The following is a 72,089-nucleotide window of genomic DNA, read 5'->3' on the forward strand; positions in this document are numbered from 1 at the left end:
GTATGCACATTGTACTAGCCTTACACGTCTTTTAGTATCTAGTGAGCGGTGATCAACGCTGTTGCCGTCAGACGCGACCTCTTGTTGCCCTGCCCCATTTGTTGCTGGAGGCTGGTGTTGATGTGTGCAAGCCTGCACACCCAAAAAAAACACAGCCCAGAACCACCGGTGGCGGCGGGACTTCTGGGTTCCGGTGTTCCCGCGAGGACACGCCGTTCCCAAGTATCTCGCAGTGCTGCCCAGTCACTCTACTCTGCTCACTGGAGAGGAGACTTTGGGGTGTTTAGCAGAGTGCGGCTGGTGCTGGCGTATATAATTTGTTCTGTAATGCTTGGTTCAAGCGTGTTTCAGCCGTTGCTGGTATTCTTCTAGGAATAGTGTACACTATTGTGCAGATACAGTTCATATATATAATCTGACTGGCACCGTGAATTACTACTGCACTTTGGATACTCTAGATTGCCGGAGATGGTTTTATAGCATTAAACGCCAGAGACTATCCAGTCCTCAAGGAATTTTCTGGTTATGCCGATCCAGTTGGAATACAATCAGCTTTCACATATAGACCAACAAGTTTAACACTCTGGTTAACAGTATTTATAACTGATATTTTCATTGATTTATGTTTATGTTGATCCCCTGCTCAGGAGCATTGTGTCTCCAATTTAAATAAATTGTTTCATATTTATACAGTATCATTTCTATCATTGCTATATTGCTAGATTGTTATAGTGGATACACGGACACTTCCTCTCACTGAGCCAAAGAAACACATTATCACACAATACTCAGGAGCAGACAAATTGCTACTTCACCCTACATATCAGTAGCTGAGCGCAGTGCACATCTGTATTTATTGTAAGCTTACAAGTAGGGAAGGTCACCAGCACGGCAGCTCATTTACCCCATTCTTCCTATTTGTAATACAACCCCATATTCATGTTAATTAAACTGTTTAACATTCATTTCATCATTTTGACTTCACCATAAGAGGTCCTTCCTATAGTGGGAACTTACAACAAGTGATTTAATGGGGAGCATCTTTTACACCCAAACTGTAATTTGATGGGACCTGCTACCTACTGATCCTTAGGGAGTAACATAACAAGGGGAAGCTCTAAATTCTAATACAGTGATTGATTTACTGTGTGCTTATTTAAAAAAATTTTGGTGGATACTAATTTGCATGAATGTTTATTTTTTGTTTGTTTTATGTGTTAAATTAGCCTCGTCTCCAGTTCCTGTATAAAATAAATAGGTATCTCAGAAATACAGTAGTTCTACACAAGATGGCTTTGATGAGACTGATGAGGGTTGGGGCAGAAGTAAAACTTATTTTTAATTATTGGAGTATAGGTTAGGATGCCAGTCCTTTTGGCGGCTACAGTGCCTAGTATACTGTATGAAGTGGCTAGTTATAAAGTGGCAGCTTAAAATCAATAATAGCATTATACCTGAATGTCATTAGTTACATCATCAACTGATATTAATTGTGAATTGACTCCTCCTCTCTCCTTGTCACCAACAGGTAAACCTATCAAGATCACAATTGAAGCCAATGTGTACTATATATTTCTATTATTATGGGGGCATTAATACATAATTCTATTGTAATGTGGGACACTACTATATATGTCTATTATAATGGGGCATTACTATATATTTCTATTGTAATGTTGACACTACTACAGTATATATTTCAATTATACCGGGGGCAATACTTCAGTATATATTCCTGTTATAATGGGTGCATTACTATGTATTTTTATTAAATTGGGGGCATTACAATATATTTCTTTTATACTGAGGTTAGTAATATATATTTCCAGCCTTGCCTCCAGAGTGCAAAGAAAAGGGACTGTGCTGTGTAGCCACTCCCCCTAGTGTCATGTGGTCACGCCCACTCATGACACATGACCATGACCATTTTTCAGCACACGCAGTACCACTAAGAAAGTATTTTTACTTACACCACTGTAAAGGCCCATACATAATTGCCGATAAAATGAGTGACATCACTCATTTTCCCCCTTTCTGAGCAACATCACTCTTTTTCCTACTCCCTGAGCGACGTTGCTCATTTTATCGGCAAGTGTGTATGCCGCCAGCGATGACTGATGCGCGGCCCCTAGGGTCTGCAACGATCATCGCTGTCGCCAGTGCATGCATGCAGGATTTGGACTGTCGTCCACGACCTGCATGCAGGGCTGACGGAGGCGTGACGTCACTGAGCGATATGAGCGGTCATATCGCTCAGTGTGTACAGTCGCCCGCCGACCGGCCGGCCCGGGAGGGGGAAACATTAGACGACGTCGCTCACAGAGTGACATCGTCTAATGGGGGTAATTCCAAGTTGATCGCAGCAGGAAATTTTTTAGCAGTTGAGCAAAACCATGTGCACTGCAGGGGAGGCAGATTTAACATGTGCAGAGAGAGTTAGATTTGGGTGTGGTGTGTTCAATCTGCAATCTAAATTGCAGTGTAAAAATAAAGCAGCCAGTATTTAACCTGCACAGAAACAAAATAACCCACCCAAATCTAACTCTCTCTGCAAATGTTATGTCTGCCTCCCCTGCAGTGCACATGCGGGGTAATTCCAAGTTGATCGCAGCAGGACATTTTTTAGCAGTTGGGCAAAACCATGTGCACTGCAGGGGGGCAGATATAACATTTGCAGAGAGAGTTAGATTTGGGTGGGTTATTTTATTTCTGTGCAGGGTAAATACTGGCTGCTTTATTTTTACACTGCAATTTAGATTGCAGATTGAACACACCACACCCAAATCTAACTCTCTCTGCACATGTTATATCTGCCTCCCCTGCAGTGCACATGGTTTTGCCCAATTGCTAACAGAATTCCTGCTACGATCAACTTGGAATTACCCCCATGGTTTTGCCCAACTGCTAAAAAATTTCCTGCTGCGATCAACTTGGAGTCACCCCCTATGTGTACGGACCTTTAGATCAACTATGATTGCTGCTATTGTTAACTGCATGCCACTCACCAAATATCTTCTACTGGTAAAACATCAGTTAGATTGGGATAATAAATCATAACTACTTACTTTTGGGAACTCTCATCCATGTCATACCAGAGTGTAGGTTCAAGAGGAAAGAGCAGAGGGAATGGTAATGCAATTTGCATAATATTGGCCTATCCCCTAATGTGCAATGCAAGGGGTATTGCACAGCAGTGTCTTATGGCAATGGGGGTTATTCCGACCTGATCGCATGCTGCCGTTTTTTGCAGCGGTGTGATTAGGTCTGAAGTGTGCCTGCCCACAGGTTGCAATGCACAGGCATGTTGGCCGCTAGCGACGGCCGTCGCCAGGAAGCGACGAATCTAAAGAAAAAAGTGTTCACACCCGCGAACGCAAGAAGATTGACCGGAAGAGGCCGTCCGGAGGCGTCAACTGACCATTTTCAGGGAGTGTTCGTCTGAACGCAGGCGTGCCTGGATGTTTCCAGGGAGGGATCCTGACATCAGCTCCATCCTGGATCACTGCAGCAGGTGAGTAAGTCCTGAGCTGTGCAGAGACTGCACAAACTTTTGTTTGTGCAGCTCTCTGCACAAGCGTTTGCAGCCCTGCACATCGAATCCCCCTCCCCTGTAGGCGGCAACTACCTGATCGTAGAAGTGCTAAAAATAGTCTGCGTGCGATCAGGTCGGAATGACCCCCAATATTCTTAGATCTTCCATGATATTTGAAGCTGGAAGACAAGCCATTCCACCTTTGTTGTCACATGCAATGTTGATAGTGTCATCAAACTAAGAAGACCTACCTAACACAAAGTATAGTTCATCCATAACACCTCCTTGACCAGTTTTGTAAGAGCCATATACTATGCACCTGCCAAACCAAAAAATGATCTGTTGTAGTAAAGTCTGTTGTCTTCATCCGATCCTCAATTGGCATTACAGAATGCTTATACAGTAACTCCAAATTTTCAGTTTTCATGAACTTTGGGGTAAATGTATTAAAAGATCTTGAGGGTGAAGTGGTCACGATATGTGCGCCAGTTTCCGTTTCACCCGCATGTATGATTAACACTTTGCCAATAAATGATTAGGGCGCATTGCACCCAGTGTCTTTATCGGCAAGCAAGTGTAAAAGATAGGCTGGCAATAGTTGTGCCTGATGTATAAATGCTCCACAGGAAAGTGAGCATTCGGTAGCTGTCCTTCCTGTCTTCAGCTCCTCAGTCTTGCACTGTGCTCCCTCTCAGCCTACTTTGTTAATTTTTCTTACTATTTATTTGTGTCAATAAAGTTATTAACACATCTTCACTTTCAATGTGTCAGATTCCAAGCAGAGTCTCCGGCGTCCCAGAAATCACATCACGCATGCGCTAGATCCAGCTGCACAGAGGCCCATAGGAATAGTTTCTAGCACATGCGCAGTACGGTTAGAAGATGCCAATACGGAATGTCAATAGTGAGACAGCGCACTTCACCAGGAGATCACTTAATGCTATCCCACATCGACAAACACAGATGTAGTACATTGCACCGATGTGTGAGTCCACTTCCGCACGATCCAGAGGAGAAGTGGGGCCAGGTACATAAGGCATGTTATGGGGAGGATAATACATTTACCCTTTTAGATTTAAGAACTTGTACCTCTCAATCTTTCTCAGGATGTGTTTAACAACTGCCAAAGTTCTCTTCATGGTTGTTTGCCAGAGGCGTAACTAAGGCAGGGCAAGTGGGGCACATGCCCTGGGCGCCTTGGCAGGCCCAGCAGAGGGGGACGCCACCGGCGGCCAGGGCATCATGCCCACTCGCCCCTGTCACGCTGCAATGTGAGGGGAGGAGAGAGCAGCGTCTCTCCTCCCCCTCAATGTGCTAACAGCTGCTGCCGCGCAGCGCTGCGTGTGTGTCCGGTCTCCGGCGGCGCTAGCCAATCAGAGCTTGCGGACCGGCTCCTGATTGGCTGCCGGTCCGCGAGCTCTGATTGGCTAACGAACCGGCGCCACATTTAAGATAGTCACCGCCAGAGACCTGGAGCATTGAGGGGCAGAAGAAGCGCTGCGCTCTCCTCCCCTCACATAGCAGAGGGAAGCACCGCAGCGGTGAGTGACTGACGGCCCGACTGAAGTAAGCAACAGCGGCGGCGGGCTGGCGGGCGGCGGCGGCTGGGGGGGAGAGTCTTGTAACTGCACTGTGGGGCATGTATCTGGCACTGTGGGGCATGTATCTAGCACTGTGGGACACGGTAAGTTACGGTAACTGGCACTGTGTGGCATGTATCTGGCACTGTGGGGCATCATGTATCTGGCACTGTGGGCATCATGTATCTGGCACTGTGGGGCATGTATCTGGCACTAGAGATGTGCACTTGAAATTTTTCGGGTTTTGTGTTTTGGTTTTGGGTTCGGTTCCGCGGCCGTGTTTTGGGTTCGACCGCGTTTTGGCAAAACCTCACCGAATTTTTTTTGTCGGATTCGGGTGTGTTTTGGATTCGGGTGTTTTTTTCAAAAAACCCTAAAAAACAGCTTAAATCATAGAATTTGGGGGTCATTTTGATCCCAAAGTATTATTAACCTCAAAAACCATAATTTCCACTCATTTTCAGTCTATTCTGAACACCTCACACCTCACAATATTATTTTTAGTCCTAAAATTTGCACCGAGGTCGCTGGATGACTAAGCTAAGCGACCCAAGTGGCCGACACAAACACCTGGCCCATCTAGGAGTGGCACTGCAGTGTCACGCAGGATGGCCCTTCCAAAAAACACTCCCCAAACAGCACATGACGCAAAGAAAAAAAGAGGCGCAATGAGGTAGCTGTGTGAGTAAGCTAAGCGACCCTAGTGGCCGACACAAACACCTGGCCCATCTAGGAGTGGCACTGCAGTGTCACGCAGGATGGCCCTTCCAAAAAACACTCCCCAAACAGCACATGACGCAAAGAAAAAAAGAGGCGCAATGAGGTAGCTGTGTGAGTAAGCTAAGCGACCCTAGTGGCCGACACAAACACCTGGCCCATCTAGGAGTGGCACTGCAGTGTCACGCAGGATGGCCCTTCCAAAAAACACTCCCCAAACAGCACATGACGCAAAGAAAAAAAGAGGCGCAATGAGGTAGCTGTGTGAGTAAGCTAAGCGACCCTAGTGGCCGACACAAACACCTGGCCCATCTAGGAGTGGCACTGCAGTGTCACGCAGGATGGCCCTTCCAAAAAACACTCCCCAAACAGCACATGACGCAAAGAAAAAAAGAGGCGCAATGAGGTAGCTGTGTGAGTAAGCTAAGCGACCCTAGTGGCCGACACAAACACCTGGCCCATCTAGGAGTGGCACTGCAGTGTCACGCAGGATGGCCCTTCCAAAAAACACTCCCCAAACAGCACATGACGCAAAGAAAAAAAGAGGCGCAATGAGGTAGCTGTGTGAGTAAGCTAAGCGACCCTAGTGGCCGACACAAACACCTGGCCCATCTAGGAGTGGCACTGCAGTGTCACGCAGGATGGCCCTTCCAAAAAACACTCCCCAAACAGCACATGACGCAAAGAAAAAAAGAGGCGCAATGAGGTAGCTGTGTGAGTAAGCTAAGCGACCCTAGTGGCCGACACAAACACCTGGCCCATCTAGGAGTGGCACTGCAGTGTCACGCAGGATGGCCCTTCCAAAAAACACTCCCCAAACAGCACATGACGCAAAGAAAAAAAGAGGCGCAATGAGGTAGCTGTGTGAGTAAGCTAAGCGAACCTAGTGGCCGACACAAACACCTGGCCCATCTAGGAGTGGCACTGCAGTGTCACGCAGGATGGCCCTTCCAAAAAACACTCCCCAAACAGCACATGATGCAAAGAAAAAAAGAGGCGCAATGAGGTAGCTGTGTGAGTAAGCTAAGCGACCCTAGTGGCCGACACAAACACCTGGCCCATCTAGGAGTGGCACTGCAGTGTCACGCAGGATGGCCCTTCAAAAAAATACTCCCCAAACAGCACATGACGCAAAGAAAAATTAAAGAAAAAAGAGGTGCAAGATGGAATTGTCCTTGGGCCCTCCCACCCACCCTTATGTTGTATAAACAGGACATGCACACTTTAACCAACCAATCATTTCAGTGACAGGGTCTGCCACACGACTGTGACTGAAATGACGGGTTGGTTTGGACCCCCACCAAAAAAGAAGCAATTAATCTCTCCTTGCACAAACTGGCTCTACAGAGGCAAGATGTCCACCTCATCATCATCCTCCGATATATCACCGTGTACATCCCCCTCCTCACAGATTATCAATTCGTCCCCACTGGAATCCACCATCTCAGCTCCCTGTGTACTTTGTGGAGGCAATTGCTGCTGGTCAATGTCTCCACGGAGGAATTGATTATAATTCATTTTAATAAACATCATCTTCTCCACATTTTCTGGAAGTAACCTCGTACGCCGATTGCTGACAAGGTGAGCGGCGGCACTAAACACTCTTTCGGAGTACACACTTGTGGGAGGGCAACTTAGGTAGAATAAAGCCAGTTTGTACAAGGGCCTCCAAATTGCCTCTTTTTCCTTCCAGTATAAGTACGGACTGTCTGACGTGCCTACTTGGATGCGGTCACTCATATAATCCTCCACCATTCTTTCAATGGGGAGAGAATCATATGCAGTGCCAGTAGACGACATGTCCGTAATCGTTGGCAGGTCCTTCAGTCCGGACCAGATGTCAGCATCAGCAGTCGCTCCAGACTGCCCTGCATCACCGCCAGCGGGTGGGCTCTGAATTCTGAGCCTTTTCCTCGCACCCCCAGTTGCGGGAGAATGTGAAGGAGGAGATGTTGACAGGTCGCGTTCCGCTTGACTTGACAATTTTCTCACCAGCAGGTCTTTGAACCCCAGCAGACTTGTGTCTGCCGGAAAGAGAGATCCAAGGTAGGTTTTAAATCTAGGATCGAGCACGGTGGCCAAAATGTAGTGCTCTGATTTCAACAGATTGACCACCCGTGAATCCTTGTTAAGCGAATTAAGGGCTCCATCCACAAGTCCCACATGCCTAGCGGAATCGCTCTGTGTTAGCTCCTCCTTCAATGTCTCCAGCTTCTTCTGCAAAAGCCTGATGAGGGGAATGACCTGACTCAGGCTGGCAGTGTCTGAACTGACTTCACGTGTGGCAAGTTCAAAGGGCAGCAGAACCTTGCACAACGTTGAAATCATTCTCCACTGCGCTTGAGACAGGTGCATTCCACCTCCTATATCGTGCTCAATTGTATAGGCTTGAATGGCCTTTTGCTGCTCCTCCAACCTCTGAAGCATATATAGGGTTGAATTCCACCTCGTTACCACTTCTTGCTTCAGATGATGGCAGGGCAGGTTCAGGCGTTTTTGGTGGTGCTCCAGTCTTCTGTACGTGGTGCCTGTACGCCGAAAGTGTCCCGCAATTCTTCTGGCCACCGACAGCATCTCTTGCACGCCCCTCTCGTTTTTTAAATAATTCTGCACCACCAAATTCAAGGTATGTGCAAAACATGGGACGTGCTGGAATTTGCCCATATTTAATGCACACACAATATTGCTGGCGTTGTCCGATGCCACAAATACACAGGAGAGTCCAATTGGGGTAAGCCATTCCGCGATGATCTTCCTCAGTTGCCGTAAGAGGTTTTCAGCTGTGTGCGTATTCTGGAAACCGGTGATACAAAGCGTAGCCTGCCTAGGAAAGAGTTGGCGTTTGCGAGATGCTGCTACTGGTGCCGCCGCTGCTGTTCTTGCGGCGGGAGTCCATACATCTACCCAGTGGGCTGTCACAGTCATATAGTCCTGACCCTGCCCTGCTCCACTTGTCCACATGTCCGTGGTTAAGTGGACATTGGGTACAGCTGCATTTTTTAGGACACTGGTGACTCTTTTTCTGAGGTCTGTGTACATTTTCGGTATCGCCTGCCTAGAGAAATGGAACCTAGATGGTATTTGGTACCGGGGACACAGTACCTCCAACAAGTCTCTAGTTGCCTCTGCAGTAATGATGGATACCGGAACCACGTTTCTCACCACCCAGGATGCCAAGGCCTCAGTTATCCGCTTTGCAGCAGGATGACTGCTGTGATATTTCATCTTCCTCGCAAAGGACTGTTGGACAGTCAATTGCTTGGTGGAAGTAGTAAAAGTGGTCTTACGACTTCCCCTCTGGGATGACCATCGACTCCCAGCAGCAACAACAGCAGCGCCAGCAGCATTAGGCGTTACACGCAAGGATGCATCGGAGGAATCCCAGGCAGGAGAGGACTCGTCAGAATTGCCAGTGACATGGCCTGCAGGACTATTGGCATTCCTGGGGAAGGAGGAAATTGACACTGAGGGAGTTGGTGGGGTGGTTTGCGTGAGCTTGGTTACAAGAGGAAGGGATTTACTGGTCAGTGGACTGCTTCCGCTGTCGCCCAAAGTTTTTGAACTTGTCACTGACTTATTATGAATGCGCTGCAGGTGACGTATAAGGGAGGATGTTCCGAGGTGGTTAACGTCCTTACCCCTACTTATTACAGCTTGACAAAGGCAACACACGGCTTGACAAATGTTGTCCGCATTTCTGTTGAAATACTTCCACACCGAAGAGCTGATTTTTTTGGTATTTTCACCAGGCATGTCAATGGCCCTATTCCTCCCACGGACAACAGGTGTCTCCCCGGGTGCCTGACTTAAACAAACCACCTCACCATCAGAATCCTCCTTGTCAATTTCCTCCCCAGCGCCAGCAACACCCATATCCTCCTCATCCTGGTGTACTTCAACACTGACATCTTCAATCTGACTATCAGGAACTGGACTGCGGGTGCTCCTTCCAGCACTTGCAGGGGGCGTGCAAATGGTGGAAGGCGCATGCTCTTCACGTCCAGTGTTGGGAAGGTCAGGCATCGCAACCGACACAATTGGACTCTCCTTGTGGATTTGGGATTTCGAAGAACGCACAGTTCTTTGCTGTGCTTTTGCCAGCTTGAGTCTTTTCTTTTTTCTAGCGAGAGGCTGAGTGCTTCCATCCTCATGTGAAGCTGAACCACTAGCCATGAACATAGGCCTGGGCCTCAGCCGTTCCTTGCCACTCCGTGTGGTAAATGGCATATTGGCAAGTTTACGCTTCTCCTCCGACAATTTTATTTTAGATTTTTGAGTCCTTTTTTTACTGATATTTGGTGTTTTGGATTGTACATGCTCTGTACTATGACATTGGGCATCGGCCTCGGCAGACGACGTTGCTGGCATTTCATCGTCTCGGCCATGACTAGTGGCAGCAGCTTCAGCACGAGGTGGAAGTCGATCTTGATCTTTCCCTATTTTTGGAACCTCAACATTTTTGTTCTCCATATTTTAATAGGCACAACTAAAAGGCACCTCAGGTAAACAATGGAGATGGATGGATACTAGTATACTTATGGATGGACGAGCGACTGCTGACACAGAGGTAGCTACAGCCATGGACTACCGTACTGTGTCTGCTGCTAATATAGACTGGATGATAATGAGATAAAATTTAAATATATATATATATATCACACTAGTACTGCAGCCGGACAGGTATATATATATTATGTAATGGCGGACCTGCTGGACACTGTCTGTCAGCACTGCAGACTCCTAAAGTAAGCTACTAGTATCAAGAAGATATAAAAAAAAACACGGGTAGGTGGTATACAATTATGGATGGACCAGCGACTGCCGACACAGAGGTAGCTACAGCCGTGGACTACCGTACTGTGTCTGCTGCTAATATAGACTGGATGATAATGAGATAAAAATAAAATATATATATATATATCACACTAGTACTGCAGCCGGACAGGTATATATATATTATGTAATGACGGACCTGCTGGACACTGTCTGTCAGCACTGCAGACTCCTAAAGTAAGCTACTAGTATCAAGAAGATAGAAAAAAAAAACACGGGTAGGTGGTATACAATTATGGATGGGCCAGCGACTGCCGACACAGAGGTAGCTACAGCCGTGGACTACCGTACTGTGTCTGCTGCTAATATAGACTGGATGATAATGAGATAAAATAAAAAAAAAAAATATATATATATATATATATATATATATCACACTAGTACTGCAGCCGGACAGGTATATATATATTATGTAATGACGGACCTGCTGGACACTGTCTGTCAGCACTGCAGACTCCTAAAGTAAGCTACTAGTATCAAGAAGATAGAAAAAAAAAACACGGGTAGGTGGTATACAATTATGGATGGACCAGCGACTGCCGACACAGAGGTAGCTACAGCCGTGGACTACCGTACTGTGTCTGCTGCTAATATAGACTAGATGATAATGAGATAAAATTAAAATATATATATATCACACTAGTACTGCAGCCGGACAGGTATATATATATTATGTAATGACGGACCTGCTGGACACTGTCTGTCAGCACTGCAGACTCCTAAAGTAAGCTACTAGTATCAAGAAGATAGAAAAAAAAAACACGGGTAGGTGGTATACAATTATGGATGGGCCAGCGACTGCCGACACAGAGGTAGCTACAGCCGTGGACTACCGTACTGTGTCTGCTGCTAATATAGACTGGATGATAATGAGATAAAATTAAAAAATATATATATATATATATATATATCACACTAGTACTGCAGCCGGACAGGTATATATATATTATGTAATGACGGACCTGCTGGACACTGTCTGTCAGCACTGCAGACTCCTAAAGTAAGCTACTAGTATCAAGAAGATAGAAAAAAAAAACACGGGTAGGTGGTATACAATTATGGATGGACCAGCGACTGCCGACACAGAGGTAGCTACAGCCGTGGACTACCGTACTGTGTCTGCTGCTAATATAGACTAGATGATAATGAGATAAAATTAAAATATATATATATCACACTAGTACTGCAGCCGGACAGGTATATATATATTATGTAATGACGGACCTGCTGGACACTGTCTGTCAGCACTGCAGACTCCTAAAGTAAGCTACTAGTATCAAGAAGATAGAAAAAAAAAACACGGGTAGGTGGTGACAATGCTAAATTCCTTGTCGTATAAACAACCCTTTATGAAGCTAAGAACACTGTACGCTGTTTGCTCAAGAAGTACCGTAATGGTACGCTATTGGCGTAGCGATCGCTCAGCCGTAGGCGAGACGCTCAAGCGTCACGTTCGCTCACGGCCCAGTGATCACAGGACACGTTATTGGCTATGTCTAGGGGAATGATTCGCTATGGCGTAGCATACGCTCGAGACCACGAGGAGGTCACCAGCGGCGCAGACGCTCACAACGCTATACCTTTATGTTAAAACCTTATACCAATGAAATACACTGAATACCTTAATGTGAGTACAGGGTGTAAATGCAACCTTGTGTAACCTGACTAACTACAAAGCTGCTTGAGCGTCACCGACGCTCAAGTGAACACATTACACTATAGGAAATACACAGATACTGGTTTAGGGTCCAAAGCCTATTAACTGTATTATATCTAATATACTTGTAAAAGAGAATCACAGTACAAATGATACACTACAATATAACAGAGACTACCTAACCAGATAACTACACAAGAAATACAATACAATACAATTACTATTTATGGGAAAATGGAAGGGGAAGAGAAGAAGAGAGAGATAGAGAGAAATGGCTCATGATAACATTAAATAAGAGACAACATGGTTGCAGATAAAACTACACATGTGAGAGACAATCGCTGCGCAGTTAGTCAATGCTGAATACAGCATGGGATGGAAGCTAGACTCCATTTTGAGAAAACTCCCATAATTCTAAAGACTGCACCACATGCCTGAAAGGGGGAGGGGAAGACATCCAGCAGCAGCCATTTTAGATTTGCAGGTCCAAACACATGGCACTCTATACTAAACCACAATCACATAGCAGAAAACACAAGACTCCATTTTCTTCCAAAATGTCCAAGCCTCAAAACAATGCATATGTTCTGATTTTACAATTCCAAACCATCTAAAACACCTTTCACAATGTAATCCAACTTCCTAGAACCATCTCATAATTTCACATCCCAAACAACTTCAGTATCTCAATAACCAGAGCATATTCATCACAAGACCAGATCACAATGTAATTAACACAAACGTAACTGCATGGTGGTATTTATGATTAACAGGATATATATATTATAACTAACCAGCACAATCTATTTTAAATCTCCATAGGCAAGCAAATACCACAAATACTATGCTACAGATTGTATACTGTTCCAATTTATCACAGACTTCACAGAGTATCCACAAACACCCAACAATCACACAACCAAGTTACAATATCCTATTTAAACCAGAAAGCAATCTGTCTGTTTCCTTATCTAGCCATGTGAAGTTCAATACTTAGCCTTTAGTTTGGAAGATGTCCTGGGGATTCAGCCGCCATGCTGCTTGGTGCCAGGTAGCTGTGTGTGTGTCTGTGAGTGTAGCTACATTACATCTGTTCTCTGAAGCCACACCTGACCACTACCTTCCTGTTTGACCAGTACCTGGGGGAGGGGTCTTTCTTTCTCCTTTGTATTGAGTCACCATTCTCTTTGTATATGCTAATCAGGTTCAGCCCTGAAAACTTAGTAAAAGGTTGTCTTGAGCATCCATTGTTCTAACAATATGATCTTAGCTTTTATACATATAATCATATCTATCCGCTGCAATGTCCCACAACAACACAACAGGCCTCAAACTAACCCACACCTCATTCTGCTTGCTTCAATACCAAACATGATGTGTTTATCTGGTTCGGTTCGAATGATACACATCCATGACATTAATTCATTAGCCAATTCTAAATCTCCATGATGTCTGGTGCTGTTCATTATTATAACCATGTACTGTATGAAACAAGTGCCGAATCCATCTCTGTGCCATGTCCGAGCAAATGCGTGTGTTTCCATATATTGCTGTGCTCGCTGCGCATATTTGCAAGTATAGCGACTTATATGTGTGCAGTTTATATGGTCTCTCTATGTAATATTTTTGACTTTGACAGTCCACCCTTTGGCAGTCACCAATAACTGCCACTTCCTAAAACATTTCAAAAAGAGAAAAATATATGTCAGGGGTTAATACATTTCAATGGTTGGGTAAGGGAGGAGAGAGGAGAAGGTGTGAAGAGGGTATGACCTAGTGAGATAGCAGAAGCATGTGTGTATGAATCCATGTTTGGGGGGTCATGTATCATCGTGCCGTACGTGTTGTACATCAAGCTTCGAGGTATTGCGAAGTATACATTTGAATTCCTTCTTATCCCGTACTAAGGGTCTGTGGATGGGCTGTCAAACTCTACCGAGCTCATTTCGGCTGTGGTTGTAACAAAATGGGGATGCACATTTTAATTGGTGATACATGAATGGGGGAGGTATGTGGTTGCTGATATCTGTGCCTGTATTCCCTATCGTCTATGTGTGTTATTACCTGAGGGTTGTAGAGATGAAGATAAAGAACACTTATGGAAAATGCAATGATATTCTATGTCAGGGAAATGTACATCTGTCGTCGAAGTTGTGTTCGGTATCTGTTGAGAGTCGTCTTCTTTGCGCTGTATTGCTCCTTGGGCATGAGCAAATAGCTTTGTCTGAGCCATCAGATTTACAAAAAAAAATGTTGGGCTAGCGTGAGTTTAAAAGTACTAGGGAAACTGGGGATCCATGGCAAAGTTCATCAAGTGTCCATATCATAGGTTGTCAAAACTTCATCTTTGGTTCTTGTCTGTTGTCTGTATAGCGTCTCGTTAACTTCCTCGTCCAAGGGGTCTTTGTATCTTGGAGAAAAGCAGAAAAACAGGTGAAAGAAACGGACCGTATAATCGCATTTTCATCACATCATGGTTTCTATCATTGGGTCATATACCAAATCCAGGTTAATTACAGTTTCCTCACTCCTTAGACTCATTACCTCAGGTAGTACTTTTCCAATACAACACAATCCTTCAGGGTTTGGGGCAAGCCGCTCATACGCCTTTCTCCCGCATATGAAATATGCGTCATCGGGGAGAACATAAGGGACGGAGAAGGACATGACCATGTTACAAACCTTCCAGGTGAAATCTCCTGACCCTAATTCTTCCATCTGCTTAATACACGTATCAGTTTGTACGATATGTGCACAGTATCCTGGTGATACCTCTCCAACTCTAGTAATCCTATTTCCTAAGGTATATCGATACCGGAAAGATTTTCCTCTACTGGCTATGTGGCGTACGAGCTCTGTATCTGTAGGCATTCTATCTGCTCTGTGTGAAAAGGTCATGGTAAGGTTGCTCCATGACACTTCCCAATTTCCCGGTTTTCTGGGATTGGAGATGTTAAAACATATGAGGGACCTATCCACATGGTATTGGTGGAGCTTCAAACTAGGAGGGCTGGAGATGTTAAACCTCCGGTCCACCGGTCTCCCACCATTTAGCTCAAGTACCTCCCCTAACGTTAAAGGAAATGGTACTAGCCCTGATTTACTATGACCCTGAGGTACTTGAGAGCATACCCAACAATCTGTTTTATTTAACACACTACCCACTAAGGAGTGATAGTCACTCAATGGATGCCGGTCCATATGGATATTAAAACTGGATTGGCATTTCTTTATGCATCCATCCTCAACCATTGTCACAGAGCCTACAGATACAGTTTTCTTTTTGAACTAACAATCCTTCACAATTGTTTACAAATAACATGGTTGTTAGATCGTGCCCGGTACTCGCCTTTGCTTGGTGATTGGGTTGCTATTGGAAATTTACACCTCCGTCTCAGTCATCAGGACCTTTCTGGATCCTCTCTCGACCTCACTGGTACTCTCACCGAAACAGACTGCTCTGGTCAACATCATGGTTAACAGGAAAATCCATATCACAGTCTCTTGGGGCAAGTCCATCTTACAGGAGGAGAAAAGAAGAAATTTGTAAAGGGGGTATAAGAAAACAGTTTGAGGGGGAGAGAACTTGTTACGATAATAAGTTCTCTCATCTTGTTGTTCTTCTTGTTCTGCTGTCCTCTCAAAGGTGCTGTCTCTCAGTCTTCCAAACGAACATTCTGGTGATGCAATATTCCTTCCTAACCGGCGATCTTTCTGTAAGGAGAAAAAATCTGGCATTACCATTGGTCCAACTGAGGGGTGACATACCATCTTTAAACCATGAAAACATGAGTGAGAAGAGAGAGAAAAAAAAAAAAACAAAAGAGATAGAGAACAATTCATGTGCATATATACATTACCTAACTCGACAATAACCATCAATAAGAAAAGAGAAACAAAGCATTTTTAAACATTGTCAACATTAAGAAAACATTGTCAGACTATTTGGCTGTCATATCTATGTGTCTACTGGTCTCCTTGAGCAGTCCCTCCCCACCAGCACCTGCATTACTCCACTGTCTGTATCTGGCCAGAAATACATTGTGGCGGAGGTCATGCTGGGGTTTGGTAGACTTCTGCAAGGACCAAGTGGATATGCAATGTGTGAATCCTTACCACTACTAGTCAGAGATGGGGATAGAGAGAGGGAGAGAAAAACATTTTTCACAAATACATTTACAACTTTTCACCTGGTCATTCCTGTGTCTTTAGTGAATGACCTCCCACTTCATTAACCGTTACTTCAGGCTTGCCTCCATTCCTAATAATCACCTTTCCTGCCTATGTGATCCTTGATTATAATGGTGTGTATTGTAATTTTGCTCATTTCTTGGTCTAGGGGGTCTAACTTTATGTGGGTTATTGCAGTTCTCTTTTGCACAGATCACAACTCCTTAAGTTCCTCCATGTGCCAATGGCCTGGGGTTTTGGTTGATTTGATGCCTCCTCAAACGTTTGGATGCTCATCACCCTCAACCGCTTTCCCTGTACCTACCTGATTCCTTGGATACCATGATTATGTCGTTGTCTAGGGAGTTGATATGCCTTCTGTGAATCTTTGATCATACAGTTAGATCTTTCCTAGGATCTGGGTAATCAGACATGATTGATCTCAATTCTGTCCGGGACCAGGGATGGCGCATTGCACTGTCCTTGACGGGAATGATTCCCTGATCGTCAGTCTTCCCATTGGGGACTGTGATCACCCTGACAGGACTAAACTCAATTACATCACCTTGTTTTGGTCTTATAATATGGGGTACATTTGTTTGTGCGTGATATAAAACATTGTACGTACCTGTGGACACGACCTCACCTGACCCTCCGTTAGGGGGTTTGATTATTGCCTTTACCAATTTGGTCGTGTCCACCTGGATGTCTTGTAGGATGGCTTCTGGAAGAGGTGCCGACATCGTTCTGGGCTCACTTTCTTGTTTGTATTCCTGAGGGAGGTTTGACATGGGGTGCAGCTTGCACAGGTTAATAGTTGTACATTCAACAGTATTACAATAATCATTGTTACATTTATTACACTTATTCTTATACTCTGTACTACTGTTGCTAAGAGCATTTTTATTGTTCACCCTTGTGCTTTTCTCTCCGCAATCAACTCCTCTCCTGCAATGTATGGTGGAGGAGGAGCTGTGGCAATCAACTTCCTGACTGCCCCAGATCCTGCCGCCAGAGCCAAACCTCTCTGTATCTCACCTTCCTGGTGCCATAACTGTAAATATTCATAATGTTTATTTTGTCTCTTCGTTGGTTCAACGAGACTTATCCTCCTCCTTAAATTTTTGTAACACTACTGGACTGAAGCTACCTATTCTTGGGAATTTGTCCCTGTCTTGTACAGTCATTCTCTCCCATTCATCACATAAAACTTCAGCGTGATTTCCATATTTCTTACACATCACATATCGTGCCGACCCGATGGATCGGTTCTCTGAATCAACCCGAACCGAGATTGATCGCCCCCTACCTGAACAAATGGCCCCCATAATCTGCAGGCGTTGCCTATTCCTCCTTGAATATCAAGGCTTTCAGCGAACCCTTACAAACAAACCAAGATGTCCTTGGGCAGGCCGGCGGTGGTGGTTTATCAAGTACCCCACTTACTTCTCGCCCACGTTGGCCTGTGCTGCAATCACTGTAGCCAGAGCTGCTGGACCCAACCTAGGGCCCCTGTGAACCTTTAGTTTACTGGAACATATGAGGGTTACCCGCAGGACACTTACTCTTTCCAGTAAAGTTGGGGTTGTTAGATAGTTCCTGAGTGACCAGCGAACTTCCCTTCCAAAAATAAAAAATTACACAAATCACGTCAGAATGTACAGATAGCGTTTGTGACCACTTTACTCTAATGGTATTAGGTCAGATTACTAACTACTGCACACAATAACGTGCGGTCCAATCGTTCAGTATACGAGCACTACTTGTCATGTACTGAAAGATCAATGGAATCTATGTTTCCGGCTGCGATTCCTTCAGCCAGAGCTTGTATGGCCTATATGGGTTCTGCACCAACACCCCAGGCGTTGTGCCACTGGACTTTTATAGCGGACCTTTTACCTTACGACCTCCTGGTCTTGTTACCTTATGACCTCCTGGTCTTGTTACCTTATGACCTCCTGGTCTTGTTACCTTATGGTCCGCTATACTCTAATGCTCAAATATTATTTAACCAGGGATGCCTCCCTGGCCACCGTATATGTCACTTACACGTATGTCCCTTGACGAGTACCCGGCTTTCCTTTTGGTTCCACCTTAAAGTTATATAAACTTTTGTATACAAAACACACTCACTCAACACATGTACACTTTTGTTTCTATATCTATTTCTGCGCAGAAATTTGTCTTTAGCCCAACAGTGTTACCAATTAGGAGCAGGATCTGTTAAACTAAATTTCAGATTCTCCAAAAATAGACTTGCGTTATTTTCCGCGTCGCGTTATCTACCGCTGTGCGTTACTTATCGCCTTTGCGTTACTTCACTTTATCACAACTTGAGCTACGTGGGCGTAACCGGACGCTACGTTGCGTAATGAACGCTGCGTGCGTCTGCCTTTGGATTGCGTACGCTAGTCTTTGTTAGCGACACGTGTACGCAATGCAAAGGATCCACCGTAACACAATATATTTATTTATCAATGTAGGTGATCCCTGATCATCTACCGCAATCCACACTGACTGCCTTGTATCTCAGACAAACCGTGTGTTTGTTCTATACTTTAACTATCACCTCTACTATGAAATAACAGCAAATCTCTTTTTAGCACTTTCTATCAACTATAAAATTGGCAAACAGGAATGTGAGATGTGAAACTTACACAGATGAAAATGCAATTCTAAATTTAATCTAATAACATACATTGATGTAAGCACACGCATATGAAATTACATATAAGTACCAATCACTATTACTTATGATTGACTATGATATAGATTAAATAAATGCATAAAAAAAAAAAACCTCATTAAATGATGATTTCTTTTTGACAGTGGATGGCTGATTGTTTCCTGAGTCAACTGAAAACCAGCCGCTCAGAAAAAAAAAAAATTTTTTTTTGACCTTCCCAAAATGGCCGCTGCTCCTCCCCCTTCCACCTCCATGAGGGTCACACAAAATGGTGGACAGACCATGCGGCCTCTTGTCACAAAGAAAGTCATCATTCAAAACTCCTAAAGTTATTCTAGGCCTGAGTGTGTAGTTGGCACCAAATTGAAATAAAAACCAGATTTTCAAAGACAATAGCGTACTGTTCTTACCTCCGGTCCCGGATTCCCTCAGCACCCTTTACTAAGCGAAACAGACGCTTATCCAATCAGCACTGCAAGGAATATGATCCCGCCCTTTGCTGATGGATAATGTCTGCTGATATTACCTAGCAGAGATATGTGAAGGATAGGACGAGTCCGCAATTGACAATGCTAAATTCCTTGTCGTATAAACAACCCTTTATGAAGCTAAGAACACTGTACGCTGTTTGCTCAAGAAGTACCGTAATGGTACGCTATTGGCGTAGCGATCGCTCAGCCGTAGGCGAGACGCTCAAGCGTCACGTTCGCTCACGGCCCAGTGATCACAGGACACGTTATTGGCTATGTCTAGGGGAATGATTCGCTATGGCGTAGCATACGCTCGAGACCACGAGGAGGTCACCAGCGGCGCAGACGCTCACAACGCTATACCTTTATGTTAAAACCTTATACCAATGAAATACACTGAATACCTTAATGTGAGTACAGGGTGTAAATGCAACCTTGTGTAACCTGACTAACTACAAAGCTGCTTGAGCGTCACCGACGCTCAAGTGAACACATTACACTATAGGAAATACACAGATACTGGTTTAGGGTCCAAAGCCTATTAACTGTATTATATCTAATATACTTGTAAAAGAGAATCACAGTACAAATGATACACTACAATATAACAGAGACTACCTAACCAGATAACTACACAAGAAATACAATACAATACAATTACTATTTATGGGAAAATGGAAGGGGAAGAGAAGAAGAGAGAGATAGAGAGAAATGGCTCATGATAACATTAAATAAGAGACAACATGGTTGCAGATAAAACTACACATGTGAGAGACAATCGCTGCGCAGTTAGTCAATGCTGAATACAGCATGGGATGGAAGCTAGACTCCATTTTGAGAAAACTCCCATAATTCTAAAGACTGCACCACATGCCTGAAAGGGGGAGGGGAAGACATCCAGCAGCAGCCATTTTAGATTTGCAGGTCCAAACACATGGCACTCTATACTAAACCACAATCACATAGCAGAAAACACAAGACTCCATTTTCTTCCAAAATGTCCAAGCCTCAAAACAATGCATATGTTCTGATTTTACAATTCCAAACCATCTAAAACACCTTTCACAATGTAATCCAACTTCCTAGAACCATCTCATAATTTCACATCCCAAACAACTTCAGTATCTCAATAACCAGAGCATATTCATCACAAGACCAGATCACAATGTAATTAACACAAACGTAACTGCATGGTGGTATTTATGATTAACAGGATATATATATATTATAACTAACCAGCACAATCTATTTTAAATCTCCATAGGCAAGCAAATACCACAAATACTATGCTACAGATTGTATACTGTTCCAATTTATCACAGACTTCACAGAGTATCCACAAACACCCAACAATCACACAACCAAGTTACAATATCCTATTTAAACCAGAAAGCAATCTGTCTGTTTCCTTATCTAGCCATGTGAAGTTCAATACTTAGCCTTTAGTTTGGAAGATGTCCTGGGGATTCAGCCGCCATGCTGCTTGGTGCCAGGTAGCTGTGTGTGTGTCTGTGAGTGTAGCTACATTACATCTGTTCTCTGAAGCCACACCTGACCACTACCTTCCTGTTTGACCAGTACCTGGGGGAGGGGTCTTTCTTTCTCCTTTGTATTGAGTCACCATTCTCTTTGTATATGCTAATCAGGTTCAGCCCTGAAAACTTAGTAAAAGGTTGTCTTGAGCATCCATTGTTCTAACAATATGATCTTAGCTTTTATACATATAATCATATCTATCCGCTGCAATGTCCCACAACAACACAACAGGCCTCAAACTAACCCACACCTCATTCTGCTTGCTTCAATACCAAACATGATGTGTTTATCTGGTTCGGTTCGAATGATACACATCCATGACATTAATTCATTAGCCAATTCTAAATCTCCATGATGTCTGGTGCTGTTCATTATTATAACCATGTACTGTATGAAACAAGTGCCGAATCCATCTCTGTGCCATGTCCGAGCAAATGCGTGTGTTTCCATATATTGCTGTGCTCGCTGCGCATATTTGCAAGTATAGCGACTTATATGTGTGCAGTTTATATGGTCTCTCTATGTAATATTTTTGACTTTGACAGTGGTATACAATTATGGATGGACCAGCGACTGCCGACACAGAGGTAGCTACAGCCGTGGACTACCGTACTGTGTCTGCTGCTAATATAGACTGGATGATAATGAGATAAAAATAAAATATATATATATATATATCACACTAGTACTGCAGCCGGACAGGTATATATATTATGTAATGACGGACCTGCTGGACACTGTCTGTCAGCACTGCAGACTCCTAAAGTAAGCTACTAGTATCAAGAAGATAGAAAAAAAAAACACGGGTAGGTGGTATACAATTATGGATGGACCAGCGACTGCCGACACAGAGGTAGCTACAGCCGTGGACTACCGTACTGTGTCTGCTGCTAATATAGACTGGATGATAATGAGATAAAATTAAAATATATATATATATATATCACACTAGTACTGCAGCCGGACAGGTATATATATATTATGTAATGACGGACCTGCTGGACACTGTCTGTCAGCACTGCAGACTCCTAAAGTAAGCTACTAGTATCAAGAAGATAGAAAAAAAAAACCACGGGTAGGTGGTATACAATTATGGATGGACCAGCGACTGCCGACACAGAGGTAGCTACAGCCGTGGACTACCGTACTGTGTCTGCTGCTAATATAGACTGGATGATAATGAGATAAAATTAAAATATATATATATATCACACTAGTACTGCAGCCAGACAGGTATATATATTATGTAATGACGGACCTGCTGGACACTGTCTGCAGAATGCGTTTATAAAAACACCACACGACGAGTGTTTAACTTTTTCAGGCAGACAATCACAATATACTGGTGGTCAGCAGACAATCACAATATACTGGTGGTCAGTGGTCACACTGGCAGTGGCACTCTGGCAGCAAAAGTGTGCACTGTACTTAAAATATGTACTCCTGCTATAACTGCTCCCCAGTCTCCCCCACAATTAAGCTGTGTGAGAAGTGAGCACTCAGCACAGTCAGATAATGATATACAGTATTACATATGATGCAGCACACTGGGCTGAGCACAGATATGGTATGTGACTGTGTCACACTGTGTATCGTTTTTTTTTCAGGCAGAGAACGGATTAATTAAACTGGTGGTGGTCACTGGTCACTGGTCACACTATCAGCAAGTAGTACTCCGTCCTAAGCAGACAATCACAATATACTGGTGGTCAGTGTGGTCACTGGTCAGTCACACTGGCAGTGTGGCACTCTGGCAGCAAAAGTGTGCACTGTACTTAAAATATATTATTTATGTACTCCTGCTCTAACTGCTCCCCAGTCTCCCCCACAATTAAGCTGTGTGAGCAGTGAGCACTCAGCACAGTCAGATATACAGTATTACATATGATGATGCAGCACACTGAGGCTGAGCACAGATATGGTATGTGACTGTGTCACACTGTGTATCGTTTTTTTTTCAGGCAGAGAACGGATTAATTAAACTGGTGGTCAATGGTCACACTATCAGCAAGTAGTAGTACTCCAGTCCTAATATGCTCCCCAAAATTAGTAAATACCAAATAGTGTCTCTAACTCTCTACTCTCTTCTCTATAAACGGAGAGGACGCCAGCCACGTCCTCTCCCTATCAATCTCAATGCACGTGTGAAAATGGCGGCGACGCGCGGCTTCTTATATAGAATCCGAGTCTCGCGATAGAATCCGAGCCTCGCGAGAATCCGACAGCGGGATGATGACGTTCGGGCGCGCTCGGGTTAGCCGAGCAAGGCGGGAAGGTTTGCACCTGCCTCGGACCCGTGTAAAAAGGCTGAAGTTCGGGGGGGTTCGGTTTCCGAGAAACCGAACCCGCTCATCACTATCTGGCACTGTGGGGCATTGTTACTGGCACTGTGGGGCATGTATCTGGCACTGTGGGGCAGTGTAACTGGCACTGTGGGGCATGTAACTGGCACTGTGGGGCATGTAACTGGCACTGTGGGGCATGTATCTGGCACTGTGGGGCATAGTAACTGGCACTGTGGGGCATGTATCTGGCACTGTGGGGCATGGTAACTGGCACTGTGTGGCACAGTAACTGACACTGTGGGGCATGTATATGGCACTGTGGGGCATGTATCTGGCACTGGGGCATTGTAACTGGCACTGGGGCATTGTAAATGTCACTGTGGGGCATGTAACTGGCACTGGGGCATTGTAACTGGCACTGTGAGGCAATATGTATCTGGCACTGTGGGGCGCTGTATCTGTCATTGTGGATCTGACACTGTGGGGCACTGTGTATTTGGCACTGTGGGGCACTGTGTATCCGGCACTGTGGGGCAATTGTGTACCTGGCACTGTGTAAAAAAGGGGACTCTGCATGACGACACAAGGGGTAGGTGATAGTGTGCTGAGAGGCGACACAGGGGGTAGGTGATAGTCATGTTGGCACGCCCAATTTTCAGTGGCCACACCCCTTCTGGTGCATGACCACGCCCATTTTTTGGAGCGCACATACTTCTTTTATGTGTGATTTCTTTTCTTTTTTTTGGGGGGGGGGGGGGGGGGCGCCGCCACTCTTCATCTTGCCCTGGGCTCCAAAAACCCTAGTTACGCCTCTGTTGATTGCAATTTAAATTAAACAGCTGGTAGAATGGGTGACGTCTGGTCATGCTAATGCTTGCATTGGCGTTTTACTTTTGACTGCCACTGTAGGTTCTCGATTCTTGAGACAGACTGCAGTTTGGAATGCTTCTGCCCAGAATGTCTTTTCCAGACCTGCATCACTAAACATAGTCTGTGCTCTTTCAGTGATTGTTCGATTTGCCCTTTCACTCATGCCATTCTGTTCTGGTATGTAGACACAGTCACCTACCATATGCCATAGATCCATGGACAAGTTGGAGTCAGAAGCTTACATCTAACAACACACTTCAGTGTCTAGGATATACAGTTGTTGACACCAGGTTGGTGTTGCAATTACAGTCCCTGTTTTTTTGTACACAACACACTGTTACTTTGCTCGATTGGACATTGTATCCCTACTGTACTTCTCCAGTTCAATGATAACAATCAGATTTGTTGGTAAATCTGGCACAAACAACACGTCTTCCAAGTCTGCCAAGACTTACCGCATTTACAACAACAAGCTCTGGTTCAACGCACAGTTCAGGCAACTTTGTCGGGCCAAAGAGGAGGCCTATAGCAGCGGTGACAACCGAACTAGGAACTCTCTGACTAAAGAAATCAGTCTAGCAAAAAAGCGGTTCTTGGACAAGCTGACAAACGATCTCTCCACCAATGACCCTGTATCTGTACGGAAAGGAATGCAATCCATACTACAAGAACACATCGAAGTCCACCACCATGCACCAAGCCCTAGCAGACAAGCTGAACCACTTTTATTGCAGGTTCGCAAAAGAAGTCTCCTGAGACCAAAACAATCACCTCTACAATGCCCCGAACACCGATGGTCAACTCCAGGCACTGCAAGTCGCCCAAGAAGAGGTGGAGGCACTGTTCAAAAGGACCAAACCAAGGAAATCTCTAGGTCCTGACTGAGTGCCACTATCTACCCTGTGAGCATGTGCAGGTTAGCTTGTATTCACCAAGATCTTTAACAAGTCGCTTGAGCTACAGAAAGTCCCTTCCTGCCTCAAAAAGTCCACTATCATCCCGGTCCCCAAGAAACCCTCTATCACGAACCTGAACGACTACAGACTGATGCAAACGAGAAAAACTTTTGAAATCTCCACAGCGCTGTCACTCCAAATAGAGTCTCACTTCTTATTCCTTTTATATATGTTAATTAATTAAAACTTGCACCAGACGGTAGGGAGGTCCGCAGAGCCGGCCCTAACCAATATGATGCCCTAGGCAAGATTTTGGCTGGTGCCCCCTAGCACCACCGCTGGTTCTGCCTCTGACCTTGCACATCTTTCCCAGCACCATCACCCCTCACTCATAGCAGTCCTTGTACCACCTATATTTTAAATAGGAACAGTTCGCACATTTGACGCACAGCCCAAAAAGGGGCATCTTATTGCTGGCAAGGGGCATGGCCACACAATAGTAACTCCAATTCCAATTACGCCACACAGTGCTGCAACTTTATTCACATTTTATCTTGCGATAGTGTCCATAATTCATATTACATCCCACAGTAGTATCACTTTACCTTATAAACGTTACTCCTCACAGTAGAGCCCCTTATTCACATTACATCACACTGAATTGCTCCTTATTCACATTACACCACACCTTATTGCTCTTTATTCACATTAGACGACACCGTAGTGCCCTTTCTATTTGCAACGCCACATAGTAGAGCACCTTATACACATAATGCCACACATTAGTAATGCATTTATACACAATTCTACACAGTAATGCCCCTTACACATATGAGACACATTAATGTCCTTATAAACATAATGCACCTTACACATTATGACAACCTTTATTAATGCCCTTTTACACATAATGTCCCTTACACACATGCCGCACATTATTAATGCCCTTATACACATAATGACACACATAGTACCCCCTACACATTTGCTGCACATTATTAGTGCCCCTATACACATAATGACACACATACATTAGTACCCTGTTACACATATGCCGCACATTATTAATGCCCTTATACACATAATGACACACATAGCGGCCCTTTACACATATGTTGCACATTATTAATGCATTTTTACATGACACACATAATGCTCCTTACACATATTCTGAACACTACTGCACAACCAACCCACTCACATGCACACAGCACTCACACTTCCACTAACACTGTGACCTCTGCCTCTGCTTGGATACAGATGTGTCCTCACAATTCTTGCATCAATGCTAACGGCTGGCACCTTTTTTTTATGAAAATGCATCTTATATGCATTGCTATGTGGCTAGGATGCACAAGCAGCTTCTGTTGATTAAACTGATATGCAGCATGCCAATATACTGTGTGAGACTGTGGCTGTATCTGCATATGAAATGCTACATACAGAATATAGGCATGTTGCATATCATTTTAATCAGCAGAAGCTGATGATGCCCCTAGGCATATCAAATGCCCTAGGCAATTGCCTAGTTTGCCTATGCCTATGGCCGGCTCTGGAGGTCCGGTGAGCAGAACATCTCTCCGTATAGCTGCACTGCACTACCTATCAAATGTCTCTGGATTTTGCTCCGTGTTCAGACAATAGTGTGTGTTTTAAATAAAAGTTTGTGATTTTTATCAAGTTTCCTTGGGACTTTTATGGATCTGACTGAAGAATTTTGGTGCAAGTTTTAATTAATTAACATATATAAAAGGAATAAGAAGTGAGACTATTTGGAGTGACAGCGCTGTGGAGATTTCAAAAGTTTTTCTCGTTTGCATATGTTCTACAGCTGATGGGCTGATCAGCATTTTGAAATTACAGCTGCAGTACACTGGGAGCGCTTGAGAAGGGATCTTTGCTTTGTTTGTGTTGACTACAGACTGATAGCACTGACGTCTGTGGTCATGAAAACGTTTGAGCGTCTGGTTTTCAGTCACCTGAAAACTGTGACTGGACCCCCAACTGGACCCCCTACAGTTCGCCTATCGATCGAATTGGTGTGTCGAGGATGTAGTCAACCTGGGCCTGCACTACATTCTACAGTACCTAGACATTCTCGGTACCTATGTGAGGGTCCTGTTTGTCAAATTCAGCTCTGCCTTCAATACAATCGTCCCCAGCATCAACCACCCCAAATTACTTCGCCAAGGAGTCCCAGAAGCTACCTGTTCCTGGATAGTAGACTTCCTGACAGATAGGACAAAGGCGGTGAAAGCGGGGGAATTCACCTCTCAAGTACGGGCCATTAGTACACGGTCCCCTCAAGGCTGTGTCCTCTCACCCCTGCTCTTCTCCCTGTACACAAATGACTGCACCTCAGAGGCGCAATCAGTAAAGATCATCAAATTCGCCAACACCACCGTCATCGGCCTAATCAAGGACGGGGACGAATCGGCCTATAGACGGGAAGTAGTCCGGATAGCCCAGTGGTGCAGCCACAACAACCTTGAGCTCAATTCCCTGAAAACTGATAAGATGATAGTGGACTTCAGGAAGAAGTCATATAGTGCACCTCCGCTAACAATTACTGACAGTGTGGTATCGCTAGTGGACTCCTTCAAGTTTCTAGGGACCACAATCTCCCGGGACCTTAAAAGGGGGTCCAACGCTGACGTCACTGTCGGGAAAGTGCAGCAGAGGTTGTTCTTCCTCAGGCAACTAAGGAAGTTCAACATCCCACAGAAGCTTCTGCTCCTCTTCTACTCCACAATTGTGGAGTCAGTACTGTGCTCCTCGATACTGGTATAGTACAGCTCTGCCAGTGCGAGGGACAGATGCAGGCTCCAAAAGGTTGTCAGGTCAGAACTGCAGTGAAGATCATCGGGGCCGACCTTCCCTCAGTCCAGGACCTGTACCTGTCCAGAGATAAAAAGCGGGCAACGAAGATAGTAAAGGACCTGCTACACCCCGGCCACAGCATGTTTAACCTGCTTCTTTCAGCAGGCGTTACATGGCCATCCCCGTCGGGTCCACCAGAAGCCTCAAAAGTTTCTTTCCCCAAGCGGTCCACCTGCTGAACTACTGAACATTGACTGACTAGACGTACATGTAACTCACTTGTGTCCCTATGGTATACCTATCTGTATGACTTTACTTGCCCCCCACCTGCTTATCTGTTACCTACTTGGCTGTTGTATAGCAAACCGAAGACAAATTCCTAGTATACACAAGTATACCTGGCCAATAAAGCTGATTCTGATTCTATCTTTGTGACAACTGTTTCGCCTTTAATTTCAAGCACAGATACTGCCATGACTTTCATAGCATATAGGACTTTATCTCCTATTCCCCTGATATTAACAGGATCACATGGCTTTAGTAACTTGAGCCAACTTTTGTTATAGCTGAAATGCCTCATGGTTCCTGAATTCATGCACCAGCAATCTTTGTGGTAACTGTCTGCTATATAACACTGATTCATTCCTTCAATCATGGGGGGTAATTCTGAGTTGATCGTAGCAGCAAGTTTATTAGCAATTGGGCTAAACCATGTGCACTGCAGGGGGGGGGGCAGATGTAACATGTGCAGAGAGAGTTAGATTTGGGTGGGGTGTGTTCAAACTGGAATCTAGATTACAGTGTAAAAATAAAGCAGCCAGTATTTACCCTGCACAGAAACAAAATAACCCACCTAAATCTAACTTTCTCTGCAAATGTTATATCTGCCCCCCTGCAGTGCACATGGTTTTGCCCAATTGCTAACAAACTTGCTGCTGCGATCAACTCAGAATTACCCCCATGCTTCCATAATGAAGTACCAATTGAATCACTCTATCTGTACTATGAGGCCTTATGTCCCATTTTGTGACAATTAAAGCATTTGCACTTTGGCTTTTTGGGTTTTACACCCTTTGAAGTTCATTTCTGATAGAGCATTTTTTTTACTAAATATTCATTCATATTCATGCATGTACTCCGCTTCCTGCCAAATAAAGCACACCTTATGGTAAATTTTCGCATTAACGTTTTGTTATAAAACATTTGTAAAGGAACCCACATATCTTATGCAGATGTCTTCCCACGGATAATGGAATATGCATAATATTCCACAGAAAAGCCTATTGTCCCTATGGCTTTTTCTACATCACCTGGGTTGGTATTATCACCCGGATCACTGGTAACCTTCCTCAGCTTTACACAATGTAACAGCATTTCCATGGAACATTTCCATATGGCATAGTTATCTGAGGCCATTAGTTTATTGAAGTTCATACTAGTCCATGCACTATACATTTTTGCCATTTATTAAAAAAGGACTTTTACGTACTCACTCTGATACTCTTATTCCAGTTGCTGCAACCTTTATTCTTTGTAACAGTAATCTAACATGCTAGTGTCTAGGCCCAGAAGCTATTGATAGATCCTATGATGTTAATAGCAGTGTGCGATGGAGATTAGTCCACATGGCACTAAATGGTTAAAACAGTTATAGGATGCAATATCTCCAGCTACAGCCAGAAGCATATGAAGTTAATGTTGGATGTTCTAGTGCCCCTATATGCATACACACATACTGTATAGTAGTGGCAGTGAGATGTATACTTCATGGACAAAAGTATTTGGATACCAGACCATTACACCAATTAGGACTGTAATAACATTGTATTGAAATACATATACTTTAATATGGAGTTGGTCCCCCTTTTGCAGCTATAATAGCTTCCACACTTCTTGGAAGGCTTTCCACAAGATTTTGGAGTGTTTCTCTGGGAATTTGTGCTCATTCATTCTGTAAGGCATTTATGAGGTCAAGCACTGATGTTGGATGAGAATTCCTGGCTCGCATTTTTAATTCTAGTTCATCCCAAATGGTTGGATATGCATGACTGCAGATGAGGATCCCGACAGTCAGCATATTGACAGCGGGATCCCGGCGGCGGAATGCCGGCAGTGGGTGGGGGAGCAGCGCAACAAGCCCCTTGCGAGCTCTGTGGTGCCACATATTCTATTCCCACTCTGTGGGTGTCGTGGACACCCATGAGCGGGAATACTCCCTGATAGTCGGCATGCCGACTGTCGAGGTTTAGAGGGGGATGGGATGTAGTCATTGGTAATGTGACCGCTGGTCTCCTATATCCCATCCCAAAGGTGCGCGATGGGGTTGAGGTCAGGGCTTTGTGTGGGCCAGTCAAGTTCTTCCACACCAATCTCCTCAAAGCATGTCTTTATAGTCCTTGCTTTGTGCACTGGGGCACAGTCATGTTAAAATAGAAAAGCGCCTTCCCCGAAGTTGGAATCATAGCATTGACCAAAATTTCTTGGTATGCTGAAGCATTAGGATTGCCCTTAACTGGAGATAAAGGGCATAGCCCAAAGCCTGAAAAGTAGCCCCTTACCATTATCCCTTCTCCACCAAACTTCACAGTTGGCATAATGCAGTCAGGCAGGTAATGTTCCCCCAGCATCCGCCAAACCCAGACTCACCATCTGACTGCCAAACAGAAAAGCATGATGAAACTTCATGAAGCGTCTTATTGCAAAGGTGGCATCATATTACAGTATCATGCTTGATGTCACTGAGCTCTTCAGAACGACCCATTTTGTATCACAAATGGAGACTGCATGAATAGGTGCATGATTTTATACACCTGTGACAAGGGTCCGAATAAATCACCGGAATCAATAATTAACAGGTGTTGCCAATTACTTTTGTCCATATAGTGTATGTATTATATACCAGTGGTGACACAGTGGTATTTAGGGTCTCTAGCCTGTGGAACACAGTCTCCACTGTTGGAGACAATCAGGGCACGTCCTTCATTCTGGGATGCTAAAAGGTCAAAAATTCTGTAAGAGCTAACTACCCAGACAACATGACATGACAGGTGAAGAGAACGGTCGCTGTCTCTTAGTGGACTGACACTGTCACTACTGCTCAGAATATATATATTTCACAAGCAGTAACTGTCATAGAATACACATGGCCCAGGCATCATGGCTATAAGCAACACCGCTGACTAGGTGACTTGGGCCAGTCCTTGAATTTTGTTGAGTTTGTCAAACACTACTGGGATTTCCATACACACTGATTGACCAAGTTGTAGGTAACAGAAGTGGCCCATACATTACCAATCAATTGGGACAATATGACATTTTGCAGATGATTGTGTCAATAATTCTGCAGTGTATGGGGTTCATAGATCACAGATTTTAGCCACAAATTGATTGGAATTGTTAAATGAGGTTTTTTAACCTGTTCAATTTGACAGATCAATTAAATCTGTAGATTGCTAGTGTATTGGTTACATTAGTCGTGTGAAGATGTGTCATGGATGGATTTAACTTTTTAGAGCACTGTCCAATCCTGTTGTAAAGATGCACAGACAGTTTTTCAGAAAGAGAGATCATTTCAGGTTCAATACTCTGCTCCACTTTGAGTATTGCTGTGCACTCTACCCCTCCTTTCCTCTCTAAATTAGGCCATCCAGCTGCATTACACGCTAAGATGCAATTGATGACATTGTATTGAACACCCTACGTGGCTTGCAGGCTGGGCAGACTAACACAGAGAGGAAGGGAACGGGTGCATCTTTACAACAGGATTCTTTACATCTAATAACGACAGTTCACGGATGGCCCAGTAAACACTGAATACAATGTCAATAGCAGTTTAGCGTATTGTTAGCAAACACAGGACCCACACACCTAATAATTGAATCCTTTATTTATACCTGTATTGAAGATAAAAATACTAATAAAAAAAAAAAAATGATTTACACAGTGACCTCATCCCTGGCCAGGCTTCAAACCCGAGACACCGGCTATATGAGGCGCTAACCTTAACTAGCCATAGCAGCTTTCACACCTGTTGGGAATGTGAAGGTAAGCTGCACACCATGTAGGGTGTACAATACAATGTCATCAATAGTGGCTTAGAGTGTACAGCAGCTGGGTGGCCTAACAGAGAGGAGGTGATGCTCCAACATGTGCAATAACACTCAGTATAGTCATGCAATTGAATTCAGCGATGACTTTGTCCTTTATTGCAAGCATTGCATGCCTTGGGGCACAGACAGTAGGAGCAATGGTTTAATTCAGATACATATTATATGTGACAGATAACTTGCTAATAGAAGAGTTATCAAACAAATCAGCAAAGTCTTTAAGTTCTGGAAAATCCAGCTGAACCACATATACGTCACCACTTAATTACTAAGCGAAGCCTAATACTGTCCAACAGGCCTAGTAGTGGTTTGATGTCATCATCAAGAATATGAAAGTTAATTGTAGGTAATGGCACTAATTGCCATTGGTTTTGAGAATATTATCACGTTAGACTATGCGGTTAACTGAACTGCATACATCAATTACAGCCTTTGGGTTGGTGTGATAGTGAAGGTCTTTGGATATTACATTACACTTGGCACCTGTATCGGTGTTGATTTTGAAGGCACTGCCAGTCTCTCTGTCAGTCAGAATGATTCACATTCCTCAGCTCTTAGATCTACCTTCCACAGTAGAAGTCTTGAATGGACAGGGTTGGACTGTCCCATAGGAGCACAGGGGAAATCCCCAGTGGTTCCCATTGCCCGAGGGCTCCACCCCTTCCTCTAATGTCAGGTTCCAGATAGTACAGTCAAATGATACCTTGTTACTCTATTAGCTGCTCAGATTCATGGTCACTAATGGCTGTACAAGCCTCTGTGTGGGCTGGTCTCGCCCTATGGTAACTGGCCACACCCCTTAAACATGGGCCTCTACCACTGCATTACCCCTGTGGGCCCTTCATGCCCCAGTCCGACACTGTGATGGAGGATGTGGCTGGTATGGACTCAATTTTGTTGATACTATGTTCCTTTTGTTCATGGAGCATGGTACTCTCTGCCATTCTGTCTAGATTTTGACTGGGGCCCATGTTTCTGGAGACCTGCGTATGCACAAAAGTCTCTGGCACAATGCCAGAGCCTACAAACAACTGCACTGTAGAGAGAGGAAGGAGCCCACAGGAAGACTACAGGCCCCCTCATCTCTTAAACTGCCCCTGGATGCATATTTAAGAAAGCTGAACAGAAGCCTGTTCAAGCACTTTCAAGACATTGACCATTTTGACTTTGGGTGCAGGCAAGACATTACCTCCAGTATTAAGGTACACCCAATTTCCAACTTTACATGACAAAACCTAAGTGATTTACCAAAAATTAAATGCATGTTTCACTTATATTCACATACTTTAAGCCCTGGGAAAACCTATCATTCCTATGTACACAAACCTGTACCATTCCTGTGCGCTGTATATTTGTGGAGTGTTGTTAAAAACCCATTTCTCAATGTATAAAAATGATTGTGTTTATGTAGCTGAATCAAGAAGAAAATAATGTGTACTGATAAAAGAGCTAAAGAAATAGGCAGGAAACAAAAGGTCTAATTCAGATTAGTAAGGAATTCTTCAGCCGTTCGGGGGGCCCACACCACAAATCCCGCACCCATTTTCCTGGCATTTTGCGCGTGGAGGAAAATCACCCATAGCAACTAATAAATAAATAAAAGCTAGAATTTGGGTGCTATTGGCTACTTCTCCACTTTATCTCTCTGAAAGGTTTGATACATCTGTGTGTTCGCTCCTCTCTACCCCGCTGACAGCATATCACATATATGCCATCCCACATATACAGGCAGCGAGAGAGGCAGAAAGGTAAATATACTTTAAGTTTCTATCAGTGACTGGAAAATTACCAAATTTAAAATTTTAGACTCTACCCATGAAAATTGCCCTAGCAAAGTAATTCAAGTAACTGTTATGTGGCAATAAGGAAATCTGATCAGTGTCTTTATAATAACATTAATTCAATTAGACTATACTTTTGTAAAAATGCCAAGTCCAAGAAAAAAACAATTATATATGACTAATCCATGAACCTGTTTAAAGGTTTATAATATATGATTGGTTGCCTTACACTGTAGTCATAAGTGTGTGTACTTTTACAAAGTTATTAGTTGTATACACAAAAGTTTATCAGGTCAGATAAGCCCATAAGCAAAGGGGGCTTTTTATGTTGTTCTTGAGTTTGACAAATAATCACATTGGATCTTATGTTCAACAAGGTTTTGGTTTAATAGAAATTGACTATTTACCCTTCAAAATCTACCTTCTAACCTGAGGGTCCTTAAACGAAACCCTGGTCTCTCACGAGCTGGCACAACTTGTCTTCACTAAAACAAGGTTATTCTAGAGACACAGAACCAGGCTGACAAGCAAGTGCGTCATCACAGTGTGCATCGTGTGCATTTCACCAGTCAAAAAATACAGTCTCAATGTGATTTGTTTTCAAACCTATAGACATTTAAATATATATATATATATATATTTTTTTTTATTTTTTATTTTTTTGAGATCTACTAGAATATTCACATATATAGAATTTGTAAAAATGTGGGGGGAATTTTATACCTAAATTCAGTCTACATACCACATGTACTGTAGAAGTGAAAATGCATCATATTACTTACTGTATGTAGAGATATATTACTCTAGCCAAGCCAATGACCTATTCATCATACTGAAGAATGTGGTGGTGCATTCTGTGCTCTACTGCTCTGTGCTTACTAATTGGCGGTACCTACTTTCCTTTCCTTGATGTCAAAGATACATTATCTGAGTATATACAGTACTGTGCAAAACTTTTAGACAAGTGTGGAAAAAATGCTGCATATTAAGAATGCTTTCAAAAATAGCAGTGTTAATAGTTTATTGTTATCAATTAACAAAATGGAAATTCAATGAAGAGAAAAGAAATCTAAATCAAATCAATATTTAGTGTGACCACCCTTTGTCTTCAAAAACAGAATCAATTCTTCTAGGTACACTCGCACAGCTTTTGAAGGAACTCTGCGGGGAGGTTGTTCCAAACATCTTGGAGAACAAGCCACACATCTGTGGTTGTAGGCTTGCTCAAATCCTTCTGTCTCTTCATCTAATCCCAGACAGACTAGATGATGAGATCAGGGCTCTGTGGAGGCCATATCATTACTTCCAGGACTCCTTGTTCTTCTTTACACTGAAGATAGGACTTAATGACTTTGACTGTATGCTTGGGGTAATTGTTCTGCTGCAAAATACAGTAAATTTGGAGCCAATCAGATGCCTTCCTGATGGTATGGCATGACAGATAATACCTGCCTGTATTTCTCATAATTCTATTTTAGAAAGCATTCTTACGTTGCAGTATTTTTTCTACACCTGCCTAAAACTTTTGCACAGTACTCTATGGGGTATATTCAAATAAATCCAGAGCTATTCCGACATGCATTTGTTGGAATGGATCCGACAAGCCATATTCAATGAGCGGCCAAATAAGATTGTCCCGGTGTCCCGTCCTGCTGCTGTCAGCGGCGGCTGGGGTGCGCTGTCAGTGGTGGATGGGGTGCACTGTCACTGGCGGCCGGGGTGCGCTGTCAGCAGCAGATGGGGTGTGCTGTCACTGGCAGCTGGGGTGCACTGTCAACGGTGGCCGGGGTGCACTGGTTTTGGCCCCCTTTCCGTTTCTGACAGAAGCATGCGAATCGGCAGCTATTCCGCTGATCCACGTGCTTTCCGACATGTTGAATTTCCCGACTTGTCAGTAAACTGAAGGGGGATTGAATAGGTTGGAACCCCTTTGAACCTTAAAAAGTCGAAAACTGCCGTCTTTCCGACAAGACGGCAGTTTCGACTTTAATTGAACATACCCCTATGTCTCTTGCTTCTTTTTTTTTTTTTTTAGAAATTTTTTTATTGATTTTTAATGTTTAATAATACATTTGCAAAGCAGGAGATACATACATCAAATAAGCGCACATCGCCCTCAGTATCTGAATATCAGTAACAATGGGGTATATTTACTAAGGTCCCGATTTTGACTGAGATGCCGTTTTTTCATCAAAGTGTCATCTCGGTAATTTACTAAACTCAAATCACGGCAGTGATGAGGGCATTCGTAATTTTTGGGTAGTCCATGAAAATAATTACGAATGAATACACCATCGGTCAAAACGCGGCTGTTTAAGTATGAATCTCGGTCATTTACTAAGAAGTGCAAAGCAAAAAAAAATAAAACCATGCCGTGAAAAATTACAACTCGTAAAAAAGTGCTAAAAAAAAACAGACCTGCTTTTTTAATCCGTGATTGTATAGGCATGCAGGGATCCATGAGATCCGTGCATGTATATCAGTGGGAAGGGGTGGGAAAGTGGTTATTTTCTTAAAAAAAAATTGCGTGGGGTCCCCCCTCCTAAGCATAACCAGCCTCGGGCTCTTTGAGCCGATCCTGGTTGCAGAAATATGGGGAAAAAATTGACAGGGGTTCCCCCATATTTAAGCAACCAGCATCGGGCTCTGCGCCTGGTCCTGGTTCCAAAAATACGGGGGACAAAAAGAGTAGGGGTCCCCCGTATTTTTAAAACCAGCACCGGGCTCCACTAGCTGGACAGATAATGCCACAGCCGGGGGTCACTTTTATATAGTGCCCTGCGGCCGTGGCATCAAAAATCCAACTAGTCACCCCTGGCCGGGGTACCCTGGGGGAGTGGGGACCCCTTCAATCAAGGGGTCCCCCCCCAGCCACCCAAGGGCCAGGGGTGAAGCCCGAGGCTGTCCCCCCCATCCAATTGGCTGCGGATGGGGGGCTGATAGCCTTTTGTGAAAATGAAAAGATATTGTTTTTAGTAGCAGTACTACAAGGCCCAGCAAGCCTCCCCCGCATGCTGGTACTTGGAGAACCACAAGTACCAGCATGGGGTGGAAAAACGGGCCCGCTGGTACCTGTAGTACTACTACTAAAAAAATACCCAAAAAAAGACAAGACACACACACCTTGAAAGTAAAGATTTATTACATACATCCACACAAACATACAAACATACTTACCTATGGCCCCACGCAGGTCGGTCCTCTTCTCCAGTAGAATCCAAGGGGTACCTGTTGAATAAATTATACTCACCAGCTCCAGGGTCCCAGGCTCCTCTTAGCATCCATTTGTAATCCACGTACTTGAATAAAATAAAAAAACGGACACCCGAGCCACGCACTGAAAGGGGACCCATGTTTGCACATGGGTCCCCTTTCCCCGACTGCCAGAAACCCACTCTGACTTCTGTCTAAGTGGGTTTCTTCAGCCAATCAGGGAGCGCCACGTTGTAGCACCCTCCTGATCGGCTGTGTGCTCCTGTACTGACTGACAGGCAGCACGCGGCAGTGTTACAATGTAGCGCCTATGCGCTCCATTGTAACCAATGGTGGGAACTTTCTGCCCTGCGGTTGACCGAAAGTGACCTCACCGCTGAGCAGAAAGTTCCCACCATTGGTTACAATGGAGCGCATAGGCGCTACATTGTAACACTGCCGTGTGCCGCCTGTCAGACAGTACAGGAGCACACAGCCGATCAGGAGGGTGCTACAACGTGGCGCTCCCTGATTGGCTGAAGAAACCCACTTAGACAGTAGTCAGAGTGGGTTTCTGGCATTCGTGGAAAGGGGGCCCATGTGCAAACATGGGTCCCCTTTCAGTGCGTGGCTCGGGTGTCCGTTTTTTTATTTTATTCAAGTACGTGGATTACAAATGGATGCTACGAGGAGCCTGGGACCCTGGAGCTGGTGAGTATAATTTATTCAACAGGTACCCCTTGGATTCTACTGGAGAAGAGGACCGACCTGCGTGGGGCCATAGGTAAGTATGTTTGTATGTTTGTGTGGATGTATGTAATAAATCTTTACTTTCAAGGTGTGTGTGTCTTGTCTTTTTTTGGGTATTTTTTTAGTAGTAGTACTACAGGTACCAGCGGGCCCGTTTTTCCGCCGCATGCTGGTACTTGTGGTTCTCCAAGTACCAGCATGCGGGGGAGGCTTGCTGGGCCTTGTAGTACTGCTACTAAAAACAATATCTTTTCATTTTCACAAAAGGCTATCAGCCCCCCCATCCGCAGCCAATTGGATGGGGGGGACAGCCTCGGGCTTCACCCCTGGCCCTTGGGTGGCTGGGGGGGGACCCCTTGATTGAAGGGGTCCCCACTCCCCCAGGGTACCCCGGCCAGGGGTGACTAGTTGGATTTTTGATGCCACGGCCGCAGGGCACTATATAAAAGTGACCCCCGGCTGTGGCATTATCTGTCCAGCTAGTGGAGCCCGGTGCTGGTTTTAAAAATACGGGGGACCCCTACGCTTTTTGTCCCCCGTATTTTTGGAACCAGGACCAGGCGCAGAGCCCGATGCTGGTTGCTTAAATATGGGGGAACCCATGTCATTTTTTTCCCCATATTTCTGCAACCAGGATCGGCTCAAAGAGCCCGAGGCTGGTTATGCTTAGGAGGGGGGACCCCACGCAATTTTTTTTTAAGTTTTACAGTGTTTATTTAAAAAAAAAAAAAAATGAACCCCAGCACGGATCACACAGATCCGGCCGAGATTCATTTTGAAAAAGTCGGCAGTGTTTTGCTAATCCCTGCCGTAAAAAACAGGAAAAAAAAACGAATGACATCGACATCGGAAAACCCGAAAAGGCAGCTTAGTAAATTAGTCGTAATCAATTCAAAAAGTTGCAATTTTACACTGTCGATGTCATTCGTGATTGAACTTTGACCTTTTTCCGAAAATTACGAATGTTAGTAAATATACCCCAATGTATCTGCATGAAAATGGAAAAAATTATAAAACAGATCAAACAAATAGGTATGCCTGAGCGTATAGAACCATAACAACATGGCAATGAGCAAAAGGATAAAAACACCATCCAAGGGCAGAGGAATACCTCTCATTAAAACAATATAAACTACAAGATAAGAACAAAAGTTAGGTTAGCAATAGGAAAAAGAGAGAAAGTGCAGGGGAGATATAGAGGGGGGGGGGAGGAATAGCCGGACGGTCCCAAGCGCCAGAGCTATGCATCGGGTTAATATAAAATGGAGATAAGTAAAGAGCATGAAAACCCTTAAGCATAAGCAGAGAGTGAAAAGTATTATATTATATTATATGGTAGCTAACGGGGGTTCAGCACCAAAATATGTCGTCCAGGGGGACCACATCGCAATAAAGTGGGCTGGGGTGTCATGAAGAACCGCAGTAATACGTTCTAACCTATAGGTTTGCCATATGGCGTTTATGGTAGCCGGAACAGTAGGGGGTGATACAGATTTCCAGTTAGCTGCAATTTGGCATTTGGCCATATTCAGAATATGCTTAACTAATTTCTGTGATTGGCGGGGGATGTGGGGGACTGGACGGGAAAGCAGATTGTAGAAAGGTGACATCGGAATCGATAGGCCAAGAATGTTAAAAATTAGTTAATGGATCTTAGTCCAATATCCCTCAATCCGCGGGCAAGTCCACCAAATGCGCAGCAGGGTTCCGCGTTGACCACATTGTCGCCAACAGCTATCTGGGCAGGAGGGGTAGATTGAGTGGAGACGTGTAGGTACCAGGTACCATCGGTAGTATAATTTGTAAGAGTTTTCTTTAATTCGGACTGATATGGAGCTCGTAGAGATTTCCTGTTTGACAACAGACCATTCCTCGGGCGTCAGAGTCTCACCCACCTCCCGTTCCCAAGCCAACTCATGTGGCTCCTTTTGGGGCAAATTATGAGCTAGCAAAATTTGATATATAGCCGAGAGCAATCCCTTGGTTGATCGACAATTGTAGCACAAAGATTCAACGTAGCTGGTAGAGCCGAGAACAAAGGTCCCAAATGGAAAGAGTGAATCGTATAGTAGGCAACAAAGAGGCAGCAGGGGGGGCGATATTTCGATTGACACCATAGCAAGCTATAAGGAGAATACTTTTGAAGTGAGGCTGCCTCCAGATGTGTCCAGACTCTATGGCCAGAATTAGTGTGCCAAAGGACACACGCAGTTAAGTGTGCAGCTCTATAATATTTAAGGAGGTCGGGAACACCCAGACCTCCCGCCAGGCGGTGCTTCTGGAGAATTCGCATCTTCACCCTGGGTTTTCTCCCTGCCCAGATAAATTTAGTGAGATCAGCCTGAAGATTTTTAAGGACTTTAGTAGGGACATGGATGGGGAGAGTTTGCCACAGGTATAGCAGACGGGGTAGTAAGGTCATCTTAACAGTCGTCATGCGCCCAAACCAGGACAGGATACATTTGTTCCAATTGGTCAAGTCATTTTTAATAGAGGATAGTAACCTGGGAAAATTGGCAGCATAGAGACCAGAATAGGATTTAGTTAAATATATACCCAGGTACTTGAGTTTCTCAGCTTGCCAAGTACACGGGAAGGAAGCCTGGAGAAGTCGGAGGTCCGGGTCCGCAATATGCAGGGCCAAGATTTCGGACTTGTCCGAATTAATGTTATAATTCGAAAGACGGCTGTATGTAGAGATCTCTTCCAACAAGTGTGGGAGGGAGGTATGAGGGTCCGTAAGGGTGAGAATTACATCATCGGTGTACAGCGCAATTTTATGATTCTGGTTTCCCGACACGATACCAGATGTATTACGATTTAGTCTAATTCTAGCCGCTAATGGCTCCATAATGAGAGCAAATAGCAGGGGAGAGAGGGGACAACCTTGACGGGTTCCATTTCGTATGGGAAGGGGGTCGTAGGATAGGCCGTTGATTAAGATGGAGGCTGAGGGATTATGGTAAAGTGAAGTGACACCTTTATAAAAGGCCCCATGCAAACCCATATTGAGAAGTGACTGTTGTAAAAATGGCCAGGCCACCCTATCGAAGGCCTTTTCTGCGTCAAGGGCCACCACCAATGTCGAGAGAGACTTGTCTTGTGCTAGGTGGATAAGGTCAATGAGGCGCCTAGTGTTATCCGCAGCCTGTCTACATGGGATAAAGCCGACCTGGTCGGGATGAATAAAGGAGGGCAGAAATGGGGCAAGTCTGTTAGCCAGGATTTTAGCGAAGAGCTTCAGGTCGACGTTCAGAAGTGAGATAGGTCGATAGTTCTTCATCTCTAAAGGGTCCCTATCAGGCTTAGGAATGAGGATAAGGTTGGCCCTGGTGGTGGCCGCATCAAATGATCCCCCATCTAGGACCGAATTGAATAGAGATTGAATCATGGGCAGCATAGGGGTTGTAATTTTTTTATACTATAGAGCAGTAAAGCCATCAGGGCCAGGGGCAGCAGAACGGCGTAGCTGTTTAATGGCTGTCGAGATTTCTTCTATAGAGATAGGGGTGTTAAGCTTCGACATGTCCGATTCGGAGAGCTTAGGGAGATTGCAAGAGGATAGGTAGTTTTGGATTTCATTGACATGGTGGGGGTCAGAGTCCGAGGTGGGAGGAAGATTGTACAAAGATGAATAATATTCCCGAAATTGAGAGGCCATACGTGTCGGGTCGAACGTAGTGGAACCGTCAGCGCATCGTAAAGAAACAATGCGGTTTTGGGTGCGCTTCGCTCGGAGTTTCTGGGCTAGCAAGGTATCAGCCTTATCCGTCTTCTCATAGAACCTCTGACGCGTCCACAAGAGTGCCTTGACTGCCTTTTTGGTCAGAATTTGAGACAATTGGCCCTTAACCGCTAGCAGTTTGGAATACGTTTTCTTTCTGGGGCGGCATTGATGCAAAAGGGTCAGGGCAGCAAGTTCCGATTCGAGGGCTCTGACACGTTGTGCCTCGGTTTTCCTTTGGGCAGCCGAGAGGCTTATAAGGTAGCCTCGGATGGTGGCTTTGTGTGCTTCCCATAGCAAGGAGGAAGTGATGTCTGGGGTCGCATTATCTGCGTAATAGTTAGTCAGTGCGGTGGTAATATCAGCAACAGTGCCCTTCTTGAGGATGAGGGATTCATTTAGGCGCCAGGATCGAATAGGAGGGATTGGAGAAGGAGTCGAGATCTCAAACAGGACAGCCGAGAGGTCTGACCAGGGGATGGGGAGCGTCTGAGCACCGAGGAGTTTACGGGTCGTGTCTCGGTCAACAAACACATAGTCAATACGAGTATAGAGATCATGAGGTGGGGAGTAATGAGTAAATCCCTTCGCTGAGGGATACAAGGTTCTCCAACCGTCGTATAGGTTATAAAGTGACAAATGTGACTGCAGACGTTTAGCCAATTTGGTGGGAGAAACAGCGGTAGTACCAGAGTGGGACCTATCCAGAAGGGGGTCCATAGTAATATTACAGTCTCCACCAATTATAGTCATGCCCGTTGGGAGCCGGGAGAGGCTGTCAAAAAAGGCCTTAAAAAGAGAACCCTGCTGCGCATTAGGGGCATATACGGAGGCCAGAATAAGAGGAACCTGGTTATAGGTACATGAGAGGATAATGTAGCGGCCCTGGGGATCCGATACAGTGTCGTTAACCACTATGGGGAGGCCACGACGAATCATGATAGCGGAGCCTCTACGTTTGGCAGGCATATTTGAGTAATAGACGTGTGGAAACTGTTTACAGGACATAGAGGGATGAGGGGGTTTAAAATGGGTCTCCTGGATCAAAACAATATCGGATTTCCATCTATTAAACAATTGGATGGCCATGGCTCGTTTAGTGGGAGAATTAAGGCCGTTAGCATTAACCGATATAACGTTCAAAGTCATGGTGGGAAAGGGTGCGAGTGATGCAGAGTGGAGGGCAGGGAGGGACCGATCTGGCTATGGGGAGAAGAAAAGAAAAGAGAGAGAGAAAAGGGAAAAGAATCTGTATAAGAATACAGAAGGGAGAAACCCTTTCCTACAGAAGGGCCGGGTTCAACAGAGTAAGGATAAGCGCCATCCAGGTGCATCCTTCGGTGGGGGGTTTGGGCTCGTAGCAAAAAGGCAAATAGAGTGAGGAGAAACATAGAGAAAAAGGGTACCAGGGAGGCGACCATGTGACGGGGGTAGGAAAGGCTGACAGAATTGCATTATAAAAACAAATGTAGACATTGCGAGCAGTATAAGCATAGGAAGCGGGCGGGATAGAGCATTCAATAATATCAGAGTAATCAGACACAAACATTACTGGAATAATATAACCTGAAACAGAAAAACACAGATCTAATCTGCCAGCATCCATGTAATGGGTTATCTAAACAGTAAGGCGGGGACCGCCCCAAAGTGGGGAACTTCTAGTATTAAAGTAGGGTGCGTACATCACAACAGTATCGGGGGCTGAGTAAAAGAGAGAATTATCTAAACTAACAGACTATTAACAGAGAGCCCCCCAGTTCGCAGTAAGAAAAAGATAACAATAATAAAAAACAAAAACAAAATTCTGGACCCGGTGGGGTGGTCGTCATCTATGAACGGGTGGCGGAATAGTTAATAAGCAATGGAGGCAAGAAAAGAAAATATTACCAATGATCCAAACAGGCGTCCACAAACGTCCGACACAGCGCAGCCAAATAGATAACCACATCGTGTCGCCGAATGAGGAGGTCCGCTCGGCATGTCCCAACCACCAGGCTATATAGGAAACAAAGAAAACAAAAGTGAAAACGAAACTTAAAGATAAAAAGATAGATGACCTCAGCATGTCGCGAGCGGTGAAGTCCGCCCAAGGCCTCACAACCACCAGGCCGTATAGAGAATATGAGAGTCAAATGTTAATGTGAGACAAAGTGAAACAGAAGAGATATCAAAACAATAAAAATCCCATCAACAAAGACTGTATCATGAAATACCAGACAATGTTCAAGTGGAGGACCAGTCCGGAATCGGAGCTCTTGGTCACGAGGTAGATGGCGACAACTGGTTCCAGATCGACTCGGGGAGATCTTCAAAGATGCCAAGAGTCTTGAGCAATTCAACTCCCAGCGACGGAGTCCAGACTGTGAACATAGTCCTGTTTTGTGTAACCAGAGAACGTTCAAATGGTAGATTATTCCGGGACAGGAGCCCAGAAAAGTGTTCAAATAGAAGACCATTCCGAAGCTGGGGCCCTAGGGCCCGAGGCAGGGGGTGATAGTCGGTCCCGAGTCGACTCAGGTAGATCTTCGTAGATGCCAAGAGTTTTAAGTAAATCAGCTCCCTGCGTCGGGGTTTTGATTGCAAACATAGTCCCATTCTGGGTGACTTGTAATTGAAAAGGGAAGCCCCACTTGTATCTAACGGAATGGGCATGGAGTGCCTTGGTTATATCGATGAGGTCTCTGCGTTTTTGAAGGGTAGAGGGAGCAAGATCCTGGAAAAGTTGCAGCTGGGAGCCGGCATAAGAAACTGACGGCGTCCCTCTAGCCGCTAGCATAATTCCCTCTCTGGTAGCGTAGTAGTAAAAACGTATAATAATATCACGTGGTGGTTGATTAGGAGGTGGTTTAGGTCGGAGGGCCCTATGGGCGCGGTCCAAATGAAGAAGGGCCACAGGAACATCTGAAACCAGCTGTAGAAAAAGGTTCTCCAGGTACTCGGGGAGGGACTCAGAGGATACACTCTCGGGGACGTTTCCGAACACGGATATTGTTCCGACGATTGCGATTGTCAATATTCTCTAAGTGGTCTCTGTACGCTTCCATATCAGCCCGGATGTCCAAGAGCTCCAGCTCAACCACCGTTTGAAAGTGGCAAACGTCATCGACCTTGCGTTCCAAGAAGTCCATACGGGTACCCAGGTCCGCTAGCTCAGATCTGAACTCAGTTAAGACCGCCCTCATTTCCGACTGGATCATTTTCGTAACAATAGCCACAATATCTTGAGTAGAAAGTGGAACAGTGGAGGTGGCGGCGTCAGCAGAATCAAGGGATTGGTCGGTTGATGGTGAGCTCCGGGCGGAAGCGCCGTCTTTCTCCCAGGCCTGCAGTATACTAGGTTTAGGCATCTGAGAATTCTTGCGATTTTTTTGAGACATTATGAACACAGAGTCTCGGTTCAATATAATAGGGTAATGCAATATATGCGATAGTGCCCCCCGTCACTAATCGGTCGCTATGATTAGGGAGACATGAACCCCAGATGGGGTACTAGGCGTTTAAAGAAGCCTCGAAACAGCGTGGGGATCGCCAAGGCAAAGGGAAGTAGGAGATTATAGTGGCCGGCAAGATAGTAACGCAACCTACATTTATCACGGTAATTGTCCACCAGTCCTGGGCCAGCCAAGGAGCGACTGTGAATTCCCGAGAAGTGGGTAATATAGCAGATGGAAGGGGCAGCTAAGGGCACGTAAAAGAGGACAGTCTCTCACCTTGCCTCAGGGGCCTGTGGGAATCCGGTTAGGAGATCCAGAGTGTTACAGGATGCTTGGAGACAGCGGACAGGCACCTCAACACCAGGCCAGGCTGGAGCAGGGAGAGGAGAAACGGCCACCACAGCCCAGTAGGAATGGCCTACCTCCGCCTGCACTGCGCAGGGCAATGCTGGGCCTCCTCCCTCTGTTATGTGGGGGGGCAGTGGAGCCTCCGTGGATGCAGGAGGCCAACAGGAGAGGCCAGAGGGAATCCCGCGGCTCCGGGTGTGGAAGCCCGATTCCTCCGAGTCACGGAGCCCCGGGGGCAGGGCCGCACCAAACTCAGGGCCCAGGATCACCAGCCCGGCCAGGCCGCAGCGTGTAGAGAAAGACCGCGGGGGCTCCGGGTCCCGCGGCAGGCAGCAAGCCACTCCGGAGGACTCCCGCAGGGCAGGGAGGAGATCAGGGCCCGGGCCGGCAGACGGAGGGTGGATAGGAAGGAGAGAGCCTGCAGGAGACCCCACCAAGATGGCCGCCACGCGTCTCGCCTGGCGGGCCGGCCGCGCCACAGTTCGCCTCACTCCCAGGAGGTATCAGGCCGGGGAGGCAGAGGGGACCCTCGGGCAGTGTTCAGCGGCGGCGGATGCTCCAGCAGCGGGATCCAGCAGTCGCCGGGCGGGTCCGAGTCCCCGGAGGTCAGTGGCGGTTCAGCGCGGAAATCGAGGCCCCAGGCTGAGGGGCTCAGGTAGGCCACTGTCCGCAGGAGCTCCGATTTTGCTCCCCGACTCCGCAGCTCTCACCTGGCCACTTCAGGGGGGGAATAGGGGAACACCCAGCAGTAGTCAGGGGAAGGGGATAAAAGAATAGGCCGATTTCAAAAGCCCAGGCTGCAGGAGCTTCCCTCAGGCACATCCGTTCTCCTCAGCAGCTAGGCCACGCCCCGTCTCTTGCTTATTTTATAAAGTGACTTTTTCTTTATTTCTTAAATATACTAGTTGAATTATGTTTACTACTTCATTATTGCTTTATTACCACATTGGATTTTAAACTTTTGTTATCTATCTGGTATTTCCAACCCTCTGTATATTATTTATGTGCTTTTCTTCTCTATATAATGTTCTACTCATGCACAGGTGGCCATACCCCTAAGGAGTTTGATAATGAAATGATTGTGTGGCACAAAAGTTGGTTGTGTTTATAACCCCTTCAGTTAATAGGGCAGATGTACTAAGCCTAAAGAGTAATAAAATAATAAAGTGGAGAGAAAACAAACAACCAATCAATCAGCTCCTGTCATTTTTCAAAACACAGCCTGTAACATGATAATTAGGAGCTGCTTGGATGGTACTTTCACTCTCAATTTCATTACTCTCCAAGGCTTAGTACAGGCATTCCCAACCACGGTCCTCAAGGCATACCAACAGTGCAGGTTTTAGTGATATCCAGGCTGCAGCACAGATGGTTAAATCAAAATAACTGAGCTACTAATTAAGTCACCTGTGCTGAAGCCTGGATATCACTAAAACCTGCACTGTTGGTGTTCCTTGAGGTTGGGAATGCCTGGCTTAGTACATGTCCCCCATTGTACCCTCAGACATCATCAGACCACGTGAACAATAGGAAATACCATATGACCAGCGACAGCGGTGGTAGAAGCAAGGTTCAGAATATTGGACCCATAGTGTACCCTCACAGGCTCGCTTCGCTCACCACACTTCGGGCTCGGTTACTAGGGAATAGATCAGGCATTCCCAACCACGGTCCTCAAGGCACACCAACAGTGCAGGTTTTAGTGATATCTAGGCTTCAGCACAGATGGTTAAATCAAAATAACTGAGGTACTAATTAAGTCACCTGTGCTGAAGCATGGATATCACTAAAATCTGCACTGTTGGTGTGCCTTGAGGACCGTGGTTGGGAATGCCTGGAATAGATTTTGACGCGAATAGTAAAACTGCTAGCCCACTGACCTTACGCCTAGCCCTGCCATCGCGGGTCACATGATATTTCTAATTTTCACATGGTCTGATGATGTCAGTGGGTACACTAACTGAAAGGGATCTTGCCACTGCCAAAAGACATACTTGCCTACCTGACCCTCTCCATGAGGGAGAAAATGCTCTGTTCCTGGACTTTCCTGGTAATGTATGATTGCCATCACCTGTGGTGAGCTAGTTAATTGATAAGAAAGGTGTTTCACCACAGGTGATGGCAATCATACATTACCAGGAAAGTCCAGGAACAGAGCATTTTCTCCCTCATGGAGAGGGTCAGGTAGGCAAGTATGCCAAAAGAGTATCCAAAGAGATTGGTAGGAGTGCCATATGAAGTGACAAATCTGTTCCTATGCTTATCCAACTAGTCTGCACTGGATGACAGTGGTTGTTTTTATTTTAATAAAGTTAAGAAAAACATAGTCATTATGACTAGTGAAACTATATCAAGATGATATATTATTTTTCTCCCTTTGTAGGAATAAAAAGGTCCCTGTGTTTTGAACTTTAACATGACTAGACAGAGTAAAGATTTTAGCTGCTAGTAAGAGGTTATGGACTCAGCATAGAACCCAGAGCTAGCATGAAGTTAGCAATAAGGGAAATCAGGAAACTGAACGCAGAACAAGAATGCTAGTAATAGTGCTTCATAAAAGTTCTCATCAGCTCACGTGATCAACCACAACTACCAATTATGAAAGATTACAAAATGGATGTAGTTGCTACGCTAAGAAAGGATAAAGGTCCATTCAAAGAAACAATCTCTCTCAACATAGCAAATTATGAGACTGTGCATGGGTGCATGAGAGGAGAACTAATAAATGTAGAAAGAGTACAGAAAACACACAAGGGACCAAATCTCATCAATATATTTTATTTATTTATACAATACAGTATACCGTACTAATATTTTCAAGACAATATAAAAAGCACAGTAGAAAAGGGGTTCATCTGTGAGGCATAGGATAAAACATAATAATAAACTCTTAAACTGCTATTAAATACTGGTTAGATTAGAATAAGCTAATAAATATGCCAGTATAAAGTCTAATGACTTCATATCTGCAGGGACACAATCATGGCAGATATTTAAATTAACTAGAGATGTGTGGCGGACACTTTTCAGGTTTTGTGTTTTAGTTTTGGATCTAGATCCCCGCTAGTGTTTTGGATCTGGATTGGTTTTGCCAAAACCACCCTTTCGTGTTTTGGTTTTGGATCTGGATGATTTTTGAAAAAAACAACAACATAAAAACAGCTGAAATCAAAGAATATGGGGGTAATTTTGATCCTATGGTATTATTGTCCTACGGTATTATTAACCTCAATAACATTCATTTCCACTCATTTCCAGTCTATTCTGAACACCTCAAACCTCACAATATTGTTTTTAGGCCAAAATGTTGCACAGAGGTAGCTGGATGACTAAGCTAAGCGACATAAGTGGCAACAAACACCTGGCCCATCTAGGAGTGGCACTGCAGTGTCAGACAGGATGGCAGTTTTAAAAACTAGGCCCCAAAGAGCATATAATGCAAAGAAAATAAAGAGGTGCACCGAGGTCGCTGGATGACTAAGCTAAATGACACAAGTGGGCGGCACAAACACCTGGCCTATCTAGGAGTGGCACTGCAGTGTCAGACAGATTGGCAGTTTTAAAAACTAGGCCCCAAAGAGCACATAATGGAAAGAAAAAAAAGAGGTGCAACAAGGTATCTGGATGACTAAGCTAAGCAACACAAGTGGGCGGCACAAACACCTGGCCCATCTAGGAGTGCAATTGCAGTGTCAGACAGGATGGCAGTTTTAAAAACTAGGCCCCAAAGAGCACATAATGCAAAGAAAAAAAAGAGGGGCAAGATGGAATTGTCCTTGGGCTCTCCCACCCACCCTTATGTTGTATAAACAGGACATGCACACTTTAACAAACCAATCATTTCAGCGACATGGTCTGCCACATGACTGTGGCTAAAATGATTGCTTTGTTTGGTCCCCCATCAAAAAAGAAGCAATTAATCTCTTCTTGCACAAAGTGGCTCTACAGTGGCAAGATGTCATCCTCATCCTCAGATCCCCTCCCCTTCAGTATTTACATCCTCATCCTCACAAAGAAATAATATTCAAACAAAACCATATAATTTGGGTGTCAGTGGACTGCTTACGCTATTACCCAAAGTTTCTGAACTTGACAATGACTTATGATGAATGCGCTGCAGGTGACGTATAAGGGAGGATGTTTCTAGGTGGTTAACGTCCTTACCATTACTTATTATGGATTGACAAAGGCAAGAAATGGCTTGACACCTGTTGTCCGGATTTGTGGAGAAATAATTCCACACTGAAGAGGTGGGTTTTTTGGTATTTGCCCAGGCATGACAATGGGCTTTTTCATCCCATGGCCAACAACTGTCTCCACTGGTGCCTTATTCAAACAAACCACATCACCATCAGAATCCTCATCATCATCTTCCTCCACAGCGCCAGCTACACCCATATCCTCCTCATCCTGGTGTACTTCTACAGTGACATCCTCAATCTCAATATCAGCAACTGGACTGTCGGTGCTCCTACCCGTACTTGCAGGGGGCGTGCAAATGGTGGTAGAAGCCTCCTCTTCCCATACAGTATTGTGAAGGTCAGGCCTAGACATCGCAGCTGCAGACAGTGCCAGCACCCTTGTATTTATACAACACCCCTGTAATTTGACAGCATACAGACAGGGCCAGTGTACATTGATTTTAATTTTCCCCCTTGAATAAATACAGCATACAAGACAGGGCCAGTGTACATTGACTTTCACTGCACCCCTGCATTTTTACAACATACAGGGCCAGTGTAATGTTATTTGAACAGCAACACCCCTATATTTTACAGCATACAGGAGCAGTGTGCTTTTAATTTTTAACAACTACACCTCTGAATTTTTACAACATACAGGTCCAGCAGCACCCCTATATTTTACAGCATACAGCAGTGTGCTTTTAATTTTTAACAACTGCACCCCTGAATTTTTACAACATACAGGGTCAGAGTAATGTTATTTGAAAAGCAACATCCCTATATTTTATGGCATACAGCAGTGTGCTTTTATTTTTTAACAACTGCACCCCTGAAATTCTACAACATACAGGACCAGTGTAATGTTATTTGAACAGCAACACCACTAGATTTTACAGCATACAAGTGCTTTTAATTTTTAACAACTGTACCTATGAATTTTTACAACACAGAGGGCCAGTAGCACCCCTTTATTTTACAGCATACAGCAGTGTGCTTTTAATTTTTAACTGCACTCCTGAATTTTTCCAACATACATGGCCAGCAGCACCACAATAGTTTACAGCATACAGGAGCAGTGTACTTTTAATTTTTAACAACTGCACCCCTGAATTTTTACAACATACAGGGCCAGCAGCACCCCCATATTATCCAGCATGCAGGAGGACAGTGCCCCTGCACCCTGTACAACACAGTGACAGCCAGGACAGCAACACCCATGTACAGCTGCAGCACATGAAACACCAGTGATAGCCAGTGACTGCCAGGACAGCGCCCATAACACAGCACAGGTACATTACTGTGACTGCAGCAGAACCCCTACAATGCACACACTAACCCCACCCAACGCCACCACCCACAGAGAGAGACAGAGGTCTGTCTCCCTCTCTCTCCAAGTCCGGAGTGAAAATGGCGGCAACACGTGGCTGTTTATATGGAATCCAAAACTCGCAAGATTCCGACAGTGGGATGATGACGTTTTGCCTCATTCTAGTTTCCGAGTCTGGCGGGAAGTCCTGAGTCAGACTTGGATCTGGGTTCGGAGCATAAAGTTCGGGGGGGGGTCGGTTCCCATGGAACCGAGCCCACTGATCTCTAAAATAAACAGTGATCTTTCATAATGTGCTCACAGTTAAATTGCTATCCCTTTTCAGCACTCTGATTCTGGATAATAATCTAACTTCCTTAATAGTTCCTAAATGGTAAGAACGAGGGGTTAAAGTGGACCAGAACGGGGCAGAACTGCATTCTGTCACCTCTAATTGGAGGCGTGTCTGTCGATCTTGCCCAGCAACATTAGTCGGGAGGCTGGATTATTCCCTTTGGCTGCCCTGCTGTGCGCCGATCCCACTGACACCGCCCATATGAATAACTGTGATGAGCATGCTCCGGGCGGCACTAAAGGCATCAGTGATTACCTCCTCTGGCTGCAGTGGTTTCAATGAAATAGATGTCCCCCGTTGCCCATGCCCGTGCGTGTTGCATGTTCTACAATAAGCTATATTGTAGGCCCGGCCGGTGAAGGGGGGGTCTCCTCAAATGCCATAGTATGCCACACGAACAACAGGTGATTACAACACAGACAGCCAGTAGTGCAGCAGTAGAGGAACTATGCTGACAGCAGCACTCAGCTTGAAGGTAACAGCCCCACTCACTTACCCTTCTCTGGTCTTGTTTGCTGTAGGTGAGTGTAGCAGTGACTCCCCGCAGCAGACTCAGGTATAACTAGTGAGTGGGTACTGTGAGGCTGCTGTGCAGGTAGAGAATGGGGTGACATGTGTGTGCCTGTACCTGTGATCTCAGGGGCTCTCACACTGTAGACAGCACTCTCTGTATAATGGAAACAGCAAGAGCCATGTCCCCGCTGTATAGGCTCTGGTGGGTGAGTGCCTGCATAGAGCATTACAGGCTGGGCATGGGCATGTTTCTGGCTTGCAGTGAGTGCACAGTCTGCAAATGTCTCCTCTGTGTGTGTCCGGGCTCTACAATCACAGCTCTGGGAGGATCATTTCTATAGAAATCACTGTGTCTTATTTTAAGTCCTGTAATGGAATAACTAAACCGGGCGGCTGTGCAAATAACAAGCTTTTTTAATTTTTCACTGGCAAATGAATTCCCCTATAATACCCCTTTCAGACAGCTAAAAGAACCTGGTAATTTCCCAGCTCTGAAAGGGTCGACACAGGATTTTTTTGCTGTCTGAAAGTGTCAACACGGGACTGAATTCCCGGGACTTTAACCCAGGTTTCTACCTGGGTTTTTCCTGGATCGTACATGGGTTGCCGGCTCTCTGAAAGGGTCCGACCCAGAATTTTAGAAATGGGTCACGGTTAACAGCGCTGGTTGACTGAGCTGGCGGCCACTGGCGATTGGCTGAGCAGCAGAGTCTCTCTGATTGGCTGAGCGGGCGTGGCACTGGCGTCTGAGGTCACAATTGTGCTGCAGGGGAGAAGGATGAGAGAGACAGCATGGCGCACTGGAAGGAGGAAGCGTTAAGGGAGCTGTGTTCTCCTCTTGACATAAGACTGTGCCAGGTAGCACAGTGCAAGCAGCTGCATCAGGCTCTCATTTGCTGTGTGAAACAGCAAAAAACAGCAAGAACTCAGGAACTCAGGGCTACACAGCAGTAACTCGTCGGCAATGGTTAATGCAATGCTGTGAGCAGTGACCAGCCACTTTTCATGACCTCATCTCTGTATGCCATAAAAACAGTCCATTTCTTATGACACACAAGTCTATTGCAGGTCTGACACGGGTTCTGTCTGAAAGGGGTCGACCCAGGAATAATCCGGGTTAAATGTGCTGTGTGAAAGGGGGTTAGGAACTGTAACCCAGTTTTTCCCAGCTTCACAAAACCTGAAAAAACCCGGGAATTTGAGATTTTTCTGTCTGAAAGTGGTATAAGAGTGTATTGTGGTGCAGTCAGTAATAATAACATAAGATACAACTATGAAAAATTGCAAAAATATAAAATTTTGTTTGACACTCCCTAAATGTCTCTAATTCCTTCTTGAATCTTTCTCTCTCTTCAGTTTTGTTTCTCTATTTTTGTAGCTTAATGTTGCTAATTAAAATAAGTTTTCCATTCAGAAACAGAGATTCTGAACCTCTTCCCAAATCAAAGCTTCCTACTGATACCCATTTTGTTATTTTTTTCCGTATTTTCTAAATTCTTGCAAGTCTCTGACCCATATACAGTGTTCATATGGGGGAGGTTGTGGTGCAAGATAGCAAACATTTACTATTACTTGTTTCTTTCTTGTAACATTTCAATTTATGCCTTAAATCCCAGAAGGAATGAAACTGTACTGTTATTAGTGAAATGGTCGCAAATATACTTACTGTATATATCCATGTCAGCAATTCAGCTATTTCTGCAACAAGTAGAAGTGAAACAAAACTTGAAATTTCAGTCAAATCTGCAGAGCATGTAAGGACTCACAGGCTTTGGTCTTATGTACTATGCTAAATACACTATTGTGATCAATGTTATATACAATTTCAAACCCAGAAATAGTCCAGTTCTACCCATAGCTCCTTCTTCTGGCATCTACATCCCCTTCTTCTGGCACCATATACTGTAGTTGTAAAGAGCAATACATATTGATATATTTAAAAATCAGATATGCTCAATGGAGAGTATTAATACTAGTATAGCTTCACCATGTCAGTTACAGGAGATACTTTCTCTGCAGTGTGATACTTCATTCATTGATGCCTTAAACAATGGTACATCTATAATTGATGCAGTCTGTCCGATGCGTCAAAAGGGGCCTACATTGTACATACTACACCTATTGCATTTACTTACTTGCCATATTTCTGAAGACATCACTGGATATATTGTGCCAGTCCCCTATTTCATCATATACAGTAATGCCAGAAATGTGGAACATGAGCAGAAGAATCTAGCATCATGCAACTGAAATCTTCACAGACAGTGGTGCTTCAAAGTTTGTGAACCCTTCCAAATTTTCTTTATTTCTGCTGAAATTTGGCAGTCCTAAAAGTACATAAAGAGAACCAAATCAAACAGATGATACAAAAAAATTAGACGTGCTCATTTTTTTATTGAGGATAATGATCCAATATCACATGCCTGTGAGTGGCAAAAGTATGTGAACCTTTAGGCTTAGCAGATATTTTGAAGGTGAAATTTGAGTCAGGTATTTTCAATCTATAGGATGAAAATCTATCAAAGTCTGATGTTCACAACACATATTTGTGGAAGTGTATCATGCCACAAACAAAGGAGATTTCTGAGGACCTTAGAAGAAGAGTTGTTGAGGCTCATCAGGCTGGAAAAGGTTACAAAACCATCTCTAAAGAGTTTGGACTCCACCAATCAACAGTCAGACAGATTGTGTACAAATGGAGGAAATGTCAGACCATTATTACCTCCTCAGGAGTGGTCAACCAACACAGATCAAGCCAAGATCAATGCGTCTAATAGGCAACAAAGGAATCCAAGGTAGCCTCTAAGGTCTCACATTAGCTAATAATAATGTTCATGAGTCCACCATCAGGAAAACACTAAACAACAATGGTGTGCACGGTAGGATTGCTAGGAGAAAGACACAGCTCTCCAAAAAGAACATTGCTGCCTGTCTGTAGTGTGCTAAAGATCACCTGGACAAGCCAGAAAGCTATTGGAACAATGTTTTGTGGACAGATGAGTTCAAACCCATGCTTTTTATTTAAATGAAAAGCATTATGTTTGGAGAAAGGAGAACACTGCATTCCAGCATAAAAAAAACACATACCATTTGTGGTGGTGGCATCATAAACATTGAAAAAACAAATCCACCCTGGCGCAAAACACAGTCTCTCCAAATATACTTAGGAAAAAGTTGATAGATCTTACTTCCTTTTTAGAGGTTAATCACTTTAGAAAGGTCCTGGCTTAGATATCTTTCTTCAAAAGCACCTCTTTTTGGATCCTTGAAGAAAGATATATAAGCCAGGGCCTTTCTAAAGTGATTATCCTCTAAAAAAGGAAGTAAGATCTATTAACTTTATCCTGAGAATATTTGGAGAGACTGTTTTTTGCGCCAGTGTAGATTTGTTTTTTTAAATGTTTTTGTTACTTCTAGGGAGAAAATGAGGCGTCCCATCTTTTCCATAGGCTGCATCTAACTGTGGTTGCGCAGAAGAACATTTCTTTTATTCTGTATTAATTGGTGGTGGTATCATGGTTTGGGCCTGTTTTGCTGCATCTGGCCCAGGACGACACGCCATCATTAATGGGACAATGAATTCTGAATTACACCAGTATATGCCAAAGGAAAATGTCGGGACATCTTTCTGGGTGTGGTATGGAAGGTAGATTGTAACTAGGTTGACAGTGTCTAGGTCGACCACTATTGGTCAACAGTAACTAGGATGACAGGGTTTGTAGGTCGGCAGGGTCTTTAGGACGACATGGTCTAGGTCGACAGGTCAAAAGGTCAACATGAGTTTTTAATGTTTATTTTGGTGACATTTTCTTTATAGAGTAACCGGGAACCCCAATTAGTGCACCGTGACTCCTCGCATGGCGCTTCGGGCAAGGTGCCTCGCTCCGCTACCGCTACGCTCAGCACAGATTACCGTTCCAATCATAGTCCACATGGATTGTTAAGTATGAAAGGTTCAAAAAAAGAAAAAAATCGTGAAAAACTCATGTTGACCTTTTGATTTGTCGACCTAGAGACCCTGTCGACCTAGAGACCCTGTCGACCTAGTTACTGTCGACCAATATTGGTTGACCTAGATAGTGTCGACCTAGTTACTGTCGACCTAGAGACCGGATCCCCATTTTTCCATAAGCTACATCTCAAGAGAAAGTGGGTCATGCAGCATGACAACTACCCAAAGCACACAAGTCATTCGACCAAAGAATGGTTAAAGCGGAATAAATGTAAAGTTTTGGAATGGCCAAGTCAAAGTCCTGACCTTAATCCAATCGAAATGTTATGGAAGGACCTGAAGCAAGCAGTTCATGGGAGGAAACCCACCAACATAACAGAGTTGAAGCTTTTTTGTACAAGGGAAATAGGGTAAAATTTCTCCAAGGCGATGTTCAGGACTAATCAACAATTACTGGAAACGTTTACATGCACTTATTGCTGCACAAGGGGGTCATATTGGATACTGAAAGCAAAGGTTCACATACTTTTGGCACTCATAGATCTTTGATATTTTCCTCAATAAGAAAATGTGCATGTCTGATTTTTTTTGTCTCATTTGTTTGATTTGGTTCTTTTTATCAATTTATTTTTAGGACTTGTGTGAAAATCTGAGGCAGTTTTAGGCCTAATTTCAACAGAAGTATAGAAAATTCTGAAGGGTTCAAAAACTTCCAAGTACCACTTTACATAAACCATTAGGTTTATGTACATCTCTGAATCAGGCTCTAAGGCAAATTAAAAAAAGGAAATTAAGTAATATAAAATAGAAAAGAGGATTTTAATTACCTACCGGTAAATCCATTTCTCGTAGTCCTTAGGGAATACTGGGGAAGGTCCTTAGAATGATGGGTATAGATAGGTCCAGGGGAGCCGGATCACTTTAAACCAAACTTTAGTTAGTGTGTGCTGGCTCCTCCCCCCTATGCCCCCTCCCACAGGCCAGTCTAGAAAAAACTGTGCCCGAAGGAGACGGAACATACTTTGAGAGGAGGAATAAACAAAGAAAACAATAGGTAAGAACCTAACCAAACAAAAAACTCCAAAAAGCGGGATGTGCAAAGATGACCAACACACACCATACAGAATAGTCAACTGAACATAGTATGAGAACAGCAAGCTGACCCAAACAAGTTTCATACAGAAACCAACAGTAATGCAGGAAAAAAGGAAATATCTTTACGAAGCATAGAAGTGGGCGCCCAGTATTGTCTAAGGACTACGAGAAAAGGATTTACCGGTTTGTAATTAAAATCCTCCTTTCTCTTACATCCTAAGGGGATACTGGGGAAGGTCCTTAGAACGATGAGGACGGGCCAAAGCTCCAGTGATATGCGGTGGGGTGAGGCAGAGCCTTTCCTGTCATACTTACGTTTAATAAACTGAAAAGGAAGTAGGCCCGCAAGAGAGCAGGACAAAAGAAGACTAAAAGTATGACCCGGGGCACGCTTTTTGTATCTATAGATTAAAATTTAACTTTTATTATCATTTAATAAAACTGTAACTTACACAAAATCACTAGGTAATTAAAGCAAATTTGATACATACATGAATATCAGGTCATAAGACCTTTCATAAAATATAATCAAAAGTGAATACTAGTTAGTATGGCAGGCCTGTATCTGCCAAGAGCGAAAATATTGATCAGTAATAATGCTCTAAGTTTTCATGTGGTAAAAATATTCATAACTCATATCAATAATATCATATGTAAGTATGCTGGTATACCACAAAACTTAACGAGCATCAATATTTAGATTATGCCCTCTCCCATGGTCTATAACCAATTACCACAATAGTAAGGAGAGTGGACTTCCCTGTGCGCGACTTTGAACCACCAGATATGATTTCAACAAAACATCCATACACAATTCATATATATATACCATATCATAAATGCAGGTAAATTGAAAACTCTATACTTCCAAACCCAATTATGCATAGATAAGGCTGTAGGCCTCTGTTTTAGAAAGTATAACTCTACAAAGAATGATGTACAATTTATCGTTTGTGTAGAGTTTGTATGTGCACCAAAACATCATTCAGAATTCATATGCATGGTATACTGTGAAAAATATAGACCGCTATATATTGATATTAAACAAATTCTGTTCATCATTCCTGTCAGTCTATACACCACAAAATAGCATTATAAGTCATTCATAATTAATCAGAATGTGGAGTTGGAAGGTATTACATATCGTTGATTCGGTTCAAAATTCATATCAATCAATACACCACCATATGAAAGCAGGGGAATGACATTGCACCGTTGTTCATGCTTGGTTTCACCACTGTGTGGAGTTTATATGTGCTTCAAACCACAAATAATTTTGTCACAGTGTGGAGTTTGTATATGCTTCAAACCACAACTGAAGGTAAATACACAGTGACTTTCTTCATGAAGAATACCCCTCAACAGGAAATAGTACACAGTTTTGAATATCCTATGTATCAGTATTTAAGATTCAGCATTAAAAATAATTCTCATGAAAAAAAATTTCCAAATGGAATAGAAAAGAATACCGGAGTATTTGGAAGGTGCAGACCTTCTGCTGTCTCAAACATCTGCTTAAAGCATCGAATGTCAGGATGAGAGGGGCCTGCCTCCTTCACCACGGTATTGAATGGAAGAAATAGAGGTACCCACTTCTGCTTTTCCAATTTTGCTGCTCAGAGCTCTCTGTTGCTAAAGCATTGCAGAGTAGCCCGGCTGCTGGAATGAGAGAGTGCATACATGGAAAGGAAATCACACAGTTATCCAACTGAGATAAAGAGAGGAATTAGTACCAAGGTACTTGAAGGGTTGGACCTTCTGCTTTCCCAATATCTGCTATCAGCATCGAATATCGGGATGAGAGGGGCCCATTCCCTTCACTTCGGTATGAAAAAGAACAAGTAGAGGTCTCAATTCTGCTTTTCCAATATTGCTGCTCAGAGCCCTCTGTTGCTGCATAACATTGCAGAGTAGCCCGGCTGCTGGAATGAGAGAGTGAGTACCTATATATATATATATATATATATATATGAGAGATAATCACAGATTTGTATATATTGATTCCACAGGTCTCTCTGCGTTTGGATATAGGAAAATAACTAATAAACCGTGTTCATACTACTAATGTGCGGATTTAGGCACAGAAGATATGTTGTGAATGGATTTATCTACAGATATATGGTACCTGTAGTGCACCAATCTAAGAATAGCTATTTACTACAATGCTCCCGTGCAGTATTTATATCTGTCACAAGTTACCTATACTAAAGTATAGGACATAAAATGGAGTCTAACATGAAGTCTATTCTGTATCCACCTCAGTATGATATAAATGTAATGCGCCAGACTATAATAAATGCTGGCTATATAGCTATCATACAGTGTCTGGCATAACTTATCTGTAGGTGGAGAAGCTGATGTAGTGCAGGTAGCTGATATCTGATGGTCCGCGCGCGCTGGGAAGCCGCCGGCTTCCAGAGTCCGTGACCGGAAGTCGGACCCGGCTTACCGGAACCGGAAGTAGACGTACCTTTCGCTTCTAGAGCTAGGTCACTTGGTCGCCTAGTAACACTCCTGCAACCAGGGAGTTTTTATTCAGTCCGGCGGCCATTTTGGGTGGGATTAAACACATAATCACATAATCAAGGACACTTTTGCCTCCACAATATGCACTCCTATTGTTCATGCCGGTTTCCATAGCAATGACAGTGCATGTAAGCTAATGAATGATTGCACAATTGCCTTTATACTTTGTGGATGGATTCAGACATAGAGATTCTATTGCAAACAATAATGAGATAACATAATTGACAAAAAGAGAAATGAATATATAAATGTTTAGATAGTCAGCTTTTGAAAATAGATAACCTTAAAAGATAAATAAAAAAGAGATATGAGAAAATATACATATATATAAAAAATATATATATAAAAAGAATTATGTATAAAAATATAAAATGTATGAAATAGATTGATTACCTGAAGATATGATGTCACTTTATTGGTTTTATTGGATATTTAATATAATATTGAATAATTTGATTCTATTTTTTCCAGATTTAAAATACAGCTATGTGCATAGTGTCTTTCTATTATGTGGTTTGCATGTGGTGAAATAACTGTGGTAAAGAGATGTGAAATGAGTGTCCCATGTAATGCTAAAAAAAAGAGAAGAGAATCGAAACTCTATGCTAACAAGGAATGTGTACACCATGCATACTATATATTGCATGTGGTGTGAGAATCCTGTGTATGCTTGTGAGGTGAAAAAATGTAATGTGACATTAACTGTATAGTGAGAGAGGACTGGGCTGAGAAACTACTAGCCAGATAAAAAAAAAACACCTAAAGGTGAAATATGTGATAAACCTACCCACAATGATTACTAAAAAAGGGGAGGGGAAAGGGAGAAAGGAGGGGGGGGGGGGGAGTTGGGAAAGAACCATAAGTGAAATTGAAGCTGTGACTATATGTTTGATCAAGTAATGGTTGGGCAAAACTGCCATAGTTGTGGTATTAATTCTCCAAAAAAACACTGTCATTAATGTACTCATTCATTCCATTGGGAGCCAAAGAGTTAAGTCTGAATGTCCACTTGCTTTCTTTCTGGAGAAGTGTCCTAGTTACATCCCCTCCTCTAATGCCTAGTTTGGCCTTTTCCAGGCCGAAGATCCTGAAATGTTCAAATGATCCTTGATGATATTTCAAAAAATGTTGTGCAACCGTAGTAATTGGTTTCATCTTCTAGATATCTGTCCGAACATTTCTAATGGACCCGATGTGTTCTAACGCTCTGATTTTCAGCATACGGGTTGTCATCCCCACATATCTTTTTTTACATGGGCATTCAATGCAGTAGATAAGATTACTACTCTTACAATTGACATAATCTTGGATTGTAATGACACAGCCATATTTATCTGTGATAGTTTGTACTTGGGCAACATTCTGACATATTTTACAATTCCCGCAAGGATAACTTCCTTTGATAATCGGTTCTTTTGGCGGTAAAGCTTTGAAATGACTCTGTACCAATAGATCTCTTAAATTGGGAGCCCGACGCCAGCTCATGTCAATCCGGGTATTAATTTGCTGGCCAGGTCACTGTCTGATAAGATGACTGGCCAGTGTTTCTGTAGAATGGAACGGATGGATCTCCATTCTGTGCAGAAATCACCCACGAACCTAATGGTGTTGTCATTCCATTTTTGTGGTTTCTCCTGAAAAATGAGAGATTTCCTAGAGATGTCGTTGACCACGTTTCTCGCTTTTTTAATGCACCTGCGGCTATAGCCTCTATCCTTTAGTCGTAGTTCCAATTCTTTACTCCTAAAATTGAAAGTTTCATCGTTGGAGCAGTTCCGTTTCAATCTCAGAAATTTGCCCTTTGGAATATTTTGGATAGTAGGTGGAAAATGGAAGCTATCATGATGTAGAAGGGTATTAGTAGATGTGGTTTTGTGAAAAATTTCCGTCGACAACATATTATTGGCTCCTCTATAGATTCGTAAATCCAAGAATGAAATACTATCAATACTCCACTCATATGTGAATCTTAAGTTAAGCTGGTTAGTATTCAAGAATTGCACAAACTCCATTAGTTGTTCAGGTGTTCCGTCTCAGATGACCAAGATGTCATCGATATATCGTGACCATAAAGCTATATGTTGATTATAGCAGTCAGAGTTATCTTGGAAAACTACCTCCTTCTCCCACCAACCCAGGAAGAGAACCAATTACTACGGTTGCACAACATTTTTTGAAATATCATCAAGGATCATTTGAACATTTCAGGATCTTCGGCCTGGAAAAGGCCAAACTAGGCATTAGAGGAGGGGATGTAACTAGGACACTTCTCCAGAAAGAAAGCCAGTGGACATTCAGACTTAACTCTTTGGCTCCCAATGGAATGAATGAGTACATTAATTACAGTGTTTTTTGGAGAATTAATACCACCACTATGGCAGTTTTGCCCAACCATTACTTGATCAAACATATAGTCACAGCTTTAATTTCACTTATGGTTCTTTCCCAACTCCACCCCCCCCCCCCTCCTTTCTCCCTTTCCCCTCCCCTTTTTTAGTAATCATTGTGAGTAGGTTTATCACATATTTCACCTTTAGGTGTTTTTTAATCTGGCTAGTAGTTTCTCAGCCCAGTCCTCTCTCACTATACAGTTGTTGTTTTTTAAATATAATTTTTATTAAGGATTTTCAAGAAATATCAAGACAAATACAGCAGGCAAAAATTCACATTGTAGGTGACATTAACAAAATAGAATTGACTTTGACAAATCCGTCCATGAGGTGTATATTCTCAAATAGGAAACATATTAGTCAAGCAATCGTGGTCTTAAATTCCATATAATCCGATAGGGGAGATAGGACTAGGTCGGACTGAGTGCATCTCAGCAAGACTGTAATATATCGGATGTAAGCTTAATAAGTACTATGGTTATACATGTATCAATGAAAACACCTACAAAATGAGAAAATTTCAAAAAGGGACTATTCTAGTTACAAAACAGACATTGAGGGGATGAGGGATATAAGTAGAAAGAGTAGAAAGAAAAGAGAAGAAGAAAAGGAGAGAAACCAATCTGGCATTTTGGGCAACCTGAGTATCAGTAAGGATCAAGCAGTATTGAGACCATAACAGTATATTTAATTATGCTTAGGAATAGGGTGTGCCTGCTCAAAAACCATCGTAATATGATTTTGTATGTGTGTTTCTAGAGTAGCAATAAAAGGCATCCATTTTTGATAAAATTTATGAACACCGGATTGTGCTTCCAGTCTAGCATATTTACGTTCGAAGTATAATATTTGGAGAAGTTTCTGTTTCACTGCATTCAACTGGGGAGCCGATTTTTTAGTCCAGTGGGTCAAAATACATTTCCTAGCCACTGTTATAATCGTAATAAGTAAGGGAAAGGCAGGTCTCTCCAATTTTTGTGCAATCCAAACAGAAAAGTTAAGCCCCATGCATGCAAGCGGGTCAAAGGTTAACTTGGTATGAAAAAGTGAGTTGACGTAAACAATTAACTTGGACCAAAAGCGTTTGAGCTTATAGCAATTCCACATGCAGTGGGAATAATCCGCTATCATGGTCTTACATTTCAAACAATAGCCTTGTTCCTCGAGAACCATGTGACGCCTTTGACTTGGTGTTATATAGGCCCTATGGAGAGTTCTAATATATACCTCTTGGAGATAACTGGACTGTAGAGTTTTCAGGGAGAGAGTGTGTAGAGAAAATGTATCACCAATTTGAGTAACAGATGGGATATCTGATGCCCACTTTTGTATCAAAGTCGCCCATTGAGGGTGAGTGCTATAGCAGGCTTTCATAAGGATTGTATACATATATTTAACCTTGTAGGGTTTATTTAGTAGGAATTCTAGTAAGATATCAATATTCATAAGTTGTGAGGGGAAAATAGGCGTGGGATGTCTAGTAGTCCAGTCTATTTTAACACTATTTAAGTAGTGTCTGACTTGAAAATACATAAATCTATGGGTGTGAGGCAGATCAAAGCGTTTGGAAAGGTCTGAAAATGGGTATATAGTTCCTCCAGGATCAAAAACTTTATGTGAGGTGTCCAGTCCTCTAGATTTCCAGTAATAGTATATCGAGTTAGTCAAGGACGGGGAAAAAGAAGGGTTACCCCATAAGGGTAGGAAATAAGAAATGCAGGGATTCCTATGACAAATTTTGTTCAAAGAAACCCAGGCAGCATAAGTATCTTTAAATAAAATGTGCGATTTTATTTGGGTAGGAATCTTTGACAATTTGGTCTGAATCAGGGCTCCAGGGGAATATGGGTAAAAAATAGCTTGGTCCAGGGTAGAGTCTGTATAGGTGGAATTGTTCAGAATCCAATCACTAATATATCTAAAAAAAAGTCGCTAAAGAGTAATTATTTAAATCTGGGCATCCCATTCCTCCACTCGCCCGTGGTGTAGTAAGTTTAATTTTAGCAATTCTGGGTCTTTTGCCTTGCCATACGAATTTCGAAAACAAATTTTCCACCTTAGCAATATCCGACTTGTGCAATGCCAATGGAATCATTTGCATGCAGTAGTAAAGTTTCGGGAAGATGATCGCCTGGATTATGGCAAGTCTGCCTAGTAAAGAGACCGGCAAGTCCTTCCATGATTCCAGTTTAGTTCCTATTTTGGATATAATAGGGGAAAAATTTAGGGAGTATAATTTAGCTAGATCCGAAGAAATTTGTACGCCTAGATAGGGAAAGTGGGAGGAAACTATTCTAAAGGGGATATCTTCTTTGCCAATAGAGTCTGGGGTGGTTCTTCCGAGCAACATTATTTCAGATTTTGTCAAGTTGACTTTGAACCCCGACAGAGTTCCAAAGGAGTCAAGAAGGTGAAGCAGAGCAGGTAAAGAATGCGAGGGTTTGGAGAGGAAAATAAGTGTATCATCAGCAAATAGAGCTATCTTCAGTTCGAGAGAGTGTATGCAAATTCCATGTATAAGGGGAGAGCTACGTATAGCAACAGCAAGGGGTTCGACAGCTAGAGCAAAGAGGAGAGGGGATAAAGGGCATCCTTGGCGTGTACCTCTGTGAAGTAGGAAGGGGGAGGATAGAAGGCCATTACAAGATACTAGTGATTTGGGAGAAGTGTATAACGTCTGAATTATCTGTATCAAATGAGGGGGGAAACCAAAATTGTGTAAAGTTTGAAAAAGATGGGGCCATAACACCAAATCAAAAGCTTTTTCTGCATCTAATGTAATCACCATTTTGGGAGAGGAAGTGTCGGACATCGAAGAAGTTTGTTGGATGGCCGCCAACAATCTTCGGACGTTCACTACAGAATGCCTGCCGGTGATAAATCCTGTCTGGTCTGAGTTAATCACGAGGGGCAATATAGGCTTCAATCTCTCTGCCAAAATTTTTGTCAATATTTTGTAATCTATGTTTAGCAGAGAGATTGGCCTATATGTACCAGAGAGGCTGAGGTCTCGTCCAGGCTTGGGGATAACTTTTATAATGGCGTCAGAAAAGTATATAGGGAGAGATTGTTGGTCTATTATAAAGTTGAAAGTGTCTGCCAGCGGTCGTGCGATCTGTGGAAATAATATTTTGTAAAATTCATTTGAAAATCCATCAGGACCTGGTGCCGAGGCTAGATTCAACTTTCCTATAGCCCAAGAAATCTCCTCAGGGGAGATGGGGTTTGTCAGGGTCGCCATTAACGTTTCTGGCACTTGCGGTAAGGTAAGGGAATTCCAATAGGAAGAAGAGAGAGAAGAGGTAGGGGGTGGAGAAGAGGGAGAAGGCTGAGGGGGGGTTGGGGTAGAGTTCTCCAATGACTCCTCTGGAACCGCTCCCGGGGCTGAGTACAAAGACTGGTAGAAACATTTCATAGTTTCGACTATCTGTGTTTCAGAGACAGTCTTGGAGCCGTCTGGACGTACCAAAGGGTGAACAACCGTATGCGGTCTAGACCCTTGTAGCAGATTTGTTAGGAGTCTTCCAACTTTATTCCCAAACTTATAAAATTTGGAGTGTACATTGAAAAGGTATTTGTCTCCTGAAGTTTGGAGGAATTCATTGTAAGTCAATTTAGTTTCAAGGTAAGCAGCTTTATGGGCAGGTAAAGGGTGCGTCTTGAACGTTTGGAAAGCATTAGAGAGTTTCTCTTGCAACTGCAAATATTCTTGGTTATGTCGTCGTTTAGTGTTTGCGACAAAAGCTATTAGTTCGCCTCGAAGAACCGTCTTGGTCGATTGCCAAAAAAGAGGAGGGTTAGTAGAGGAATGGGATGCATTTATTTCTGCAAAATCGTTCCAGGCAGTTAGGAGCTTCTGTTTCAGTCCCTGGGACTGAAACATGTGGGAAGGGAATCTCCATATCGGAGGGGCAGTTTTAGATTTTGCAAGGACTAATTTTGCTGTGATCAACGAGTGATCCGACAAAAGGGGAGGTTCTATTTCTACCGAGGTAAGGGAAGGAAACAGGGATTCAGCAAGTAGTATATAGTCTATCCTGGACCAAGTATTGTGGGTTAGTGATAAGCAAGTAAAATCTCTCTCCGTAGGACTGAGTGCTCTCCAAGAATCTATTAAGTTAAGATCTTTGCTGAGATAAGGAACTCCCAATCTAGGGAGAGGAGTGTGTCGCTTAGAGGGGGGGGGGGGGGGGTCTGTCTAGATATTGAGAAGATATTAGGTTTAGATCTCCACATACTATCAAGGTGGACATGTCATAGGTATGTAGATGTGTGAGGAGTTCAACAAAAAAGGATTTTTTATATTGAGTAGGGGCATAAACATTACAGACAGTGAAGGTGGTGCCTGAATGGGAAAAGGATAGGGTCAGGTATCTACCAAGCGGGTCAGCAAAGATTGAGGTCACCTGTAAATTCAGAGCCTTTTTTGCTAGGACTGCCACACCACATGATTTAGTATTGAAGGACGCTGAGCCTAACACTGACCAATTCATAATTTGTAGCTTTTTCACTTCATCCGGCATCAAATGGGTTTCCTGTAAACATATAAGATCAACATTGTGTTTGTTAAGATAGGTAAAGAGTTTACGGCGCTTAGCCGGTGTATGGATACCTCTAATATTAAGAGATCCTATATTAAGATACATCAAAGTGGTCTTCAAGTGGTAGCTGCAAGCGAATGCCAGAGAGAGGAAAGTGAAGAAAAGAGAAGGGAAAAACATGAGGGAAAGGGGAGACAAAAGACAAGGGGAACCAAGCCATTCCTGAAAATAAACTAACGGACCTCCAGAAAAATCACTGGTACCTGAATCGGTGTGATCCTAGGTATCAGGGAGTGTATCCTAATAACAGAACTTCAAAACAAACTATGAACGGCAGAGCTCCACCCTCCGAGCTACTTCTTTAAACATATAATAGTCAAACCTAGGTAAGGCCATTCCCACAACATGGGTTGCTCTCCCATTATAACAGTATTATATAATATGTGTATACAGGGGTGAGTAATTTTACAATGTCAAATCAGGGTATACACTTATCAGATCTAAGATTAAACGTATGGCATATGCTTCATTTCAGGGATATCAATAAATGTTAAAGACAAATGTAAAAGACAAATTCCAGGTGATGGGACCGCAGGAGTCTCACTCAGCCATATCATCAGCTTCTGCACCTGGATCTGTCCCTATCTCTTCAGACTCTTCCTTGAGATAAGCTGGAGCATCCGCTGCGTTGGAAAAATCAGCAAAGCCTGACGCCGTGAATATTCTGAGTTTGGCCGGGAATAACATATGAAACTTGCGGTTTGTTTGTACGAGCGTGGTGCACACCGTTGAGAAGGAACATCGCGCTCTGGAAAGTTCCACAGAAAAGTCTTGGAACAGTCTTAGGGTGTGGGATTCCCAAGTGAGAGGGTTGTGTTTTCTAGAAGCAGACCAAAGCACCTGTTTGTGCAGGAAATTCAGAGTTTTAAAAATGACAACCCTCGGTTTGTGTGCTGAGGCAGTTTTCGCTTCTCCCATCCTGTGGACCCTTTCAATCACTATGTCAGAGCATTCAGATTCAACATGTAGTAATTTAGGTAGTGTATGACGAACAAAAAATTCCAACTGTGTCCCTTTGATAGATTCAGGGAGTCCGGTGATGCGTAGGTTATTACGTCGTGTCCTGTTTTCAATATTGTCCAGCTTGTCAGACATGCGTTTGTTATCTAATATTAAGTCTTTAACTGACTTTTGCAGTGTATGGATATCATCCATGTTCTGGCTAATGTGTGCCTCAGCCCCTGTTATGCGGTCAGACAAGCGGGAGATCTGTGTGGTAATGTCTGCGACCGCTTTCTGTAGTAAAGGCGCCATAGTGGCTTGCATAGCTTTAGTGAGTTCCTCGTATGTGAGGGAAGCCGTCTGTTTATCGTCTGGCATACCTTTGATCCCCTCTGTGGCAGAGATAGGCTTCTTCGCCGCTGGCGTCCCCGGACCTGAGTCTGTGCCGGACGCCATATTGTGGTCGCCGCGCCGTTTCTCCTGGCGCTGCTGCTGCGATGCCGGAGGCTGTTTTACGGGTGGCGGGGGGCCCAGAAATTTGTCCATATCAATGCTCGATCTGCAGGGGGACCGGGAGCGGTGTCTCGCGGAGGCTGACAGGGTTAGAGCTGGGTGAAGCAGCGTGGAGAGCGGAGCTGCAGGGAGAAGCTGTTCACTCTCCCATGCCGGAACCGAAAGTCCCTCTCTCACTATACAGTTAATGTCACATTACATTTTTTCACCTCACAAGCATACACAGGATTCTCACACCACATGCAATATATAGTATGCATGGTGTACACATTCCTTGTTAGCATAGAGTTTCGATTCTCTTCTCTTTTTTTAGCATTACATGGGACACTCATTTCACATCTCTTTACCACAGTTATTTCACCACATGCAAACCACATAATAGAAAGACACTATGCACATAGCTGTATTTTAAATCTGGAAAAAATAGAATCAAATTATTCAATATTATATTAAATATCCAATAAAACCAATAAAGTGACATCATACCTTCAGGTAATCAATCTATTTCATACATTTTATATTTTTATACATAATTCTTTTTTTATATATATTTTTTATATATATGTATATTTTCTCATATCTCTTTTTTATTTATCTTTTAAGGTCATCTATTTTCAAAAGCTGACTATCTAAACATTTATATATTCATTTCTCTTTTTGTCAATTATATTATCTCATTATTGTTTGCAATATAATCTCTATGTCTGAATCCATCCACAAAGTATAAAGGCAATTGTGCAATCATTCATTAGCTTACATGCACTGTCATTGCTATGAAAACCGGCATGAACAATAGGAGTGCATATTGTGGAGGCAAAAGTGTCCTTGATTATGTGATTATGTGTTTAATCCCACCCAAAATGGCCGCCGGACTGAATAAAAACTCCCTGGTTGCAGGAGTGTTACTAGGCGACCAAGTGACCAAGCTCTAGGAGCGAAAGGTACGTCTACTTCCGGTTCCGGTAAGACGGGTCCGACTTCCGGTCGCGGACTCTGGACGCCGGCGGCTTCCCAGCGCGCGCGGACCATCAGATATCAGCTACCTGCACTACATCAGCTTCTCCACCTACAGATAAGTTATGCCAGACACTGTATGATAGCTATATAGCCAGCATTTATTATAGTCTGGCGCATTACATTTATATCATACTGAGGTGGATACAGAATAGACTTCATGTTAGACTCCATTTTATGTCCTATACTTTAGTATAGGTAACATGTGACAGATATAAATACTGCACGGGAGCATTGTAGTAAATAGCTATTCTTAGATTGGTGCACTACAGGTACCATATATCTGTAGATAAATCCATTCACAACATATCTTCTGTGCCTAAATCCGCAAATTAGTAGTATGAACATGGTTTATTAGTTATTTTCCTATATCCAAACGCAGAGAGACCTGTGGAATCATTATATACAAATCTGTGATTATCTCTCATATATATATATATAGGTACTCACTCTCTCATTCCAGCAGCCGGGCTACTCTGCAATGTTATGCAGCAACAGAGGGCTCTGAGCAGCAATATTGGAAAAGCAGAATTGAGACCTCTACTTGTTCTTTTTCATACCGAAGTGAAGGGAATGGGCCCCTCTCATCCCGATATTCAATGCTGATAGCAGATATTGGGAAAGCAGAAGGTCCAGCCCTTCAAGTACCTCGGTACTAATTCCTCTCTTTATCTCAATTGGATAACTGTGTGATTTCCTTTCCATGTATGCACTCTCACATTCCAGCATCCGGGCTACTCTGCAATGCTTTAGCAACAGAGAGCTCTGAGCAGCAAAATTGGAAAAGCAGAAGTGGGTACCTCTATTTCTTCCATTCAATACCGTGGTGAAGGAGGCAGGCCCCTCTCATCCTGACATTCGATGCTTTAAGCAGATGTTTGAGACAGCAGAAGGTCTGCACCTTCCAAATACTCCGGTATTCTTTTCTATACCATTTGGAAAAAAAATTTCATGAGAATTATTTTTAATGCTGAATCTAAAATACTGATATAGGATATTCAAAACTGTGTACTATTTCCTGTTGAGGGGTATTCTTCATGAAGAAAGTCACTGTGTATTTACCTTCAGTTGTGGTTTGAAGCATATACAAACTCCACACAGTGACAAAATTATTTGTGGTTTGAAGCACATATAAACTCCACACAGTGGTGAAACCAAGCATGAACAACGTGCAATGTCATTCCCCTGCTTTCATATGGTGGTGTATTGATTGATATGAATTTTGAACCGAATCAACTATATGTAATACCTTCCAACTCCACATTCTGATTAATTATGAATGACTTATAATGCTATTTTGTGGTGTATAGACTGACAGGAATGTTGAACAGAATTTGTTTAATATCAATATATAGCGGTCTATATTTTTCACAGTATACCATGCATATGAATTCTGAATGATGTTTTGGTGCACATACAAACTCTACACAAACGATAAATTGTACATCATTCTTTGTAGAGTTATGCTTTCTAAAACAGAGGCCTACAGCCTTATCTATGCATAATTGGGGTTGGAAGTATAGAGTTTTCAATTTACCTGCATGTATGATATGGTATATACAGGTACACCACCGATTTTCCGGCATCCTCGGTTCCAGTGCCGTGCCGGATTATCGATTTTGCCGGATTAACGGTGGAAACTAATTTTGCACCTTCAGAACATTTCTAAAGCAATAAATAGTAAAATATATGCTACAGTATAATATTAATTAATGAATAAACACAGTAGTGTGTGATGCTTGCTGTGTCACCTGCAGTACCGTCAGAAGCTGTACTCACTGACACTTGTGCGCGCTGTGTCTTCCGCCCATGTGCGGTACTTGCTGTGACCTTGGACGCCATAACAGCCCCACTGATGCTTGCTGTGTTACCTGCAGTGTCCGTGGAAGCTGTACCCACTGACACTTGCACGTATTGCGTGTTACGCCCATGCGCAGAAAATGTTCCGGATTAAAGGATGTCCCTAACCCCCTTTAATCCGGACAAATCAAAATTGTCCGGATTAAAAGAGGTGCCGGATCATCGGTTGCCGGAAAATCGGTGGTGTACCTGTATATATGAATTGTGTATGGATGTTTTGTTGAAATCATATCTGGTGGTTCAAAGTCGCGCACAGGGAAGTCCATTCTCCTTACTATTGTGGTAATTGGTTATAGACCATGGGAGAGGGCATAATCTAAATATTGATGCTCGTTAAGTTTTGTGGTATACCAGCATACTTACATATGATATTATTGATATGAGTTATGAATATTTTTACCACATGAAAACTTAGAGCATTATTACTGATCAATATTTTCGCTCTTGGCAGATACAGGCCTGCCATACTAACAAGTATTCACTTTTGATTACATTTTATGAATGGTCTTATGACCTGATATTCATGTATGTATCAAATTTACTTTAATTACCTAGTGATTTTGTGTAAATTACAGTTTTATTAAATGATAATAAAAGTTACATTTTAATCTATAGATACAAAAAGCGTGCCCCGGGTCAGACTTTTAGTCTTCTTTTGTCCTGCTCTCTTGCGGGCCTACTTCCTTTTCAGTTTATTGAACTAATTTCCCGGGAGCACCACCAACCCAGTGCCATAGGTATTAGTGATGTGCACCGGAAATTTTTCGGGTTTGTGCTTTGGTTTTGGATTCGGTTCCGCGGCCGTGTTTTGGATTCGGACGCGTTTTGGCAAAACCTCCCTGAAATTTTTTTGTCAGATTCGGGTGTGTTTTGGATTCGGGTGTTTTTTACAAAAAACCCTCAAAAACAGCTTAAATCATAGAATTTGGGGGTCATTTTGATCCCATAGTATTATTAACCTCAATTACCATAATTTCCACTCATTTTCAGTCTATTCTGAACACCTCACACCTCACAATATTATTTTTAGTCCTAAAATTTGCACCGAGGTCGCTGGATGGCTAAGCTAAGCGACACAAGTGGCCGACACAAACACCTGGCTCATCTAGGAGTGGCACTGCAGTGTCAGGCAGGATGGCACTTCAAAAAAATTGTCCCCAAACAGCACATGATGCAAAGAAAAAAAGAGGCGCACCAAGGTCGCTGTGTGACTAAGCTAAGCGACCCAAGTGGCCGACACAAACACCTGGCCCATCTAGGAGTGGCACTGCAGTGTCAGGCAGGATGGCACATCAAAAAAATAGTCCCCAAACAGCACATGATGCAAAGAAAAAAAGAGGCGCAATGAGGTAGCTGTGTGACTAAACTAAGCGACCCAAGTGGCCGGCACAAAGACCCAAGTGGCCGACACAAACACCTGGCCCATCTAGGAGTGGCACTGCAGTGTCAGA

The sequence above is a fragment of the Pseudophryne corroboree genome, chromosome 2 (assembly GCF_028390025.1).
Source record: "Pseudophryne corroboree isolate aPseCor3 chromosome 2, aPseCor3.hap2, whole genome shotgun sequence".
Taxonomy (NCBI): Eukaryota; Metazoa; Chordata; class Amphibia; order Anura; family Myobatrachidae; genus Pseudophryne; species Pseudophryne corroboree.